This window comes from Mercurialis annua, linkage group LG3 (genome assembly GCF_937616625.2).
Source record: "Mercurialis annua linkage group LG3, ddMerAnnu1.2, whole genome shotgun sequence".
Classification (NCBI taxonomy): domain Eukaryota; kingdom Viridiplantae; phylum Streptophyta; class Magnoliopsida; order Malpighiales; family Euphorbiaceae; genus Mercurialis; species Mercurialis annua.
The window spans coordinates 36,855,008-36,927,096 of record NC_065572.1 but is presented as its reverse complement, the minus strand read 5'-3'; the positions used below and the strand labels follow the sequence as shown (position 1 = coordinate 36,927,096).

At 36.8% G+C, this 72,089-nt stretch overlaps 1 protein-coding gene and 1 long non-coding RNA gene across 2 annotated transcripts; one reads left to right on the top strand and one right to left on the bottom strand.

The window, feature by feature from the left end:
* The first annotated feature begins 14,668 nt into the window (after positions 1-14,668).
* LOC126672521 (uncharacterized) lies at positions 14,669-17,321 on the top strand. Its single transcript, XM_050366475.1, has 5 exons — positions 14,669-14,917; positions 15,081-15,571; positions 15,680-16,260; positions 16,405-16,912; positions 17,000-17,321. The coding sequence occupies exons 1-5, from the start codon at positions 14,669-14,671 to the stop codon at positions 17,319-17,321; spliced, it is 2,151 nt and encodes a 716-aa protein (XP_050222432.1).
* Positions 17,322-24,583: 7,262 nt separating this feature from the next.
* On the bottom strand, positions 24,584-25,549 carry LOC126671729 (uncharacterized). The gene is made up of 2 exons (XR_007639101.2): positions 25,509-25,549; positions 24,584-24,794 (listed from the first exon to the last, which is right to left on the bottom strand). It is a non-coding gene; the product is annotated as an uncharacterized LOC126671729 (long non-coding RNA).
* Positions 25,550-72,089: the final 46,540 nt, after the last annotated feature.

Here is a 72,089-nt window from a genome sequence, read left to right as displayed (position 1 = left end):
AGCGATTTAAGCCGAACGTTTACAAACATTTCGAAACAAAATCAAACGTTTAAAACGTTACGAAAAAAATCCAAACTTTTCCACTTTTTAGCAATTTAAGCCAAACGTTTACAAACTTTACAAAATAAATCAAAGTGTTTCATCTTTTTAGCAATTTAAGCCAAACATTTACAACCGTTACGAAATTTCAGGAGTTTTACCTTTTAGCGATTTAAGCCAAATATTTAAAAACATTAAGAAACAAATCCAAACGTTTCACCTTTTTAGCGATTTAAGCCAAACGTTTACAAACGTTACGAAACAAAAATAAACGTTTAAAACGTTACGAAACAAACGTTACAAAACAAATCGAAACGTTTACAAAAGTTACAAAACAATACCAAATGTTTCACCCTTTTTATCGATTTAAGCCAAACGTTTACAAATGTTATGCAACAAATCAAAACGTTTCACCTATTTAGCGATTTACGCCAAACGTTTACAAAAGTTACAAAATTTCAAACGTTTCACCTTTTTAGCGATTTAAGCCAAACATATACAAACGATACGAAACAAATCCAAACTTTTCATCTTTTTAGAGATTTAAGCGGAACGTTTAGAAACGTTATGAAACAAAACCAAACATTTCACCTTTTTAGCAATTTAAGCCAAACCTTTACAAACATTACGAAATAAATCCGAATGTTTCACCTCTTTAGCAATTTAAGCCAAACGTTTACAAATGTAACGAAACAAATCCAAACGTTTCACCTTTTTAGCAATTTAAGCCAAACGTTTACAAACGTTACGAAACAAAACCAAGTTTTGCCTTTTTAGCAATGTAAGCCAAACGTTTGCAAGCGTTATGAAACAAATCCAAACGTTTCAATTTAAGCCAAACAATTACAAACGCTATGGAACAAATCCAAACGGTTCACCGTTTTAGCGATTTAAGACAAACGTTTATAAACGTTACCGCTTAAATCGCTAAAAAGGTGAAACGTTTGGATTTGTTTCGTAACGTTTTAAACGTTTGGTTTTATTTCATAACCTTTCAAAACCAAACGTTTCACCTTTTTAGCTATTTAAGCCAAACGTTTACACAACAAATCCAAACGTTTAACCTTTTTAGTGATTTAAGCCAAACGTTTACAAACGTTACGAAACAAATCGAAACGTTTCACCTTTTCTGCGACTTAAGCAAAACGTATTCAAACGTTATGGAACCAATTCAAACGTTTCCCCTTTTAGTGATTTAAGCCAAACGTTTACAAACGATAAGAAACAAATCCAAACGTTTCCCCTTTTTAGCAATTTCAGCCAAACGTTTAGAAACGTTACGAAACAAATCCAAAAGTTTCACCGTTTTGGCGATTTAAGCCAAACGTTTACAAAGGTTAGGAAACAAATCCAAACGTGTCACCTTTTTAGCAATTTAGGCAAAAAGTTTACAAACATTACGAAACAAATCCAAACGTTTCACCATTTTAGCGATTTAAGCCAAACGTTTTACAAAGGTTACGAAACAAAACCAAACGTTTCACCTATTTAGCAATTTAAGCCAAACGTTTACAAAGGTTACGAAACAAATCCAAACGTGTCACCTTTTTAGCAATTTAAGCCAAACGTTTAGAAATGTCACGAAACAAATCCAAACATTTCATCTTTTTAGCGATTTAAGCCAATCGTTTACAAACGTTATGAAACAAATACAAACGTTTCAAATTTTTAGCGATTTAAGCCGAACGTTTACAAACGTTCCGAAACAAAACCAAACGTTTAAAACGTTACGAAAAAAATCCAAACGTTTCCACTCTTTAGCAATTTAAACCAAACGTTTACAAACGTTACGAAACAAATCAAATCGTTTCAACTTTTTGCAATTTCAGCCAAACGTGTACAACCGTTACGAAATTTCAAGAGTTTTACCTTTTTAGCGATTTAAGCCAAATATTTACAAACGTTACGAAACAAATCCAAACGTTTCACCTTTTTAGCGGTTTAAGCCAAACATTTACAAACGTTATGAAACAAAAATAAACGTTTAAAACGTTACGAAAAAAATCGAAACGTTTACAAACGTTACAAAACAATACCAAACGTTTCACCCTTTTAGCGACTTAAGCCAAACGTTTACAAACGTTATGCAACAAATCAAAACGTTTCACCTATTTAGCGATTTAAGCCAAACATTTACAAACGTTACGAAACAAATCCAAACGTTTCACCGTTTTAGCGATTTAAGCCAAACGTTTACAAAGGTTACAAAACAAATCCAAATGTGTCACCTTTTTAGAAATTTATGCAAAACGTTTACAAACGTTACGAAACAAATCCAAACGTTTCACCTTTTTAGCGATTTAAGCCAAACGTTTACAAACATTACGGAACAAAACCAAACGTCTCACCTTTTTAGTGATTTAAGCCAAACATTTACAAATGTTGCGAAATAAAACCAAACGTCTCACCTTTTTAGTGATTTAAGCCAGACATTTAATAACGTTACGAGACAAAACCAAACGTTTCACCTTTTCAGCGATTTAAGCCAAATGTTTACAAACATTACGAAACAAATCCAAATGTGTCACCTTTTTAGCAATTTATGAAAAACGTTTACAAACGTTACGGAACAAATCCAAACGTTTCACCTTTTTAGCAATTTAAGCCAAATGTTTACAAACGTTACCAAACAAAACAAAACGTCTTACCTTTTTAGCGATTTAAGCCAAACGTTTACAAACGTTTCAAAACAAATCCAAACGTTTCCCCATTTTAGTGATTTAAGCCAAACGTTTAAAACGTTACGAAATAAATTCAAATGTCTCACCTTTTTAGCGATTTAAGCCAAAGGTTTACAAATGCTACGCAACAAATCTAAACGTTTCACCTTTTTTGCGATTTAAGCCAAATGTTTTCAAACATTACGGAACAAATCCAAACGCTTCACCCTTTTAGCGATTTAAGCCAAACGTTTACAAACGTTAAGAAACAAATCCAAATGTTTTACCTTTTTAGCGATTTAAGCAAAAAACGTTTACGAACGTTTCGAAAGAAATCCAAACGTTTCACCGTTTTAGCGATTTAAGCCAAATATTTAAAAAGGTTACGAAACAAATCCAAACGTGTCACCTTTTTAGCTATTTATGCAAAACGATTACAAACGTTACGAAACAAATCCAAACGTTTGACCTTTTTAGCGATTTAAGCCAAACGTTTACAAAGGTTATGAAACAAAACCAAACGTTTCCCCTATTTAGCGATTTAAGCCAATCGTTTACAAACTTTACGAAACAAATACAAACGTTTCCCATTTTTAGCGATTTATGCCGAACGTTTACAAACGTTACGAAACAAAACCAAACGTTTAACCTTTTTAGCAATTTAAGCCAAACGTTAACAAACGTTACGAAACAAATCAAAGGGTTTCAGCTTTTTAGCAATTTAAGCCAAACGTTTACAAACTTTACGAAATTTCAAACATTTTACCTTTTTAGCGATTTAAGTCAAATGTTTACAAACGTTATGAAAAAATCCAAACGTTTCCCCTTTATAGTTATTTGAGCCAAACGTTTATGATAGTTACGAAATAAATCCAAAAGTTTTGCCTTTTAGCAATTTAAGCCAAACGTTTACAAACGTTACGAAACAAATCCAAATGTTTCATCTTTTTAGCGATTTAAGCATAACGTTTACAAACATTATGAAACAAAACTAAACATTTCACCTTTTCAGCAATTTAAGCCATACGTTTACAAGCGTTACGAAACTAATTCAAACGTTTGACCTTTTTAGCAATTTAAGCCAAACGTTTACAAAGGTAACGAAACAAATCCAAGCTTTTCACCTTTTTAGCAATTTTAGCCAAACGTTTACAAATGTTACGAAACAAAACCAAACGTTTTATCTATTAAGCAATTTAAGCCAAACGTTTGCAAACGTTATGAAACAAATCCAAACGTTTCAATTTAAGCCAAACGTTTACAAACGTTATGGAACAAATCTAAAGGTTTCACCTTTTTAGCAATTTATGCCAAACGTTTATAAACTTTCCGGCTTAAATCCCTAAAAAGGTGAAACGTTTGGATTTGTTTCGCAACGTTTGGATTTGTTTCATAACCTTTCAAAACCAAACGTTTCACCTTATTAGCAATTTAAGCCAAACGTTTACAAACATTACAAAACGAATCCGAACGTTTCACCTTTTTAGCGATTTAAGCCAAACGTTTACAAACGTTACGAAACAAATCCAAACGTTTCTCCATTTTAGCGTTTTAAGCCAAACTTTTAAAACGTTACGAATTAAATGCAAACGTTTCATCTTTTTAGCGATTTAAGCCAAACGTTTATAAACGTTACGAAATAAATCTAAACTTTTCACCTTTTTTGCGATTTAAGCCAAACGTTTTCAAACGTTATGCAACAAATCCAAACGTTTCACCCTTTTTGCGATTTAAGCCAAACGTTTACAAACGTTATGAAACAAATCCAAACGTTTCACCTTTTTACTGATTTAAGCCAAACGTTCACAAACGTTACAAAATAATTCCAAACATTTCACCGTTTTAGCGATTTAAGCAAAACGTTTACAAAGGTTACGAAACAAATCCAAACGTGTCACCTTTTTAGCAATTTATGCAAACGTAATGAAACAAATCCAAACGTTCACCTTTTTTGCGATTTCAGCCAAACGTTTACAAAGGTTATGAAACAAAACAAAACGTTTCACCTTTTTAGCGATTTAAGCCAAAGGTTTACAAAGGTTACAAAACAAATCAAAACGTGTCACCTTTTTTGCAATTTAAGCCAAACGTTTACAAACGTTACGAAACAAATCCAAACGTTTCAGCTTTTTAGCGATTTAAGTCAATCGTTTACAAACATTACGAAACTAATACAAACACACATTTTTAGCGACTTAAGCCGAACGTTTACAAACGTTACGAAATAAATCAAAACGTTTTTACCTTTTTAGCAATTTAAGCTAAACGTTTACAAACGTTACGAATTTCAAACGTTTCACATTTTTAGCGATTTAAGCCAAATGTTTACAAACGTTACGAAACAAATCCAAACGTTTCACCTTTTTAGCGATTTAAGCCAAACGTTTACAAATGTTACGAAATAAATCCAAAGGTGTCGCCTTTTTAGCAAATTAAGCCAAACGTTTATAAACGTTACGAAACAAATCCAAACGTTTCACCTTTTTAGCGATTTAAGCGGAAGGTTTACAAACGTTACAAAATAAAACTAAACATTTCATCTTTTCGTAATTTAAGCCAAACGTTTAAAAATGTTACGAAACAAATCCAAACGTTTCATATTTTTAGCAGTTTAAGCCGAACGTTTACAAACGTTACGAAACAAAACCAAACGTTTAAAACGTTACGAACTAAATCAAAACGTTTCACCTTTTTAACAAATTAAGCCAAAAGGTTACAAATGTTACGAAATTTCAAACGTTTCACCTTTTTAACGATTTAAGACAAACGTTTACAAACGTTACGAAATAAATCCAAACGTTTTCCCTCTTTTACGATTTAGGCCAAACGTTTGCAAATGTTACGAAATAAATTCAAACGTTTTGCGTTAATAGCAATTTAAGCCAAACATTTATAAATGTTACGAAACAAATCCAAACGTTTCACCTTTTTAGCGATTTAAGCGGAAAGTTTACAAACGTTACAAAACAAAACCAAACATTTCACCTTTTTAGTAATTTAAACCAAACGTTTAAAAATGTTACGAAACAAATCCAAAGGTTTCATCTTTTTAGCGATTTAAGCCAAATGTTTACAAACATTACGAAAAAAATCCAAACATTTCACCTTTTTAGCAATTTAAGCCAATCGTTTACAAACATTACGAAACAAATACAAATGTTTCCCATTTTTACTGATTTAAGCCTAACGTTTACAAACGTTACGAAAAAAAACCAAACGTTTAAAACGTTACGAAACAAATCCAAACTTTTCCCCTTTTTAGCAGTTTAAGCCAAACGTTTACAAACGTTCCGAAACAAATCAAAGCGTTTCACCTTTTTAGCAATTTAAGCCAAACTTTTACAAACGTTACGAAATTTTAAACGTTTACCCTTTTTAGCGATTTAAGCCAAACATTTACAAAGGTTCCTGAAAAAAATCCAAATGTTTCACCTTTTTTAGCAATTTAAGCCAAACGTTTGGGAACGTTATGAAAGAAATCTAAACGTTATGGAACAAATCCAAATGTTTCACCTTTTCAGCGATTTAAGCCAAACGTTTATAAACGCTACGGCTTAAATCGCTAAAAAGGTGAAACGTTTGGATTTGATTTGCAACGTTTTAAACGTTTGGTTTTGCTTCATAACCTTTCAAAACCAAACATTTCACCTTTTTAGCGATTTAAGCCAAACATTTACAAATATTACGAAACAAATCCAAATGTTTTACCTTTTTAGCAATTTAAGCCAAATGTTTACAAAGGTTATGAAACAAAACCAAACGTTTCCCCATTTTAGCGATTTAATTCAATCCTAAGCTTCGTTTTTGTGTCAATCTAGTGTGTTTAGACTATGTGAAATGATTTGATATAAATGCATGATACGATTAGGAAAGTTGGAATACGAATGTGGATACGAGAGTGAACTCGGTTAGAGTAACCTGAGCCCCATATCTAGTGGGTTGAACTTGGTTGAGTTATCCCGGGGCCTACAACTTGGGATTAAGATGTTGGTCGCGGCTGACGCGGTTGAGTTATCCCGGGGCCGGACCATTTGGATCAGTTTGATTTGAATATTCGTAATTCGTGTTAAGTTTCAGGATTTTAGTTTCGAACGGATCAATTACTTGCTTATATGTATTTTCATATTATTGCTTTTTTTGAAATGCGATGTTATTTTATAATGCGGTTAGTAAATTGCAAACTCACTCAGCATAGTCTGTGTCACGACCCATTTTCATGAATCGTGACCGGCGCTAGGGTATGGGTATGGTTGTACCGAAATCCGTAGCTAGCCTTGCGGATAACCAACTTATAACGTTTGAAACAATGTACCTGCATAAAACCACATGCTCGGGGGCAACCGAGACTCCAACCTAGTCTAGCAGTACATTTTAAGCAACATATATTCAAAGTATACTTAATCTCAAATTAAATTCCAACAGCATGGCAAATAATATATAATATTAAAATCACTGTAATCATGCCAAAGCTAATAAAATAATAGTTGGACCATGCCAACAAACAATAGTCAAAAATATAAACGTAAAACTAAGACATGAATAATCTGATACTACTACTGCGGTCTAAGAGTTTAAAATAGTTCGACTCTTTTATTCTGAAAATAAAATAAAGAACCTCTGAGAATGAAGAAACGGAGATCGACCAATGCTCAAATCATAAACCTGGAAAATTTGGTAAAAACAACGGGGTCAGTATAACCATTTACATTTATTAAGTTGAAAACCTTTAAAAACGTTTAATAAAACATTTTCATTATGGATTATCAATGAAACCCTAAACCACAATTCTAAATCCATTGTCGTGTTGGTGAGACGTATCTCAATAACCGATCCCCGACTATCACTTAAATAAATTGTGAGCCCAGGAGACGTATCTTCCACCGGTGCCCTCACTAAGGTGAGACGTATCTGAAACCTACCTCAATACCATAATCATTACCGGTGCGCACGCAGTCACGATGATGCCCATCGAGTAGCACGTTCCAAATCAAATACACAATGCCGAAAAACAGTTCAAAAGCTGTTTATACATATACATATACAAAATATAATATTTGCTTAATAAAGAGGTAAATAGAGATATAAACTCACTGCTTACTATTCCACGTGAACCTGGCAAGCAACCTAACTCTGGTTCGCCTCTGAAGTACGAACAGTCGACGGGTCTAGACATAGTATAAAATCAGTATTAAAAACAGACCCTAACTCTAGAGAGTACTAGACACCACATAGGAATAGCACAATGACAAGTCCAGGTAAATCCAAATCAGAGTAATCATAATATTCGAATAATAAATAAGCCATAAACAAATCACGTCTATTGAGTTCCCGCCTTAAAGTCCACATAGAACAATATTATTTAAATAATATTTAAATAATAAATTAATTTAATTTCCAAATAGTGGGTTAGCCGAGTTACCGATAACTACCAAGATACCTCACATGTCGGGTGACCCAAGTCTAACCCGGCCCAAAATATTTTATCAAAAATATAAACCTTAGTTTATAATTTCTAAAATAACAATTTGATAAAATAATAAATCAGTATTTAAAACGTAACTCAATATCTTAAGATCCAAGTAACCAATAGTTACTAATAATTTATTTAATAAATAAATAAATAAATAAAATGTTAAAAATCTAAAATGTCAAATTGACACGCCTAGTCAATAATTTCAAAATATAATAATTACCCGAGTAATTATAAATTATTGATTAAAAATATAATTATCACTTTCCATTTATAATAATCAAAATAATAATTTAAATTATAAATGGACTATCATTATTTTAGATTTAAAATAATATTGACAATTTATAAATCGAAACGAAATCTGAAAGTTAAAATCAAATTCAAATAATAATAGTTAAAATGTGAAATAGTTAATAATTAACTTAAAGAATCAATTGATTAGAAACAAAATAATGAGTAACTTAGATGGCCATTTAGCCACCACTTTCTATCAAAACAATAAGCCCAAAATAGACTTCCCGCCAAGACCACCATCATTATCATCAATTATGAATTTTCAAGTCACTGTAACCAAACCATGAATCTAATATCAAAAGCCAACATTTAAACAAGTTGGGAAAATATAACACAGTGGCTACATCAATATTGCAGCAAGACCATAACCAATTTAAGAGAACATTTCAAAAGACTTATGATTTACAGTCCACGCAAATCAACTAGGTGACGGCGGAACTCACACTGTCAAAGACAAAGGAGAATGAACGGAATTCAATCTCGAACACTATCGATTCAGATTTTGAATCAATAACGCAAACTATAATATCAAAAAGATTATCCTAAAACAGCAGCATCAGGAACAAAAGGGACAACAGAACATGAATCATGGAAGATCGGCGGTCATCGCATGAACAACAAGAAATCTAACAAAGTTTTCGTAGGAATTGAACGTACCGTATTGAAAAATTACTATCGTTGTGAATGAAGTCGAACAATATGACGAAGAAAGAATTTCGAAATGATACTACAACAATAATGAATAGAATTATAAACGAAAGTACGATATCAAATAGAATAACCGGATGAGACGAAAGCGATATTCTTACCGAATCCGAGGCGAGTGAAGGAACGATGAATGTGATATCTCAGAATGGTTTGAAGCGTTTGACGGCTGGGTTTCAGAATAGAAAAATGAAAAGAATAGGATTTTGAAATAATGAATGAAAGAAATAGAAAAAAACGTATATATATTTGATGGTTTGCTACATAAATCATGAATAATTCATTTTACACAGGTGATGTGCTTTATATGTTGTAAAGGAATGGGCTTAATCATGCTTAAAAAGAAAGAATGGCCAACATTTAAATTCTTTTTTTTTCTTTTGTTTTTTTTCCTTTTAAGATTTAATAATACCAACCAAATATGAATCGGAACACGACCGAATCAACGAGCGATTCCAATAATATTAAATAAAAATATTTAATAAAAATAATAATAAATTACCTAAAACTTGACGGAATGCAAAATTATAATTAGAAATTTAAAAATAATAATTTAAAAATACGGGATATTACATTCTCCCCAACTTATTGAAAATTCGTCCTCGAATTTAAAACGAAAACGACTGACGTAATACACAACATAAATTACATACAGAACACACATAACCAACGTAAAACTCACAAACCAGATACCGAAGGTAAACAAGGACAACAATAATAATAATTATGCGTAACGAACTCCGTCTCTTAAGAACATTACTCAACCAAGTAATCAATAAAACCAAAACCATACAGCAGTTAAGCCATATCGAGCTCCATTTGAAAACATAATCCAAAAACATTTTCAAACCATTTAATAAAACAACTTAAAAGAACAAATGGTACAAAGCCGAGTCAACCAAGAATTCCAATCTTAATAACGTGTCAGGCGACCCAAGTCAAACCCGAACCAAAGAAACCCCAATATGTACCAATGTTTAAAATCTGAAAATTCATTTGATAAAATAACATGAAGTTTGAAAAGCAACAGAACTCAACATTACTTAACTAGTCAGCAATTAACAACACGCACCCAGAGTGTTTGATAAAATCCAGAGTAACAAACATGCTAAAAATGGCACCACAAGCGAGAACATAGTAATTCCGTGCTTAATGACTTAAGCGCTTGCATAAGCAAAACTCAACAGGTTGTTCCTCGAAGAATAACTAAATATTACAACCCATACACTAAACAATCTCAAATGGTCACAAAAAGTAATTCACTAACTTTCACTTGACATAAATGATAACACCTTATCTAAGTGAAATCCACGAGGGAAAACAAACTCTCCCACTAAAGTTTTTACTGAAAAACTTAAAATAATCTAGAACGAAACCTCGAATCTCTCGCAATGATAACTCCAAACAAAATTTCCACTCAGGAAGGTCAACACAAGACAAAACATGTCGAAAACATATGGGGTATTACATTCTCCCCAACCTATGAAAAACTCGACCTCGAATTTTAAATATGAAACTGTCTCGCAGTTTAAACGGTCACAACACACTTATGCGCAAAATTCTGATTCTAACAACTTAGTGCCCTAATCACTCGATCAACATAATGTAAATAATCAACCATTATCCAATTGAGAGCCACAAATACTCTTTAACAAGTTGGCTTCAATAACTTAATAAATCTATATGATTTCTAACTCCACATTATCAAAGTGCAAGAACAAGCCCTAAGCTCAACAATAGTTCTTACAATTCCGAACTCTATCGTTTCATACAAGGTATTGAAAACACAAGTTGATAAAATCTTGCGTTCTACAACACCTATTCACTTATCCACTTATAACGAGCTCGACATCCAAACCAATCGATAACAATACTCCACAACAACTAAATAGTATTTTGGCAAAAAACAACCACTATTTGAATCTTTTGGTCCAACAATTTACACCAATTTCGATAATACCATTAACTTCATGAATCAAAAACACAAAACTCTTACCGTCAGTCAAAAGAATACGTAAACTTAACTCAAGATAACAAAATTTCCAAATTAGCAACAAAATCTCAATCCTAGTTATTCCTCCAATCATTCAAAAATAAAATAGGTCGTAATACTCTAAGTATCTAATCATCAACTTACATCCTAACTATGTCTCACTGGCTTAACTTTATTCCGTACAAAAAGATTTTAATATTCGAATAAAATGATATTAAAACTCTTTACAATTAAACCCTTAATCCATAGTGTCGACCAACCAACTTTGTTGTCGAAACTCACCAAACACAATCATCAGATTTTTTCCAAATCAACTAGTTCATGTACCCAAATCAAATCTAAATTCTCAAAATTATTCCATCGATTGACTATAAGCTCGTATACAACAAGAAATCACTACGACCAATTTACCCGACCGAATTGTTAATTATGCTCAAAACCAATCTATGGAAGTATAAAATTTTTAAATACGCAGAAGATTTTATATTTAAAATTTTCCACCTTTATTTTAAAAGACTTAACATTTTACACCTTCTTTTTATATATCAAAATCGAAGCACCTTTACCATTGGAAAACCATCAGTTTGTAAACCCGTGAAAATTTTCAAAATATTTGTATTTTTAAATTTGCAGATTCCCCTTACTTTTAAATAAGTTTGCAATTTGTGAAACCGTTCAAATGGTAAAACTTATGTGATCTGTAAATCAAACTTACTAAATAATTTATCCTTTTCTCGTAAATAATCAAATAGTGGGAAAATCCTCTGTATTCAAAATACACATTGAAGTTTCAAAATATCCAAAATTTAAGTCGCTCTTAAGTCTTACTCTCAAACAAAACACGATTTGAAGAATCGTTCAACCGAAAAATTAATTATTCCTTTTGAATCAAATTTAAAAAAATTGTTTTCTTTCCGCCCGACTTAAAATTTAGTAATGAATATCTCTTTGTTTATGAAAACACCTTTATATCAATACCGAAACATTTGAATAAACAACTTACTTTTAAAATTCCAGTGTAAAAAAAAACATAAATGGAGCATATAACCAAATCCCTTAATCTAACAATCCTCTAATCAAAATCGTAAATTTTCCACGAAAGTTTTCTAATCTACATATAACTATATAACTCACTTAGCACAACTAAATTCCCGCATGCAACCTTAAGATATTCCTTCAATTCCATACTTACAATCTATCAAATCATACGATACCACAAAAAAAAAATTAAAACGATATCTCCACTAAAATTCATAAGTATAAAGTAATTTTCATTAAAACTCCAAATAAACTGAAACTTAATTCAGAAAAAAAAAATCACATGCATTTCTTCTAAACTTACCACCAGTTGCCGCATCACACCGAATCAATTTAATTAAAACATCAGCGTATTAAATATCGATAATTAGGTTATTTCCGTCGCTAATTAGGAGTATTGGCGACGGATTCAGCGACAGACGCAGAATCCGTCACCAATATGGCAAAAAGATTGGCGGGAATGCTCCCGCCACATTAGCGACGGACGTTTCCGTCGCTAACTCGTCGCTAAAGTGGCGGGAGCATGGCGGGAACCTTTGGCGCGTATATTAATGGCAAAATTGGTGACGGATTTAAATATCCGTCGCCAATTTTGCCCCTAATTAAAATGTTCCATTTCAATTGGAGGTCTAGCGACGGATATACATATCCGTCTCTATATTGTAGCGATGGATATACATATCCGTCGCTCAATCTCTAATTGAAACGGAACGTTTTAATTGGGGCAAAGATTAGCGACGGATATTGTCCGTCGCTAATCTTAGACCTAATTAAAATAGTTTTCTCCTTTCTTCTTCCCCATTTCTGCATACCCATTTCTCTTTTCTTCTCCCGCCACTCCCCCGTCTGTCGTTGCTTTCGTCTCGCCAACCACTGCCGTTACTCCTCCGCCGTTCGTCTCGCCAACCACCGTCTCTCCTTCCATTTATCCTCCCGCCAGCCACCGCCTCTCCTTCCTCCTTTGCTGTCAACCACCGCCTCTCCTTTGTTGTCAACCACCGCCTCTCCTTTGTTGTCAACCACCGCCGTTCCCTGCACCACCGCGCTGCCGCCACCGCCTCAGGTAAGTTGTTTTTTATTATTTGTTCTTTTTTATTTGGTTTTAATTAAAATAATAAAAAAACAGTCTTCCCGCTGCCGCCGCTGCCGCTGCTTACTCCGCTGCTGCCGCTGTTGCCATGCTGCCGCTGTCTTATATTGTAAGTTTAAGTTTTTTTTATTAATTAGTTATGTAATTAAATGTAATTATTAATTATGTTATATTAGTTATAGGTTATTTGTTAGGTTAGATAGGAGTTTATAATTTATTAGGTTAAATTAGATTAAAATTGTTAATTATTTTTGGTAATTAGTTGTTTAATTGTTTACTTAGTTGAATAAATTAGCTTGTTAATAATTTGTTTGATTATTGATTAATTAATTTAAATAGGTTAATTTGATAATTTTGGTTAATTAATTAAACCCATAACTTTGCAAATGTAATTTAGGGGAATTAATTATTGTAATTAATTTAATGTATTTTAGTTTAAATATAATTGTTCTAGTTAATAATAATATTTAATTAATTAAGCTTTTTTATATTGGTTTAGATTAACTTGTTATTCAAATGTTTAATTTGATTATTTTTATTTAATTAGGTTAAATAAGTGTTTAATTAGGTCACATAATTTTCGGTAATTGAATTAATTGTTATTTAGAAAAATTAGTTGTCTAATGTAGATTGTGGTCTGTGGATTGTAATTTCCTTGCAGGACTTCCCTGAAAAATGGGTGATGCTCATTTTTAGGGGAAGTGCAGCCCAATTTTTTCTAGAAACTTAATATATTTATTGCGTGATAGGTGTGATATCCGTTAGTTTGTTGCAGCGGCTCGACATTCCTTATTGTTCTTTTATATCTGTTGCAGTTTTGCTCTACAACAAGTAAGTACCATTATTATTTTTATTTTTATTTTTATTTATTATTAATTAGTTAATTTAGAAGCTGTTTCAACCTAAATTGACCTCGATTTTATTCCCACCGAATAAAATTGTAAACCTAGCCATAGATTTCCCGTCCCGTGTGTTCAAGAGATTGAACGACACAGGATTGTATAGTTTGTACAGTTCGCAAAATTGGTTCTCCCGTAACTCGATTACGAAAACCATATATGTCTAGTAGCGGTAGAAAAATATTTGGTTGTTTTCCAGCGTTTGTTCTCCGGGTGGATGTATAGTATATGTTTTGTAACGCTTTTTCGTCGCGGAATATATAATTAGCGTTACAACGCATATACTAAATATCGCACTTAAGGAGAACGACGCCGGAAGGCTGCCGAATATTTTTCTCCGTTGCTAGGCATATATCGTGTCCGAGTTAAGGGGCGCCAGTTTTGCGAATGGGATAGGTCCATACCTTTAAAGCAGTCAATTACATTGACTTTGCTATTTTCGAGCAAAAACCCCTCCTAATTATCCGTGCTACAGAAATGGAATCAGACCGAAGTTGGATGTATAGGCGGCTCCATGGCGGGTTGTTGTACCCAGGTTTTGACGAGCGCGTACAACAGTTTGTGAATTTCGCCTTACGTCATCCTGCGTGTATGAGTGGGGCTGAGATTAAATGTCTTGTCCTAGGACAGGATGTAAAAATACGAGTTATCGGGATGTCGAAACAGTCAAGCTTCTCATTTTGCAGAAAGGGTTTGTCAAAGATTATCAAGTCTGGGTTTTTCATGGTGAGTGAAATGTTTTAAATCCTCGTCCTGTTGCACAGCTACCGAAGTATGACGTTGACATGGAATATGAGGGGGGTGACGAGTTCAGCTCCGTTCATAGAATGGTTATCGATGCTGAGTGTTCACGGAGGAGGAACTGAATAATGAAGCTAAACACTTTTAGGATATGATGCGTGCGGCCAAAGAACCTGTATGCCCCGGTAATAGCAAACACTCTCCCTTGTCTGCAGCTGCTAAAATGTTAGACATCAAATGTCGACATAGTGGGTCAGTAGCTTTAGTAGATGATGTGACCGAATTTATACAAGAGCTGCTCCCAGAGGACAACAAGATGCCAAAGAACTTTGCTGAAATAAAGAAGATAATTAGAGGTCTTGGGTTGCCGGTTGAAGTTATCGATTGCTGTTTCCGCAAATGCAAGATTTACTGGGGGTCAGACGCGGAGTTAACACGATGCAAAATTTGCGATCACGAACGGTGGAAACCGCCCCCTAAAGGAAATTCTGTGAAAAGACGAGTTAACGTCCCTTATAGGAAAATGTTTTATTTTCCTATAACTCTGAGACTGCAGAGGTTGTACGCTTCTATAGCCATCGCCAAGCATATGACGTGGCACGCAGAACACGAGATGGTTGATGGAAAGATTTGTCACCCGTAAGACTCTCCGGCGTGGAAACATTTCAGTGAATTGCATACAGAGTTTGCGGGAGAAATTCGAAACTTCAGACTAGGCCTGTGTACTGATGGGTTTCAACCATTTAGGGCCTTCGGGCAGAATTATTCATCATGGCCAGTAATTTTGACACCCTACAATCTCCCCCCAGGGATGTGTTTGAAAGATGAGTTCATGTTTTTAATTGTTATTGTCCCTGGGCCTCGAAATCCTAAACACCAAATGGATATATTCCTGCAGCCATTAATAGCTGAGCTGAACCAACTGTTGGAATTTGGAGTCCAGACATTCGACGTTCATAGGCGACAGAATTTTCAAATGAAAGCGGCACTGATGTGGGCAATTAATGATTTTCCCGCTTATTCCATGTTGTCTGGCTGGAGCACATCTGGGAGACTGGCTTGCCCACACTGCATGGAAAATAAGGATGCTTTCACGCTTAAAGGGAGTAGAAAACAGTCGTGGTTTGATTGCCACAAAAGGTTCTTGCCTCGTGGTCACGCGTACCGTCATAACACAACTCATTTCCGTAAAGGGAAAACCGTAAATCAAGAATTCGGACAGCCGAAAACCGGAGAAGAATTGCTGGCAGAGGTGGACAATCTGGGTTTTATGAAGGCATATGAAATTGGGGCTGAGAAAAATAATGTTGCAAAGTCGACAGATTATGGTTGGAATAAAAAAAGCATTTTTTGGGATTTGCCGTATTGGAAAACGAATCTCATTCGTCACAATCTCGATGTCATGCACATTGAGAAAAACGTATTCGACAACATTTTCAATACGGTACTAAATGTTCCCGGGAAAACGAAAGACCATGCAAAATCTAGAGATGAGTTGAATGACATATGTGATCAGCCCGAGTTAGCAAAAGATCCGGTTACTGGGAGATTTCCTAAGGCGATGTATGCTTTGGATAGGGACGGAAAAAAGGCTTTACTCGAGTGGATTAAGTTAATAAAGTTTCCAGATGGTTATGCGTCTAACTTTTCCAGATGTGTCGATACAACCAGTCTGAAAATGCATGGAATGAAAAGTCATGACTGCCACATTTTTATGCAAAGAATTTCTCCAATCGCTCTCCGTGAGCTATTACCGAAGGAAGTGTGGGAGCCTTTAACAGAGCTGAGTATCTTTTTCCGTGCGTTAACCTCCACGTCTCTAACAGAGAAAGATATAGAACGTATGAGGCTGGAAATCCCAAAGATACTGTGCAAGCTAGAACGTATTTTTCCGCCAAGCTTTTTTGACTCCATGGAACATCTACCCGTACATCTACCGATCAAAGCTATGATGGCAGGGCCGGTTCAGTATCGCTGGATGTACCCATTTGAAACGTAATGTTACTGAATTTTCTCAATACTGTGTATTAACATGTACTGTTTACTAACTGTGGCATGTGGAATCAGATATTTAAGAAAACTGAAAAAAAAAGTCTCCAATAAAGGGAGGGTAGAAGGAAGCATCAGCAGCGGATACTTGAATGAAGAAACAGCAAAATTTGTAGCTTATTACTTTTCAGAAGGTGACCCAATGATACCTGAGCGGCTGCAAAGAAATGAAGTTTGTGACATTAAAATCGACAACGATGTTGACAGACTATTTATTTTCAAGCCTCACGGGCAATCAATGGGTGCTTGCCGAAAGAGATATCTCAAAGATGCTGAGATTGTTGCTGCTCGGACATATGTTCTGTTGAATTGTTCAGAAATTGAAAATTACAGAGAGTAAGGTTTAATACAGCTGTCAATGTAATTAATAATAACGATTCAGAGTCTAATTATTGATTATTAACTTAAGTATTTTCGAAGGCGAGTTGCGGAGAGGAAACCCCGATATCAGCACCTAGCAAATTGAAGCAAAGTTTCAGAGTGACTTTGCCTACTAGTTTCAACAATATGTAAGTATTTTAAAAATTGACTTTTATGGAGTTCTGACAGACATAATTGAGTTGGAGTATCCGGCGCTTCCAATGAAGACGACTGTCTTATTTAAATGCGAGTGGTTCGACCCAGCGCACAATTCTGGCACAATTAGTAAAAAAAATACAACATGGTGGATATTAATAACAGAAAGAGATATAATAAGTATGAACCTTTCATCTTAGCCGAACAGGCCGATCAAGTTCATTGCCTACCATATCCGAGTAAAAGAAGGGATAAATTAAATTGGTGGGCAGTTTGCAGAATAAAGGCACGATCAGAATTTGACATGCCCGAGGGGATTATCCCGGCCTTTCAAGATGAGGCAGAAGAAAATCCTCTCATTGTTGCAACAGACGGCAATCCAACATATTTCGCTGATCAAAATGGAGAAGCATAAGAAGATGCGTTGTTTATGCCTCCTGAACAAGAAACAGAAGATGAGTTCATCGCATCCTCATCAGACGAAGATGAAAGCGAAGAGCTTTAGTAGTTTAGTAAATTTTTTGTATTAGATTTTTTCAAACTATAATCAATTTTAGAAGACGATATAAGGCTGAAATTATGTTTCTTAATTTTATTTAAGTGTATACTCGTTGAATTTGAATTAATATTTATTAGTTTTATGTTTCACGAAACATTTCTTAATTTATATAATGTGTTGGTTGGTTGTGGAACATGTAAAATTGACGTATGTACACGTATGAGGGGTCGAGGTCGAGGCACTGGCTCAGGCCGTGGCACAGGCCAAGAACGCGGACGGGGAGACGACCCTGTTGTTGGCGATACCTGACGTTGCTGAGGAGCAGCAACAGCTGGAGGCCGGAGGACCTGTTCAGCCTCGGCAGCAGCGTGAGCCTAGCGAGCCCCCGACTATTATGGACGACTAGGGCAGGGCGAGGGTTCACCCGGACCCTAGGAAGTTTGATTACTATTTAGTTTTTAATGATATCGTAATATGTAATTAATTTGTAATTAATTTTTATTTAAACTAATTTATGCTTATCTAATCACAGGACTTTGTTGCTGGACTGAAGGCCGGTTTCTCGTGCCATCAGAGACATTTTTAGGAAGTGCTGGTTTGAGACTGGCTATGCATGGTGCTTTCTGACTGCGGATTAGAGGGATTTCTATTTCCAGGAGTTCCAGGTAATTAAATTAAAGTTAATACATTTAAGTTTTCATTTTCATGAAAAACTAACTCACAACATATGTTTTTACTGTTGCAGAAATAATTCTGGTGGGATAGTTTGGTCTACAGCGACGAGCTCATCAGACATGTCTTCATGACCCACGCAGCCACCCGCTACAAAGACAACGTCCATAAAATGAAGTCCAAAAAGGAGAAGCATAAATCTGTGGGCCAAGAAATATGGGATGCCTGGAATGCCTTCTAGGACACAGAGGCGGAGAAGAAGAAGTCGGAGATAGCCCGGGCAAACCGGATGAGCGAGCCAGCGGGCGCCGGTACTGCACCGGTCCGTCATACTGGGGGATCCCGCTTTGCTCTCAAACATATGGACGTGATGGTATATTTCTAAATTCAGTAAGTAAAATAATGTATTTTCTTTATTTTCGTACTTATTTAATTATATTTTTTATGATAGGCTAAGGAGCTCGGCCGGAAACCGAGTGTGACGGAGCTGTACACTCGCCTTCACTCCACGAAGGGTGAGAATAAACCTGTAGACAAGCGGGCTCAGAACATGACTGTAAGTTCTTATAAATTTATAAATCTATTAATTATGTTTAGGCTTTGGTGTTGAATATATATATTGTACTTGTTAAATATATTTGGATTAACTATTTAAGTACATAAGTTATGTAGACTTGACGTTTGTGTACTTAATTAGATTGAAAGTGTTTGTTGTTTGGGTTATATATTGTAATTTTCTTGCAGGATTTTCCTGAAAAATGGGTGATGCTCATATTATAAAAGAAATGCTTCCGAAATTTCTTTAAAAATTAGAATTACTTTTAATATGTGATGCTTTTTTATTTGTTATTTACCTGAACTGATATGTTTTTTAACTGTTTTGTAGGACGCTATTGCTGAGAGGCTGGCTGCTGCGACTCAGTCGCCGACTAGAGAGGGTAGCTCGATGAGTCCAGCGGAGGTGGATGAGATCCAACTGATTCTGGACATCGAGGGTGTCAATAAGAAGCACCGCGTGTACGGTTTAGGTTCAGCGAGTAGCAGGTATGCAGCCCCGAGTAGCAGCAGGGCGCAGCGAGGCAGCTCTTCTAGGTCGACACAGCTGGCGGACGAGGAATTCGGGAGCGCCGTGTGCAGACAGGAATTCAGGAGCGCCTGCGAGAGGTTGACCAGAGGCTAGCGGAGCAAAATCGTCAACAGCTGGCAGAGCAACAGCGTGAGCACCAATCGGAAATGGCCCAGCTTATCCGAGAGGAGATTGCAAGGATGATGCCTAATCTTCCTCCAGAGTATCAGCCACAGTTTCCCGCTCCCCCACCAGACCGTGATGACACTACAGATTTGTAGTGTCCTGTTAAATTAGGATTCTGAACTAATTATGTATATTTTTTCTTTTAGACAACGTTATATTTGTATTTTGATATTTATCTATATATTTAGTGTCAACTTTCTATTAATTGTTATCCGTAAATGAATTTTAATTAGTGTATTTAACAGATTTGAAAGGATATTAAACTCTGTAGATCACTAAGCTTTCCTTAAATTACAGAAAGGTCACTAAAAAAACTTTTGTTACAAAATGGTCATTGAACTATAATTTTTATTACAAAGGGGTTCATCCATCTAAAACGTTGCGTTTTATAGCAAAAACGCAACATTTTCGCTTACGTGGCAAGCCAAATTTACAAAAAGGAACATAGTTTAATGACCTTTTTGTAATAAGAGGTATTATCTAGTGACATTTTTGTAATTCACGAAAAGTTTATTGTTGTTTTTGTAACAACATAAACATTTTTGTAGTAAAAGGTATAGTTCAATGATCATTTTGTAACAAAAGTTTTTTTAGTGATCTTTCTGTAATTTGAGTAAAGTCTAATGATCTACATAGTTTAATATCCTCTATACGACAGGGAAAAACTGCAAAAAATGGCAAAAATCTGCCGATAAAACATATATTGGCGACAGATTGCATACGTTGGCGACAGATATATCCGTCGCCAATGTGCCAAATTGGAGATAAATTTGGCAAGGTTGGCGACAGATATAATTCGTCGCTAACATTGTGGATTTGACGACGGATATATCCGTCGCCAAACGTGCCCATTCTGTCTCCAAATTGGCACGTTTGGCGACGGAAAACATTACATCCGTCTCTAGTTGGTCTCAGCTTTGGTCTAAGCTTGAGACCATGTAGCGACGGTTTCAGGTAAATATAGCGACGGGTTATCCGTCGCTAAATTTGCCACGGAATACAATATTGGTCGCTAACTTATTTTGCGACCAATATTGTTGCGATGGACACAGTCCGTCGCAATTCCGTCGCTAACTGCAGTTAGCGACGGAATAAAGGGCATTAGCGACGGATAAATCCGTCGCTAATGCCCTGTTTTCTAGTAGTCTGATTTATCATCTCGGGTCAGGATTTCCAATATCCTTTTCCAGGATAATCAGAAATCACCAACCGTTCCAAGGAAATAATTCCCTTAACTTTCTCGATATCGAAACCCAAAGATTTCGACCCACAAACAAAACACCAAATCCATCGAAACTAAAAATGAAGACAAAGGCAACTGGGTCTAAACGAAGATCTTACTCACAAATTAAGACCACACAATAAGGTAAGCCATCTATGACCACGTGAATTAATTAATCTCACGTGTTACTCCGAATGAAAAGATAAAATAAAAACAATCAAAATAGTTCAACCAAACATGACATTCAGCAAAATCAGTCCAACATATTGAAAAGACCAAAATCAAGACATGCTACAAAAAGCTTGAATTTTCGTATCAAAATCAACTTGTAATTATATCATCTTATAAGAGTGCACTTCCAAATTCAATTTGAAATTTAAAGTTAATCATAAAACTTTTCAAGTTCAAGTTTCAGCCTCATGTTTTTTTTTTAAAAATTAATTTTCCGGAAAAACCTCATTTACAAGTTAATTGCTTTAAAAGTACCTAAATATCTTAATTCGTAAAACCATCGAGTTAGCTGAGTTATTACAACTTCCAAGTTCAACTCCTAAATTTGGGTGACCCAAGTCAAACCCTAAACAACCGTTTATAAAACATATTTTAAATATTTGTAAATCTGGAAAATGCACTTTAAAACAAAATCTCAATTTTTTTAAAATAGGAAGCTCAACGTCACCCAAGCAGCAACATAGGACTCATCACCCAAGTGAGAAAACAATTAATCTTTAACAAACTTTTAGAAAACACATACTTCGACCATAACTAGCAAATCGAGTATGAAACCAACGACATCAAAGTGTAAACAAACCACAACCTGCTAAAATTATAAAAGTAATATTTATTCTTCAAAACAGTATCACCTTTCAAAATAATTTTATTACAAAAAAATCACTCTTTTCGAATCATTAGTAAGTTTTGAATATGAAAAAAATTATTTTACTGGCAACATAATGAAAATCACCTTTTAGGTTATCATGCTCAGATTACTCATCCGACTTTTATGTCAAAATCACCTTTTAGGTTATTGATAACTTGTGGAACGGCGGCGACACTCTGATCCGGCGGAAGCTTCAAGACTGTATCTGAAAGGCACAACACAACCGTAAGAAGGATGCCGGAAGGGGATTCCGGCAAACCACTCCGACGGTCTAGTCAATAGGTATTTTAGTGAGAGAAAGAATAAGAAGTGAAAGTGAGTTAAGAGTTGAGAGAAAAAGAGAATTAACCTTTTTACCTACTTTTTCTTAGCCTTTTATATTATGCCTATGTTCCTCTTTGTCTGGGCCGACAATCCTGATTTCATTCTCTTTGTCCGTGCAGATATTGTCTGGAATGTCAGGGTACCTTCTGACAGTTCTGTCGTTGTAATTAGTGAGAGGCGAACCTCGGACAAAACCGAGGTGCTGTGTGTTTCATTCGATTATCATGAGGTGACGATGTGGTATGTCCTTGTTCGGTTTGAGCCGAGAAGGATTGGCAGTGTTCCTTACTAACTAGATTTATGATGTGTCTTGCTCGGTCTGTAGTATGTCTTGTTTGGTTTGAGCCGAGAGGGGTTGGCAGTGTGTTTTGTTCGAGGTTTTATGATGCGTCTTACTCGGTCTGTATTGTATCTTGTTCGGTTGATGTTCTATTTTTGAGATTATTCATCTGTGTTGTTATCACAAGTCCCCCCCTGTTATGTCGGATATTTATGTCCGAGTTTGTCTTCTGGCTCTATTCATTTTGCATGCGTGTTTTTGCTGTATTTAATGTCTGCCTTGTTGTTACACGTGGCATCTTTTTGCTGCTTTGTAACTGACGCTGTCTCCAACTATCACATTTATTGAGGTGACTACTGAGTTATGGCTCTTTAATTAAGGTGACTCTTCAGTTGGACCTGTTCAGTTTCTATATAAACCTTTGTTTTGTTCATTTTTTGTTTTCTTCTTTTCCGTCTTTCTCTCTCTATACTTGCTGTTCTTGCTTTTCTTTCCTTCTTTTTTCAATTTTCTTCGAGTTTTGCATCAATATCATTCGTAAGTTCATCAGCTTTTCTCTATTTTGATCTTTTTATTTGGTTGTCGTGTTCTTTTTTTCTTGTTTTTCTATTAGGATCATATATTTAGGGTTTGTTTCTTTTTGATTTTCTGTTTTTGTTTGTGTTTGAATAAATGTCGAACGAATAAGACTCTCAGAATTTGTCTGAGCAAGACCTAGGTGTTGATGTCAAACAAGACTGTTAGTAGTACCGATAGTGACCATCATGAGGATACCGAGGATGGGGTTGTTGGTGAAAATAGGTTCGATGGTCTGGGATGTTCAGAGGATACTTCTTATGCTCGGCCTAGGCGAGTTAGACCTAGGAAATGTAAGACTTCTTTAGCTAGGAGGGTGATGATGGAAACGATATTTGCCGAGCTTACCCAAAATTATTTGGACTACTTAGGTTCGAAGCTTAAGATTCCTACTGGTTATACCCTAGAATTATCGCCTCCGGGCATAACCATAAATGCTCCTGTTGGTCCGGGATATGTAGTTGTGTGTGTGGAACACCTTCATTCTGGGGTTAGGATCCCTTTTCAAAACGACCTTCTTTCTCTTCTTCGGTGGTATAATATGCCTCTAAGTCAGTTTCATCCTAATGGTATTAGGCATTTTTTCACTGTGCGGGCCTTTTGTTTGAAAAATAAGATCCCTTTTTCTGTAAAAATATTTGCTAGTATGTATGGCTTAGTTTTTAACGGCCAGTATGACTTTGCCTATTTTAAAATTCTGAAGTCGGAGCCTAGGCGAGTTGTCAATCACGTGACTACGTCGCTTAAGCGCTTTAGGGTAGACTGGTTCCGAATTAGGCATCCTTCTGCCTTTTCTGAATTGCCTCTGGGCTGGTCGTGTGTTTCTCCGGAGCACACATATATTAGGAGGGACAAAGTACGAGAAGAGGCACACACCCGACTTCAGGCTTTGTTGGAACGAACCGGTCCTGTAAATACCGAGGAAGTCCTTCCTCGATTGAGGATTGTAAGGTTTAATGTCACGACCCGATCCTCGGCGTCGAGACCGGCGCTAGGGAATGGGAGTGGTTGCTCCGAAACCCGTAGCAAGCCTTAAAAATACATTAAAAATCACTTAAAAATTTTCGCGGAATTCAAATCATTTTCGAACATTTTAAAATCGCAGTTTAAAACGTTCTATTAAAAATTACCATTTAAAACATGCACATAATTTTTTTCTTAAATTATTGCATTTTAGTTGTCAAAACCATTTCACTATGGTTTATCATGCATCTCATTATGCATACCATCTTACTATGGTAATTACTGCATTTCACTATGCAGGCCATTTCATTATGGACTTAACCGCATTTCATTATGCAGACCATTTCATTATGGATTTAACTGCATTTCATTATGCAGATGCGCTCGCCGCATTTTGTACTCGTGCAGTCGCTCGGACTTTCGCACAGCATTCACATATTACATATTATCAGAGTTTAAGCGTTATAATAAAATATAAAGCATAAATAAGTCCAACGACTACTAAGGTATCACCGTTCATTATTCTAGCTACTGCAACTCTAGACACATAAAGGAAAGTCATTCTCACTTTATTCAAGTCAGGGATTTCCGGAACAAGAAATTGGAAATCCACACGTCAAACTACTCGCCTGTAAAAATATTAAATTCAACGGGGTCAGTTATAAAAACTGGTGAATGCGTACAACATGTACTAATAAACATTAATATGAAAGCAATGCATTCCAGATTACCGATTCATATGAAACCCTAAACCATGATTCATGTTCCTATATGCTTTCAAAACAGGAAACATAAATATTCCACATCATTTCATCATATTCGGGTTAACCTTTTCATGGCCGTATTTATTCATTTCTTTTTGTACTCTAGCCCGTCAAATCTGATCATTCATCTTTTACGTATGTGAAGGTCTTTAGACTCTTTCACCATACAACAGATTTCGGCAGTACATATATACCGTCGCCATTTCACTTTTTATTAAAAGGTTCAATCTCTCAGATCTCGGCAGTTTCTCTTTACTGCCTTTGGTCGTCTATATTCTGTTGCCTCTGAAGATTTGTTCACACAGAGTCTAGGCCGTCGCCTGACTTTCCAGGCCGTCGCCAGGATTCACACAGTACATTCACATGCAACCCATTCTAAATGCAATACCGGTGATCACACAGCACTATTGTCGCCCAATAGTAAGCATGTTTCAATGAATCTAAATCGGTTTCAAAACTATGTATAATAGTTTATGCGATTTAAATTCAAAATAAAATAAAGCATTTGCAAATCATGTAAAGCAGTTCACAATATTTTTAACACTAATATTTAGCAGTATAAGTTGTAAACACACTCACAGTACTCGCTTATTCCAATTATAAAAATATCACCCGTCGAAATATTAAAACCTTCGCTCGCCGGTTTCCGCGACAAGACTCGCTGGATCTAATTTAGAGATTAAACATTAATAAATGTAATAACTCTAAATTCTAGGATAAACTCTAGACCGACTCAACCATATAAACCACATAATCACAAACCAAATTTGATTCTGACTATCTCTTTCCGCGTCATCGTATTTCAATACGATACACCACATAGTTTATTTAATTCATAAATAAACATAGAATTATAAATCCATATAATTCAAACACATATTCAATTTACATAGTTTTCTAAAAATTTCCTTAAAATATTTTTGACCCGGGGCTCGGCCCCCCCTTATTTTCTGCCCAGAAATTAAAATGACAGTTTTACCCTTTTTAATAATTTTAACCGAATAAACAATTATCAAAATTTAAACCCGGTTACTAAATCACTAAAAAGTCACCATTAAATATTTATTTATCATCATTCAAACATTTAGATCAACCTTAAACAAAATCATTTACAGAAATTTAAAATCATTAGATTTACCCACATTTAAGCATTTTTTTGAGTTTTAAACTATTAAAAATCGAATTTCAAACCTTTAAATTAACACCCGAATTAATTAACATTTTTAATCCACAAAAATCTCACTTTAAAGCATATCTAATCTTTATCAAATAGATCAGCCCAGAAATTAAAATAAATAATTTAATTTTCACGGAAAAATTATTTAAAACCGAAACCCATTAAAACAATTACTAAAACTAATTAACTAACCATCAAACAACAATTTTAAACCATCCTAAGCATGTTTCTAAACCTCAACCAACATCAGCAAATAAAATTATGGTTTTGAGCTTGAGATTTCACCTTGATTCAACATGCAAACACACATACACGATCTATGCAATATTCCCGACAATTTTCGTTAACAAAATTTTGAGAGAAAATCAAAGAGTAAATTTTTGTGTTTTGATCTTGAATGGTTCGGCACCCACACTCAAATGGGGAAGATGATTAAGAAATTTGGGCATCAAGTTTAGCTTAAGAAAATATCTATATATTTAGATAGCTATTTCAATTATTTACAAGTTTGCCATTAGGGGCATTCTTGTAATTAAATCAAACTCTAGGGGTAAAATAAATTCAACTTTACCAAATATTCAAAACATTAAATCATATCATATGGGCAGAGTTTAAAATATTTTTGGGCCTTTAAAAATATTTAAAATAATTATTTTGACGGTTTTTAATGAAAAATCGCAAAATTCACTTTTAACACGTAAAATTGCCAAAAATCACATTTAAGGCAAACACATACCAAATCACATTTTCACATGTATAAATTCATCACGTGAATTTATTCACTATTTTCGAGGTCCTAATCAATAAAAATTGGACACTAGCGAAAATAAACGCTAATAATTCTACGGGGTATTACATTCACCCCTCCTTATAAGAAATTCGTCCTCGAATTTCAAAACAAATTATTACCTTGAGCAAACAAGTGGGGATATCGTTTCCGCATATCCGCCTCTGTTTCCCACGTACATTCCTCAATTGTACGGCTCCTCCAGAGCACTTTTACCATAGGTATCTCCTTACTACGGAGTTTCCTAATCTGGGTATCGACAATTTCTACAGGTTCCTCCTGATAAGATAGTTCCTCGTCTATCTCAACCTCTTGAGGCTGAATAATTCTATCAGGGTCAGGAATATACTTCCTAAGCATCGACACGTGAAACACTGGATGTACCTGCGACATCTCAGACGGTAATGCTAACTTATAAGCTACCGCTCCTATTCGCTCAATAACCTCGTAAGGTCCTGCATATCTCGGCGTTAGCTTTCCTTTCTTTCCAAATCGGATTACACCTTTCATAGGTGATATTTTAAGAAACACAAAATCTCCGACTTGAAATTCTATATCCTTTCTCCTCACATCAGCATAGCTCTTTTGCCGACTAAATGCAGTTTCTAAACGTTGCTTAATCAACGGCACTTTCTCAGACGTAATCTGTACTATTTCAGCTCCTGTTAACTTTCTTTCTCCAACTTCCTCCCAACAAATTGGAGATCTACACTTACGTCCATAGAACGCCTCATACGGTGCCATTTCGATACTGGAATGATAACTATTGTTATATGAAAACTCTACTGACGGTAGATACTCATCCCAATGGCCTCCGAAATCTAAAATGCACATTCTTAGCATATCCTCCAAAGTCTGGATAGTCCTTTCAGACTGTCCATCCGTTTGGGGATGAAACGCTGTACTGAAATCTAAACGCGTTCCTAAAGCCTCTTGCAGACTTTGCCAAAATCGGGATGTAAAAACTGATCCTCGATCTGACACAATTGACACAGGAACTCCATGTAAACTGACTACCTTGTCAATATAAATATGTGCCAACTTCGCTGCCGTATAGGTAACCTTGATCGGAATGAAATGAGCCGACTTTGTCATTCGATCAATGATAACCCATATCGAATCAAAACCACGTTGCGACTTAGGCAATCCAACGACAAAATCCATGGTTATTCTTTCCCATTTCCATTCTGGTATTGGTAATTGTTGCAAAAATCCAAATGGTCTCTGATGTTCCAACTTCACCTGTTGGCATATCGGACACTTCGCAACAAATTCCGCTATATCTCTTTTCATACCATACCACCAATACATCTCCTTAACATCGTGATACATCTTGGTAGAACCAGGATGAACACTATACTTAGATCCATGTGCCTCCATCATAATCCTCTGTTTCAATTTCTCTACATTTGGTACACATACCCTTGTACCATATTTCAGAATACCACCTTTCAAATTATACTCAGAGTTCATTCCCTTTTGAACTTCTGCAATAACATGCTTTAGTTGAGGATCCGTTGTCTGAAGTTCCTTAATCTGATCATTCAATGTAGGTTTAATCGTCATTTGAGCTAACAAACTCCCCAAATACGAACCTCTAATTGAACTCCTTGATCAAACAACGAATGCACTTCTCTAATCATTGGTCTCTTCTCAACTAAAGTAACATGAGCTAAACTTCCTGCTGATTTTCTGCTCAACGCATCAGCCACTACGTTAGATTTGCCAGGATGATACTGTATCGTACAGTCATAATCCTTTAGTAACTCCATCCACCTCCTCTGTCTGAGATTTAACTCTCTCTGATCAAATATATATTTCAGACTCTTGTGATCAGTGAATATTTCGCATTTTGCTCCATATAGATAATGTCTCCAAATCTTTAATGCGAAAATCACTGCTGCTAATTCTAGATCATGGGTTGGATAATTAACTTCATGCTTTTTCAACTGGCGAGAAGCATAAGCTATAACTCGTCCATGTTGCATCAGTACACATCCTAACCCGATCCTAGAAGCATCACAATAGACTGTAAGTCCATCACTACCTTCTGGTAATGCCAGAACTGGAGCTGTTGTCAAACACTCCTTCAGCTTCTGGAAACTCACTTCACATTGATCATTCCAAATGAACTTCGCGTTCTTCTGAGTTAGCTTAGTTAATGGTGCAGACAACTTAGAAAAGTCTTGCACAAACCGTCTATAATAACCAGCTAAACCCAAGAAACTACGAATTTCTGTTACTGAACTTGGCCTTTTCCAATTCATCACAGCTTCAATCTTTTTAGGATCCACCTTAATCCCACTCTGAGATACTACATGTCCCAAAAATGCTACTTCTTCTAACCAAAATTCACACTTCGAGAATTTAGCATAAAGCTGATGATCTCTTAAAGTTTGTAACACTATCCTTAAGTGTTGCGCATGCTCCTCCTCTGTGCGCGAATAAATCAAGATATCATCTATGAACACTATCACGAATTGATCTAGAAACGGTTTAAAAATCCGATTCATCAAATCCATGAAAGCCGCTGGTGCATTTGTCAATCCAAATGACATCACCAAAAATTCATAATGACCGTATCTTGTTCTGAATGCAGTCTTTGGAATATCATCATTTCTGATCTTCAACTGATGATAACCAGACCTCAGATCAATCTTCAAAAAGTACCTCGCTCCTTGCAATTGATCGAATAAATCGTCAATTCTGGGTAAAGGATACTTATTCTTGATTGTGACCTTATTGAGTTGTCTGTAGTCTATACAGAGTCTCATAGATCCATCCTTCTTCTTTACAAACAACACAGGTGCTCCCCAAGGTGAGACACTTGGTCGTATAAATCCACGATCAATCAATTCTTCTAATTGATCCTTCAACTCCTTTAGTTCTGCTGGTGCCATACGATACGGAGGTATCGATATTGGACTTGTACCAGGAACTAGATCAATACAGAATTCAATCTCTCGATCTGGTGGTAATCCAGGTAATTCTTCTGGAAACACATCAGAATACTCCGACACTACTGGTACATCACTCACACTTCCCACTTCCTTCTGAACATCTCGTACCAGAGCTAAAAATCCTTGACATCCTTTACTTAACATCTTTCTCGCTTTCAAAGCCGAGAATAAACTCTTTGGGGTCTCTAACTTCTCTCCCCGAATAGAGATAAGTTCAGTTCCAGGTGCATGGAACGTCACTATCTTCTCTCTACAATCCACATTCGCATAATGTCGCGACAACCAATCCATTCCTAGGATGACGTCGAATTCTAAGACATTAAGCAATAACAAATCCGCAAGCAATTCTCGCTCTCCAATTAACACAGGACACGACGGATACATTACAGTAACGTCTATGCTTTCGCCTACAGGTGTAGCTACTAACAATGGGTTTTGCAAAATCACAGGTTGAATTCCTAATTTTAATGCAAAACTCGACGATACAAATGAATGCGTAGCACCGGGATCAAATAAAATTGATGCATCATGCGAAGATATAGAAAATATACCTTGCACTACCGCATTCAACGCATTCGCCTCCTGAGGATTGATCGCAAAAACTCTAGCCTGCCCTCCGCTAGCAGTTGCTCCAGATCCTCGTCCACCTGTGGTCCTTCCTCCACCACGATTACCAAAACCATATCCTCTTCCACGTTGTCCATTAAACACACTCTGGTTCTGTGCCTGCCCAGACACTGCAGGATATACAGGTCTAGGTTGTTGAAACACTGGTTGAACAACACTAGCACTTGAACCTTGTGGTCCAGACATAAGACATTCTCTAGAGTAATGACCTTGTTGTCCACACGTGTAACATCCTCTAGTTGCCCAATAGCATGCTCCAAAATGCTTCTTCCCACAAGTTGGACATAGTGGTACCGTTCCTCCTGAACTTCGTCCACTAGAACTTGATCCAGAGGTACTAAACCTCCTATCTCTTCTGTTCTTCTTAAACCCCTTACGATATGGTCCAGTGAACCTATTCGTATTAGAACTCGCCGTTCCTTCTCTCAGTTGCTCACCAGGAACAGTGATCCTTCCAAATTGGATCAAAGTAGTTTCCATTTGGCGTGCACTATCGATGATTTGAACCAGATCCTTCCTAACATCAGATAGCAATCCAATATATTCGGGTCCTAGCCCCTTAATGAACCTTGAATTCACCCTATCTCTATCCAACATCAGATCAGGTGGGAATCGACTCAATCTTGTGAACTCCGTCACATACTCCTGCACCGTCTTTCCTATCTTATTCAAATTCAACAGTTTCTCTCGATAATTCTCCGTTACTGAAAACGGCAGAAAGAAATTCTTAAATCGAGTGACAAATTCATTCCAAGTCATCTCTCCCATACTTGGTTGAATATGCCTTTGAAACCAATCCTTCGCAGATCCTTTTACTGACATCTCCACCATCAGTATAGACTGTCTTTCACTAGCATTAAGACGTCTAGCGTTCATTTCTACTTCCTCTAAGAAATCTAATGCATCGTTCGATCCATCAAACTTCATGGGCTTGAGCCTCATGTAAGCCATAACGAGATCACGATCAACATTAGCACCAACTCTCTGCTGTTGATAATCTAACTGCTCTCTGTGCATATTTTGCACTTCCGCTTGATTCGTTTGCATGGCTGCTATGCCAGCTAAAAATTGTTCGAAATCAAAGCCCGGAATATTAAAATTAGGCCCACGGCCTCTACCACGACCTCGACCACGTCCACGACCACGACCTTCGCCTGCTGCGGGTATCGCATCGTTATGAACGGACTCCTCATCATGAACATTCTCCTCTTGAATGTTTTCCTCATGCTGATCAGCCATTCTGATCAAAGCACATCATCTATTAAGAATCTATCTAAGCGTTCTAATCGTATACTATCAGGCTCTACTTACTCCTAACAAGCATATAGACTCGATCCTAAAGCACAGCTGGTAATATATAAAAACAAATGATGACTTAACAAATGACATGACCGGAAACTTATATGTTGCAGTAGACTCTATACCAATTTCCTAGGTACACGTTCCATACGGTATTTAACAATGATACCACCTTTACTATCAACCACTTTTCGACTATCACTCAGTCAGTGGAAATGATACTAACTTTCATTACTCCTTTCACATATTAGTAATGGTTTAAGACTATAAACCATCACTTTGATATCAAACTCAACAATGGCCTTCTTTTCGACCATTGCTCTGATACCACCTTTGTCACGACCCGATCCTCGGCGTCGAGACCGGCGCTAGGGAATGGGAGTGGTTGCTCCGAAACCCGTAGCAAGCCTTAAAAATACATAAACAATCACTTAAAATTTTTCGCGGAATTCAAATCATTTTCGAACATTTTAAAATCGCAGTTTAAAACGTTCTATTAAAAATTACCATTTAAAACATGCACATAATTTTTCTCTTAAATTATTGCATTTTAGTTTTCAAAACCATTTCACTATGGTTTATCATACATCTCATTATGCATAACATCTTACTATGGTAATTACTGCATTTCACTATGCAGGCCATTTCATTATGGACTTAACCGCATTTCATTATGTAGACCATTTCATTATGGATTTAACTGCATTTCATTATGCAGATGCGCTCGCCGCATTTTGTACTCGTGCAGTCGCTCGGACTTTCGCACAGCATTCGCATATTACATATTATTAGAGTTTAAGCGTTATAATAAAATATAAAGCATAAATAAGTCCAACGACTACTAAGGTATCACCGTTCATTATTCTAGCTACTGCAACTCTAGACACATAAAGGAAAGTCATTCTCACTTTATTCAAGCCAGGGATTTCCGGAACAAGAAATTGGAAATCCATACGTCAAACTACTCGCCTGCAAAAAATATTAAATTCAACGGGGTCAGTTATAAAAACTGGTGAATGCGTACAACATGTACTAATAAACATTAATATGAAAGCAATGCATTCCAGATTACCGATTCATATGAAACCCTAAACCATGATTCATGTTCCTATATGCTTTCAAAACAGGAAACATAAATATTCCACATCATTTCATCATATTCGGGTTAACCTTTTCATGGCCGTATTTATTCATTTCTTTTTGTACTCTAGCCCGTCAAATCTGATCATTCATCTTTTACGTATGTGAAGGTCTTTAGACTCTTTCACCATACAACAGATTTCAGCAGTACATATATACCGTCGCCATTTCACTTTTTATTAAAAGGTTCAACCTCTCAGATCTCGGCAGTTTCTCTTTACTGCCTTTGGTCGTCTATATTCCGTTGCCTCTGAAGATCTGTTCACACAGAGTCTAGGCCGTCGCCTGACTTTCCAGGCCGTCGCCAGGATTCACACAGTACATTCACATGCAACCCATTCTAAATGCAATACCGGTGATCGCACAGCACTATTGCCGCCCAATAGTAAGCATGTTTCAATGAATCTAAATCGGTTTCAAAACTATGTATAATAGTTTACGCGATTTAAATTCAAAATAAAATAAAGCATTTGCAAATCATGTAAAGCAGTTCGCAATATTTTTAATACTAATATTTAGCAGTATAAGTTGTAAACACACTCACAGTACTCGCTTATTCCAATTATAAAAATATCACCCGTCGAAATATTAAAACTTTCGCTCGCCGGTTTCCGCGACAAGACTCGCTGGATCTAATTTAGAGATTAAACATTAATAAATGTAATAACTCTAAATTCTAGGATAAACTCTAGACCGACTCAACCATATAAACCACATAATCACAAACCAAATTTGATTTCGACTATCTCTTTCCGCGTCATCGTATTTCAATACGATACACCACATAGTTTATTTAATTCATAAATAAACATAGAATTATAATTCCATATAATTCTAACACATATTCAATTAACATAGTTTTCTAAAAATTTCCTTTTTTAGAAAATCTCAACAAACATATCACAATTCAAAAATATCCAAAAATATTTTTCCGTAAAATATTTTTTACCCGGGGCTCGGCCCCCCCTTATTTTCTGCCCAGAAATTAAAATGACAGTTTTACCCTTTTTAACAATTTTAACCGAATAAACAATTATCAAAATTTAAACCCGGTTACTAAATCACTAAAAAGTCACCATTAAATATTTATTTATCATCATTCAAACATTTAGATCAAACTTAAACAAACTCATTTACAGAAATTTAAAATCATTAGATTTACCCACATTTAAGCATTTTTTTGAGTTTTAAACTATTAAAAATCGAATTTCAAACCTTTAAATTAACACCCGAATTAATTAACATTTTTAATCCACAAAAATCTCACTTTAAAGCATATTTAATCCTCATCAAATAGATCAGCCCAGAAATTAAAATAAATAATTTAATTTTCACGGAAAAATTATTTAAAACCGAAACCCATTAAAACAATTACTAAAACTAATTAACTAACCATCAAACAACAATTTTAAACCATCCTAAGCATGTTTCTAAACCTCAACCAACATCAGCAAATAAAAGTATGGTTTTGAGCTTGAGATTTCACCTTGATTCAACATGCAAACACACATACACGATCTATGCAATATTCCCGACAATTTTCGTTAACAAAATTTTGAGAGAAAATCAAAGAGTAAATTTTTGTGTTTTGATCTTGAATGGTTCGGCACCCACACTCAAATGGGGAAGATGATTAAGAAACTTGGGCATCAAGTTTAGCTTAAGAAAATATCTAGATATTTAGATAGCTATTTCAATTATTTACAAGTTTGCCATTAGGGGCATTCTTGTAATTAAATCAAACTCTAGGGGCAAAATAAATTCAACTTTATCAAATATTCAAAACATTAAATCATATCATATGGGCTGAGTTTAAAATATTTTTGGGCCTTTAAAAATATTTAAAATAATTATTTTGACGGTTTTTAGTGAAAAATCGCAAAATTCACTTTTAACACGTAAAATTGCCGAAAATCACATTTAAGGCAAACACATACCAAATCACATTTTCACACGTATAAATTCATCACGTGAATTTATTCACTATTTTCGAGGTCCTAATCAATAAAAATTGGACACTAGCGAAAATAAACGCTAATAATTCTACGGGGTATTACATTTAACCCAATTGCCAAGCTTGTTTTTGGTTTTTATTTTTTGTTTGTCTTTGTTTTTGCCTTTATCGGTTATTTTCCCACTATCTTTGTTTTATGCTTGTCCTTTGTTTGTTGATCGGTTTTTAATTTCATATGCAGCGATGGATATGGCTGCCTTTGCTGCTGGGAGGCGGGCTCGGCCTAGTAAGGGACAAACGTCCCAAACCGTGGATGCATCTCAACCGAAGATGCCTGATGTCCTAAAGGTTCCTGGTTTTGTGCCAAGTAAGAATGCTGGCTCGGATAATGTGCCTCCCCCTGCCGAGAAGAAAAGAAAGAGGGGGAAGACTACGGGCAAGAAACCTTTTGAGCCTTGTGCTGATCAGTTATCTGCCGAGATTGATGCTTTTGATGATCCGTCTGGCGAGGAAAACCGACCAGAGCCTGTGGTGTTGGCCCTGAATGCTTGTTTGGGTGTTGCTGGTGCTGATGCCGAAGTAGGGTCTGTTCCTATTGCCGTTGACGGCGCATCTCGGGCTCGGAAGGGAAAGAATAAGGTTGGGGATTCCTCCGATGTTCCGGTTGATGTTGGTGCCGAGATTTCGTTGACTCCCTCAACCATGGATCGGTTTTTAAAGAGGAAGACGTCGGATGATTCTGTGGAAAATTATCCGACCGCGCTCTTCATAGCCCGACTCTACTCCTTACCCAAGGATGTGGATAGCTTGAAAATAACTCACCCTCAGGATTTCATTGACGGGGGTTGCTCTTTGGCTTTCCAGGTATTTATTATTATGTTGTATATGTGTGTGTTATTTTTACATGTATGTATATCCATATTTTTTTGTTTTATATGAGCCTTACTTCGGGGTATTTTTGTTAGTTGATCAATCATTTGCTAGGGGCCTGCTCGGTCCAGGATGATTTGGTGAATCAAGCATCTGCTGATCGGGAGAAAGCCGAAGCTGCTGCTGCTGCTTTGGAATCAAAGCAGCTTGCTCGGGAGAATGTTCAGTCGGTGCTTGATAATCATATCAAAGAGTATAATGCTCAGATTGCCGAGATGAAGAAGGAAGTTGCTGCTTTGACTGAGACCCGGGTTGAGCTTAAACGAAAACACGAGCTGGATCTTATAAAACAGAGGGAGCAGCATGATGCGCTTCTAGCTGAGCAGAAAAAGTTAGCTTCGGAGGAGCTTGAGAAGGCTGTGAAGGTCGTTCGTACCGAAGTTACTGCTGAATTCGGTCAATTGACTGATCTTCTGGAGGACAACTTGAGAGAGAGAGTGGGTCCTCTGTTGCTGCCTAATGCTGATTCGGAGTGTCTCTATCTCGACGTGGCCGCTATGTATGTGGTGCTGATGCAAAAGAAGGCCGAGGTGTCTGATGCTGCTACTGAAATGGCGGCCACGCTAAGCAAGGAGTTTGATCGGATAGATCAGGAAAATGCCCAAGTTGTTAGCGATCAGAGGACCGATCTTCATGTTGTTCCTCTGGTGCCCGGTCAGCTTAATGTGAGTCATTATGAAGAAGCTGGATTGAGCGAGGGTGGTGGTTCTATGTCGGGGAATGGTTTGAATTTGCCCGATGATGTTTCCCGGGCTGTAATAGATTAGCAACTGTACTTTCTTTTTTCCTATCTTTGTGTGCGTATTTTTGTCTGGTGATATATATATCAGTTTTTATTCTGTTTTTCCTGTTTAGTATTTATCTTTATTTTTGTATGTGTATCTTTGTCTTCGATGTTTGTTTAAAAATGTGAATATTGTTTATGGGATATTTCATCTTTGTGCTCGGTTTTTTGTTCTTTTAGTTCGGACAAAACTATTGATTTAAATCGTTTTAAGCTATGGCTTAGTTCGGATAAAGCAATTGCTTTTTCGTTTTAAGCTATGGCTTAGTTCGGGTAAAGCAATTGCTTTTTCGTTTTAAGCTATGGCTTAGGTCGGATAAAGCAATTGCTTTTTCGTTTTAAGCTATGGCTTAGTTCGGGTAAAGCAATTGCTTTTTCGTTTTAAGCTATGGCTTAGTTCGGATAAAGCAATTGCTTTTTCGTTTTAAGCTATGGCTTAGTTCGGGTAAAGCAATTGCTTTTTCCTTTTAAGCTATGGCTTAGTTCGGGTAAAGCAATTGTTTTAAATCGTCTTAAGCTATGGCTTATTTCGGGCAAAGCAATTGCTTTTAGTCATCTTAAGCTATGGCTTAGTTCTGGCAAAACAATTGCTTTTAGTTTTCAGGCTATATTTTTGGCACACTTTGTTTTTTGTTTTATTGATAGGGGAAAAACTTGCATTTTTGCCTACAACCGACCTTGACCAAAATGCAAGCGAAATAACCCCCGACTGACTCGATTAACCTGAATGTTGTCTACTGATAGAATCTTGTAAGAACCCTGGCATTCCAGGTTCTTGGCAGGTCTCAGCCTGACAGATATGTTAAATAATAGGCTCCTCCTTTCCCTACTTTCTTTACTTGGTAAGGTCCTTCCCAGTTTCCTCCGAGTTTGGATACTCCTGCGTTACCTCTTGCTATGTCGGCTCTTCGTAGTACTAAGTCTCCGACTTCAAACGTTAGGGGTTTGACCCTCTTGTTGTGATATGTTTCTATGTGTAGCAAGGCTTGCTCTCTTCTTTCTTCTAGCAAGTCGAGGCAGAGTCTAGTGCTTTCTTCATTTTGTTCCTCATCAAAATATTGGACTCTGATGGTGGGCATACCTATCTCTACTAGTACCATTTCCTCGCACCCGTAGGTTAGGCTATATGGGGTCCTTCCTGTGCTAGCTTTCGGCGTGGTTCTGTATGACCATAGGACACTGTGTAGCTCATCGGCCCATCGACCTTTTGCCTCGTCTAGCCGCTTTTTTAAACCATTGACAATGGTTTGGTTGGTTACTTCGGTCATCCCGTTGCTCTGTGGGTGGGTGACCGATGTGAACCTTATATCATTTCCTTTTTCAGTGCAGAATTCTCTGAAGTTTTTGTTGTCGAATTACTTTCCGTTGTCGGTTATGATGGTTTTTGGGATTCCGAAACGACAGATGATTTCTCTTCGGACAAAGCTTCGCACTCGTGCTTCCATTATAGTGGATACAGCTTCGGCTTCTACCCACTTTGAGAAATGGTCAACTGCTACTATTATGAATTTTCTCTGCCCACTTGCCGTTGGAAAAGGTCCAACGATGTATATTCCCCACATGCTGAATGGCAAAGGACTTATTATTGGATTTTGTTCGGTCGTTGGTTGATATGTGTACATTTTGGTGGTACTGACATTTCTCACATTTTTGTACCAGGTTTGATGCGTCTTGTGCCAGTAGTAACCTTGTAAGACGACTTTACGACAGAGTGCCAGGTGTGAGATGTGGCTTCCACATACACCTTCGTGTATCTCGGCTAAGACATATTTCCCTTCCTCCACCGTGAGGCATCTGGACCAAGGGTGTGAGAATGATTTTCTGTACAGAGTCCCGTCTCGGTATGAGAAGTGTGGTGCTCGGTGTTTTACTTTCTTTGCATCTTTGTTATCTTCGGGCAGGCTCCCGTTTTCAATGTATGATATGATGTGTTCCATCCACTGGTTCAATGGGTTGATGAGGAACGTTGCTTCGGGATTCTGGATACTGCTGAAATTTTGAACCGAGCACGGTATGCCCGACATTGTTTCTTTGGCTGCTCCGGCTTTTGCCAATGTATCTGCTTCTGTGTTTTCCTCTCTGGGTATTTGTTCTAACTCCCATTTTCCACCCTCTTCGATAATTTTTGCGAGCAGCTCTTTCACTCGGTCTACGTATTTTTTCATCTCTGGATCTTTTACCTCGTATAAACCAAGTACCTGGTTAACCACCAGCTGAGAGTAACTCTGAATTTTGATGTACTCGGTCTTGACTACCGGTTCCATCCTTAATCCATTTATCAAAGCTTCGTATCCCGCTGCATTGTTGGTTGTTGGAAAATTTAGATGGATCGAGTTTTGCATTTTGATCTTATGTGGTCCTCTTAGTATCATGCCCGCTCCTGCTCCGCTCATGTTTGATGCTCCGTCAACTTTAGCGTCCAGCTGACTAGGCCCTTGTCTACCTCGGTAGGTTGATCGTGTGTTGTTGTTTCTGCTATAAAGTCGGCTAAGATTTAAGCTTTCATTGCTGTTCTCGGTTCGTATTTGATGTCGTATGATCCTATCATGACTGACCAGTTGATTGGTCATCCTGATGTTTCTGGTCTTGCGAGCGCTTTTCTCAGAGGTTGGTTTGTTCGGACTATTGCTGTGTGAGCCTGAAAATATCTTTTTAGTTTTTCAACTGTTTAGACCAATGCTAATGCAAATTTCTCGATTTTTCTATATCTGAGCTCGGGTCCTTTCAACACCTTGCTCGTGTAGTATACCGGCTTTTGCTCGGATGCCTCTTCCTTTACTAGTACTGATGCCACTGTTTCATTAGTGACACTTAGGTATAGGTATAGCACTTCTCCGGTTTCAGGTCTTCCGAGTAGTGGTGGTGAACTCAGGAATTTCTTGAGCTCTTCAAAAGATTGTTCGCATTCTTCGGTCCACTCGAATTTTTTCACATTTCTTAATGTTTTGAAGAACGGGAGACATCTTTTGGCCGAGTTAGACACGAATCGACCGAGAGCCGTGACTCTACCGTTTAGCTTTTGAACTTCTTTAGCTGATTTTGGCGCCTTCATTTCCAAAATTGCTTTTGTTTTCTCCGGGTTTACTTTAATGCCTTTTTGAGAGATGAGGTAACCGAGGAATTTTCCTGCTGGGACTCCGAATGCGCATTTGTCCCGATTTAGCTTGAGTTTGTATTTTTTAAGATTGGTGAAGACTTCTTTTAGGTCTTTCGCATGATCTTCTACCTTTTTGGACTTGACGATGATGTTGTCGACATAAACTTCCATGTTACGACCGATCTGGTCTTTGAATACGAAGTTCATTAGCCGCTGATAAGTTGCCCCTGCATTTTTTAATCCGAATGGCATTTGTTTGTAACAGTATGTGCCGCTGTCGATTACAAAGCTTGTTTTCTCTTCATCATCTTTGTGCATTGTGATCTAGTGATATCCTTGGGCCGCGTCTATAAATGAGTAGACTTCGTAACCGCTGGTTGAATCGACCAATGTTTGGCAAGGGGTAGCTGTCCTTGGGGCATGCTCAGTTCAGATATGTGAAGTCTATGCACAATCTCCATTTCCCATTTGGCTTTTTTATGAGCACGACATTTGACAGCCATTCCGGGTAATACACTCTTCTGATAAAACCTGCTGCTAATAATTTGTCTACTTCGGCTCTGATGGAGATTTGTCTGTCTACTGCGAAGGCTCTTTTCTTTTGTTTGACTGGCTTGTGCTTTGGATCAACATTTAGTTTATGTGATATTATTGCCGGGTCGACCCCTTCTATCTCGCCTGGGGTGTTAACAAATTCGACCTCGTTCCTGATTAGCATGTCGGTTATCTTCTGTTTTATCGGTTTAGGCAGTGTTGCGCCTATTTGGACCGATCTTGGTGTTATTCCTGTCAGATTAACCCTTTCTAACTTTCCATGCGGTTCGAGCTTGCCTTCATCCGAGTCTGGTATCTCCATTGTTTCAATAGCCAAGGTTTCTGATACTCCTTTCATTGATATCAATTAGCATTGTTTGGTTATATCTTGCCTTCCTTTGACCGTTACCACTCCTTCTTCGGTTGGTATTTTCATACACAAGTATTTGATGCATGTGACAGCCCCGGTGTTGTATAACATTGGTCTGCCGAGTATGACGTTGTAAGCAAGTGGCATGTCGACAACCATAAATAGTGTTTTGAATTTCTTTGTGATGCCGATCAGGCCTCCTTTTGGCGAGCCATTTTCTTTCCCTAATTCCACCGTCAGTTCTGCAACCCCTTCTCCTTGTACCGGTGTTCCTCCTAGGCCGACTAGGGGAGTTTTGACTGGTTGCAGTCTGACTCTGTTGGGGTTTAATATTTTCAGGTGCTTAGCATCTGGACCTAGTTAGAAGTCGTTTTTGAGATCCGGAAGTCAGCAGTCCATGTATAGTTCTTGACTTCCGTAGAGCTGCAATAGTGGTCCAGTGTCGACAGAGTTGAAGCCTTGACAGCAGTATATTTTGATTTATGTTTTACTTGCTGTCTTTGTTTCTATCTTTTTGTAGGCTACGTATGTTAGGTTTTGTTGACGGCACCAGATGCCGGTGATATGTTTTGATACATAATATGTATATAATCCCGTGAGGCCAGTTTGTACAGGGTACAGTAACTAGAGCCCACGTGGATATTAGAAAGTGTAGTGTAAGTATTTGTATATATGTCTTGCTTCCGTTGATGTATATGTGTTTCCTTATTTAAGAAAAGGTTTCAGTTAATTTAGGCTTGCTACGGGTTTCAGAGCTACCACTCCCATTCCCTAGCGCCGGTTGCGGCTCAATATTTTGGGCCGTGACACATTTGGCTTAAATTGCTAAAAATGTGAAACGCTTGGATTTATTTCGTAAAGTTTGTAAATGTTTGGCTTAAATCGCTAAAAAGGTGAAACGTTTGAATTTGTTTCGTAATGTTTTAAACGTTTGGCTTAAATCGCTAAAATGGGAAAACGTTTGGATTTGTTTCTTAACGTTTGTAAACGTTTGGCTTAAATCGCCAAAAAGGTGAAATGTTTGGATTTGTTTCGTAATGTTTGTAAACGTTTGGCTTAAATTGCTAAAAAGGTGAAAAGTCTTGTTTTGAAAGGTTATGAAACAAAACCAAACGTTACGAAACAAATCCAAACGTTTCACATTTTTGGCGATTTAAGCCGTAACGTTTATAAACGTTTTTCTTAAATCGCTAAAAAGGTGAAACATTTGGATTTGTTCCATAGCGTTTGTAAACATTTGGACTTGTTTCATAACGTTTGCAAACGTTTGGCTTAATTTGCTAAAAAGGGAAAACATTTGGTTTTGTTTCGTAACGTTTGTAAACGTTTAGCTTAAATTGCTAAAAAGGTGAAACGTTTAGATTTGTTTCATAACGTTCGTAAACGTTTGGCTTAAATTGCTAAAAAGGTGAAACGTTTGGATTTGTTTCGTATCGTTTGTAAACGTTTGGCTTAAATTGCTAAAAAGGTGAAATGTTTGGTTTTGTTTCGTAACGTTTGTAAACGTTCTGCTTAAATCGCTAAAAAGATTAAACATTTGGATTTGTTTCGTAACGTTTATAAAAGTTTGGCTTAAATTGCTAAAAAGGCGAAACGTTTGTAAACGTTTGACTTAAATCGCTAAAAAGGTGAAACGTTTGGATTTGTTTTGTACCGTTTGTAAACGTTAGGCTTAAATCGTTAAAAAGGTGAAACTTTTGAAATTTCGTAACTTTTGTAAACGTTTGGCTTAAATTGCTAAAAAGGTGAAACACTTATATTTGTTTCGCAACGTTTGGCTTAAATTTCTAATAAGGTGAAACGTTTGGATTTGTTTGTAACGTTTGTAAAAGTTTGATTTAAATTGCTAAAAAGTTGAAACGCTTGGATTTGTTTTGTAACTCTTGTAAACGTTTGGCTTAAATCGCTTAAAAGGTGAAACGTTTGGATTTGTTTTGTAACGTTTTAAATGATTGGTGAAACGTTTGGATTTGTTTGTAAACATTTGGTTTTGTTTCGTAACGTTTGTAAACGTTTGGCTTAAATTGCTAAAATGGCTAAACGTTTGGTTTTATTCCGTAACATTTACAAACATTACATAACAAATCCAAACGTTTCCCCTTTTTAGCGATTTAAGCCAAATGTTTACAAACGTTACGAAACAAATCCAAGCGTTTCACCTTTTTAGCAATTTAAGCCAAATGTTTACAAACGTTACGAAACAAATCCAAACGTTTCATATTTTTAGCGATTTAAGCCAAACATTTACAAACGTTACAAAACAAATCCAAACGTCTCCCAATTTTAGCGATTTAAGCCAAACATTTAAAACGTTACGAAGCAAATCCAAACGTTTCCAGCGGTTTAAGCCAAACGTTAAGAAACAAATTCAAATCTTTCACCTTATTAGCGATTTAAGCCAAACGTTTACAAAGGTTATGAAACAAAACGTTTGGCTTAAATCGCTAAAATGGGGAAAGGTTTTGATTGGATCTGTTTCGTAACGTTTGTAAACGTTTGGCTTAAATCGCTAAAAATATTAAACATTTGGATTTGTTTCGTAAAGTTTGTAAAACGTTTGACTTAAATCACTCAAAAATGTTAAAGCTTTGGTTTTGTTCCGTAACGTTTGTAAATGTTTGTCTTAAATTGCTAAAAAGGCGAAACGTTTGAATTTGTTTCTTAACGTTTGTAAACATTTGGCTTAAATTAAAAAAAAGGTGAAACGTTTGGACTTTTGTAAACGTTTGGCTTTATTTCGTAACATTTTTAAACGTTTGGCTTAAATAGCTAAAATGGGCAAACGTTTGGTTTTGTTTCATAACCTTTGTAAACATTTGGCTTAAATTTCTAAAAAGGTAAAACGTTTGGATTTGTTTCGTAACGTTTGTAAACATTTCCCCATTTTAGTGACTTAAGCCAAATGTTTACAAACGTTACGAAACAAATCCAAGCGTTTCACCATTTTTGCAATTTAAGCGAAACGTTTACAAAACGTTATGAAATAAATCAAAATGTTTCACCTTTTTAGCGATTTAAGCCAAACATTTACAAACATTACGAGACAAATTCAAACGTTTAACCTTTTTAGAGATTTAACCCAAACATTTACAAACGTTACGAAACAAATCCAAGCGTTTCAACTTTTTAGCGATTTAAGCCAAACGTTTACAAACGTTATGAAACAAATCCAAATATTTCACCTTTTTAGCGATTGAAGACAAACGTTTACAAACGCTACGAAGAAATCCAAATGTTTCCTCTTTTTCGCAATTTAGGTCAAACGTTTATAAACGTTACGAAACAAATCAAAACATTTCACCTTTTTAGAAATTTAAGCCAAACGTTTACAAATGTCACGAAAGAAGTCCAAATGTTTCACCTTTTTAGCAATTTAAGCCAAACTTTTACAAATATTGCGAAACAAAATCAAACGTTTCACTTTTTTTGCAATTCAAGCCAAATGTTTGTAAACGTTACAAACAAATCCAAACGTTTCACATTTTTAGCAATTTAAGCCAAACTCTTACAAATGTAACGGAACAAAACCAAATGTTTATAATGTTACGAAACAAATCCAAACATTTCACATTTTTAGCAATTTAAACCAAACGTTTTACTTACGTTACGAGACAAAGCCAAACGTTTACAAGCGTTACAAAACAAATCCAAGCGTTTCACCTTTTTAGCAATTAAAGTCAAATATTTATAAATGTTATAAAACAAATCCAAATGTTTCACCTTTTTAGTGATTTAAGCCAAACGTTTACAAACGTTACAAAACAAATCCAAATATTTCACCTTTTTAACGATTTAAGCCAAACGTTTACAAACGTTACGAAACAAATCCAAAGGTTCACCTTTTTAGCGATTTAAGCCAAACATTTACAAACGTTACAAAAGAAAACCAAACTTTTATCTTTTTTAGCGATTTAAGCCAAACGTTTATAAACGTTACAAAACAAATCCAAATTTTTCACATTTTTAGCAATCAAAACCAAACGTTTACAAACTTTACGAAACAAATCGAACCGTTTCCCCATTTTAGCGATTGAAGCCAAACGGTTACAAACGTTACGAAACAAATCCATGCATTTCATCTTTTTGGCAATTTAAGCCAAACGTTTAACCTTTTTAGTGATCTAACCCAAACATTTACAAATGTTACGAAACAAATCCAAATGTTTCCTGTTTTTAGCAATTTAAGCCAAACGTTTATAAACATTACCAAAGAAATCCAAAAGTTTCCTCTATTTAGCAATTTAAGCTAAACGTTTACAAACGCTACAAAACAAATCCAAACATTTTATCTTTTTAGCAATTTAAACCAAACGTTTACAAACGTTATGAAACAAATCCAAACATTTCACCTTTTTAGCAATTTAAGCCAAACGTTTACAAACATTAGGAAAAAAATCCAAACGTTTTACCTTTTTAGAAATTTAAGACAAACGTTTACAAATGATATGAAACAAATCTACGCGTTTCACCTTTTTAGAAAATTAAGCCAAACGTTTACAAACGTTACGAAACAAATCCAAAAGTTTCACCTTTTTAGTCATTTAAGCCAAACGTTTACAAACATTAAGAAACAAATCCAAACGTTTCACTTTTTTAGCGATTTAAGTCAAACATTTACAAAGGTTATGAAACAAATCCACATGTTTCACCTTTTTAGCAATTTAAGCCAAACGTTTACAAAAGTTAGGAAACAAATTCAAGCGTTTCACCTTTTTCGCAATTTAAGCCAAACGTTTACAAACATTACGAAACAAATCCAATCGTTTAACCATTTTAGCAATTTAAGCCAAGCGTTTACAAACGTTACGAAACAAATCGAAACGTTTCACATTTTTAGCGATTTAAGCCAAAAGTTTTGTAATATCCCGTAAAATTTTAAATTTTATTTTGTTAATTTCCGACGTGGTTCCGGATGTGTTTTGAGGGGTATTTGAAGTTTCGTAAATTATTGTGGTTCGATTCATTTTTGGTTCGGTTTAAAAAAAAAAAAAAAGGATTTTCTTCTTGGGTTGTGGTTCAACCGAAGTGGTTGAACCACTTCTGGTTAACTCAGGTCTCAACCGAGACCTGAGGAAATTTTTGTGATTCTCGTTCGAGAATCCAAGGATTCTCGAACGAGAATCCATTTGCAGGCCTGGTCCCGTTCGGGACCAGGCCCTTTCTCGAACGGGAGCAGGCCAAATATGGCCATTCCCGTTCGTGAATGGTAACAGCTTTTGGACCCCTTCGCCCAGCCCACTTCGCACTCATTTTCGACCTACTTCCTCTCGATATTTAAAGTCGACTTCTAAACAGAAAATCTTCACCACTCATCACTGAAACCCTAGCCGTTTTCCGCTTGTCATTTCGCTGAGTATCGAAGCTGTTATCGTCCTCCAAAGGTCGCTGTTCAGTAAGTTTTCTGGTTTCGTTAAATTTCAGTTTTCATTTTGAAACGCCTTTCGGTTTTCTGATTCGTTCTTGCTCGTTTCTTAATCGAAATCAGAACCGTTTAATCCCAGACGATCTAGGCTCACGTATCTACGTTTCCCTACCTCAATTTCGCTGAACGGTACGCCGTCGATCTCGTTCTAATCAATCCCGTTTCATCGTTTTTATACGCAAATGTGTTCTCTGTTTTGCTGCCATGTTTCTGCCGAACCATCCCTTCCTCTTTTGGCTTTGTTTTGCTTGTCTTTTGTTTATGAATCTCTTGGCATGATTAGTAGTTATTAGATCAAGCTTTTAGATTGAGTTGTTTCATCATTTGGTTCTCGGATCCGTAGTAAGTTGGTTGTTCTCGGTTTCATTTTCTTTTGTTATAGAGTTACTGTTAACATGTTGGAATTGTTTCGTTCTTGCCTTAATCTCATGTTTACAGACTCTAGATTGAAGTCTGATGTGGTTTTGATTGAGGGTTTGAGTTTTGGCATGATTCAGTTTCATAATTTGCTTTCAATTTGAAGTTACAGTGTTTGGTTTGTTTTAATGTTTTGAGCTTCTGTACGTGGGTTTCATGGGTTATAAGTTAGGAAGATGATTGGTCAAATAGTCACTTTAATCACCAAAGACTTAAACTTTAATCAACTTAATACCTTAAGTTAGCTATACCTAATGGAATGGATTTCTTTTTGATTTATAACTAAAAAGTTGTTAACGATTATTAATTATGAATTAATTTAATATAATTACTCGGGTAATTATATTTGCCTACTAATGTTGTTTTGTCAAAAGTTGGCTAAATTGCAATCTAGCCCCTAAACTTATTTTATAACTAAATTAAGTGGATTGATGATTAATAACTTTATAGTTGGTTTTAATTATAAATAAAAGTAATTAATGTGATTTTTGGAAATCAAATTGACTAAAGTACAATTTAGTCCCTAATTGGCAAAAGTACAATTTGGTCCCTAATTGGTTAAAGTGCAAATTGGTCCCTGAACTTTTATTTGACTTATTTAACTAAGTTTTTGGGTCGTAACTTGGGTTACTTGAAATTGAAGTTATTGAGTTCCGCTTTTAAATTGGTTTATTATTTTGTTAATTTATTTTATAAATATACACTTGGGTTTATATTTGATAAACGTTTGGAATCGGGATAGACTTGGGTCGCCCGACAAGTGAGGCTAGCTTGGTAGTTTTTGATAACTCGGCTAACCCACTATTTGGAAATTATTTATTATTTAAAATTATTAAATAATATTTATAATTGGATTTTAAGCGGAAACTCAATAGACTTATATTAATTGGGCTTTATTACCTTTTGGATATATTTGTATTATTTTGGATTGTTTAATTACTACGTGTTATTTGTGCTAGTCTTGTGTGGTGTCTGGTACTCTCTAGAGTTAGGGTCTGATTTTTATAATTATTTTATTTGTCTAGACTCGTCTACTGTTCGTGCTTCAGAGGCGAACCAGAGTTAGTTGCTTGCCGGTATTTCACGCGGATTAGCAAGCTGTGAGTTTATATTTACTATTTACCGCTTTATTAAGTAAATTGTTATTTTAATATTAAATATATATACTGTACGTATATTTCGAACTGTTTTTATATTATGGCTCTTAGTTGGAACATGCTACCTAATGGGCATCATTAGGACTGCGTGCGCACCGGTATTGATCTGGGTAAGGTATTTATGGAAATGTGGTAACTCGGTGTGAGCATAGCTCTCGGGACCAGGTAGAGTAACTCGGTGTAGCTCAGCTCTCGGGACTCTGGAATAAGTGTGGTCAGTGGTAACTCGGTGTAGCTCAGCTCTCGGGACCAGACCTATTGGATTATGATTACCATTTAGAATTGTGGATTAGGGTTCCAACTATTATCTGTAATATCGTTATTAAATGTTTTAAACGTTTTAAAGGTTTTCCACTTAATAAATGTAAATAGTGGTATGAACTCATCTCAGTATATCTGACCCCGTTGTTTTCCCAATTTTCCCCAGGGTTATGATCTGAGAGAGTCTGGTGATCTCCGCATTTACTTTTCCTCGGAGGTTCCCTTTTATTTTAGTAAAGCAGTGAAACTATTTTATTCTTAGACCGCAGTAGTAACTAGACGTCTTGTTATTATTATATATTTGGTCGGATTGGTTCGACTGGTTATATTGCTTTGGCATGTTATATTATTTATATTGGTTTATGATAAATCTATTTTAGACTCAGAATTGAATAAGCATGTTATATTAACGGTTGATTATTATAACTGCTAGTTTAGGTTGAAGTCTCGGTTGCCCCCGAGCATTGGTTTTCTGCAGGTTTTTGTGTTTATGAATTAAATGATAGGCTAGCTACGGGTTTCGGTACTACATTACCCATACCCTAGCGCCGGTCGCGATTCATGAAAATGGGTCGTGACAAACTTGGTATCAGAGCTTTGGTTTCAAACCAAGGCCAATTGCTTGCTATGTGTTTACTCTGTTAAGTATGGTTGTGTCTTAGGAACTACTGCGGATATAGGATTCTGTCATGTCTTTAAAACGTCATCTTTTGATTTTAAAACATTCTGCCTACACCAATAGGATTGCGTCGAGTCAGTCATTGTATGTTGTTTTGATGTTGTTAAATGTTAATTTTATTTCACTTGGGTGAACATTTTTTTTTGCTGTTGATTTCTTGGGAAATCCTATATGTTGCTTGTTTTGTTCATACTTGGGTATGAAATATCTGTTATTTAAATTGTTGTTGTTCAATCTTAGGATATGAACAACGTTATTCGTACTTGTGCTCGTGCTGCGGCAGGGCAAGAAGCTGTGGCTGATGATGCGATTTCTATGGAAGTCGATCAGAACGTACCACCAGTTCAGGCTAATGCTGGACGTGGTCGAGGTGGAGGTGCTGGCAGAGGTAGAGGTGCTGGTAGAGGCAGAGGACGCGGTGCTGGTAGAGGTGGAGCTAGAGGACGCGGTGCAGCAGGTGTTCAGGCACCGAATGTGCAGCAGGCACCAGAGGTGCAACAAGCACCAAATATGCAAGCGTTCGACTTCACTACTTTCTTGGCTGGCGTTGTCGAAATGCAGAACAATCAGGCTCTACTGCAGAATCAGTGTAATATACTGGGTCAGTTAGCGCAGCAACAGCAACCTCAGGTTGGTGCTGTAGCTGGTGTTGGTGGACTTGCTGGTGTCGGTCATATTCCGACGGACAGAGAGTTGGTGATGATCTACTTGAAGTTGAATCCGACTTCTTTTGATGGTACTTGTGATGCTCTTGACTTTTTGGAGGAATTTGAGTACAACAGTCAGAGGATTCAAGCGTCAGATCGTCAATCAGTGATGCTTGTGGAAATGTCGCTGAAGGGTCCAGCTAAGGATTGGTATCGCGATAACATCAGGCCAGTTATGGATACTTTGCCTTGGGCTGATTTTGTGATCAGGTTCAGAGGTTACTATCTACCCTTCTCTGTTACTGAGAGTTTCAGAGAAAAGCTGCTCACTTTGAAGAAGGGGGATAGATCGGTGACAGACTACACTACTGAGTTTGTACGTTTGGGGCGGTTTGCTACAGATCTACAGGGTGATCAAGAGCGAGTGAAAGACCGTTATGTTAGGGGTTTAGGCTCGGAGTTTCTTCCTTTGCTGATAGGGAGAAACATGGAGTTTGCTCGGTTAGTGGATAGTGCGCGGCGGATGGAGAATTCGATGGTTCAGTTTGGGACGATCTCTGACCCTTTCCAGAATCAGAAGGGAAAGAGTGACGTTCCTAGTGGGGGGCAGCAGGCCCCAGTGCAGCATGGTAATGGGAACTACTACAGTGGCTCTTCTCAGGCCAACAGGGGGAGTCGACGGACTCACAACAAAGGGAGGCATAGTGCCAGGAGTGCTCCGTACAGTTCTAGTAGCAGTGGGAGCAACCGTGGTTCAGGACGCGGGTACAGTGGTGGATCGAACATTCCGTTCTGCCAGAATTGCAGACGTAGGCATTATGGTCAGTGCCAGTTAGCTCCTGGAGGTTGTTTCACTTGTGGCCAGCCGGGTCATTTTTCTAGGGAGTGTCCGACATCTGGGCAGCAGATGTCTAACTCTAGTGTGGCGCAGTCATCTTATCAGCAGCAGAGACCTGCGTTTACACAGTCTGTAGGGTACGCTCAACCTGCAGCATCTTTTGGTGGCCAGCGGGGCCGTGGTTCTGGTGGCAGAGGTTTTGGTGGCCGTGGTAACGGCGGTAGAGGTTCCAACGGTTATGGTACTGGACAGAGTTCGCAGCAGCAGCCGCAGGGTCAGGCCAGAGTGTTCGCACCTACTCCTCAGGATGCGCGTGCATCGAACGCTGTGGTGCAAGGTACCATCCCGATTTCTTTTACTGATGCTTTGGTATTATTTGATGCGGGTGCGACCCATTCGTTTGTTTCTACTTGTTTTGCTGGGAAATTGGGTAGAGCATCATCTGTTTTGAGTGAACCTCTAGCTGTGTCTGCACCTATGTCTGAAGGTGTAGTAGTGGACGTCGTCTATCCTTCTTGTCCTGTGGTTATTCAGGGTAGAGAATTATGTGCGGATTTGATTGTGCTTGACGTTCTTTCTTTTGATGTTATCTTGGGGATGGACTGGTTGTCACGCCATTATGCTTCTATTGACTGTCGAGGGAAGTCAGTCGAGTTCAGGATTCCAGGTGGTCTACCTTTTTCCTTTCAGGGAGAAAAGGCAGAGACACCTAAGAATCTGATTTCCGCCATCAAGGCGAAGCGGATGTTAGGCAAGGGTTGCCAGGGTTTTCTTGCTGTGGTTCGTGATTTGGAGGCTGGTGGTAGTGATATGCATAGTGTTCCGATAGTGAATGAGTTCACTGATGTGTTTCCAGAGGAATTGCCTGGATTACCACCTGATCGTGATATTGAGTTTTGCATTGATGTGGTTTCTGGTACAGCTCCGATTTCGATACCGCCGTATCGGATGGCTCCTGCAGAGCTGAAGGAGTTGAAGGACCAGTTACAAGAGTTGTTGGATAGCGGGTTCATCAGACCGAGTACTTCTCCGTGGGGTGCTCCAGTTCTGTTTGTAAAGAAGAAAGACGGTTCCTTTCGGCTGTGTATCGACTACAGACAGTTGAATAAGGCTACTGTCAAGAACAGATATCCTCTTCCTCGCATCGATGATCTGTTTGACCAGTTGCAGGGTGCGAAGTGTTTTTCCAAGATTGATTTGAGGTCTGGGTATCATCAGCTACGGATCCGTGATGCAGATGTGCCTAAGACTGCTTTTCGGACTCGTTATGGACATTTTGAGTTTCTGGTTATGTCCTTTGGTCTGACGAACGCACCAGCAGCGTTTATGGATATGATGAACAGAGTGTTCAAGCCGTTTTTGGATCAATTTGTTATCGTCTTCATTGATGACATTTTGATCTATTCTCGGAGTGAGGAGGAACATGCTTACCATTTGAGGACTATACTATAGACGTTGCGTGAGCATCAGTTGTACGCTAAGTTCTCAAAATGTGAGTTCTGGTTGGATCAGGTTACCTTTCTAGGACACGTGGTGTCGAAAGATGGGATCAAGGTTGATCCGAAGAAGATTGAGGCGGTCATGGATTGGCAAAGGCCAAGGTCAGTTACCGAGATCAGAAGTTTTCTGGGTTTAGCTGGCTACTATCGTCGGTTCGTGCAAGATTTCTCCAGAATATCTGCACCTTTGACTAAACTGACACAGAAGGGTGTCAAGTTTGAGTGGACTGACAAGTGCGAGGCAAGCTTTGAGAAGCTCAAGGATATTTTGACTACAGCTCCGGTTTTGGCATTGCCTTCTGGCATTGATGGTTTCACAGTGTATTGTGATGCGTCTCGTATTGGTTTGGGTTGCGTTCTGATGCAACATGGACAGGTGATTGCCTATGCTTCCAGACAGTTGAAGAAGCATGAGGTGAATTACCCTACTCATGATTTAGAGTTGGCAGCTGTGGTTTTTGCGCTGAAAATCTGGAGACATTATTTGTATGGTGCTACTTGTGAGATTTTCACTGATCATAAGAGTCTGAAATATATCTTTGATCAGAGAGAGTTGAACTTGAGACAGAGGAGGTGGTTAGAGTTGCTGAAAGACTACGACTGTACGATTCAGTACCATCCTGGTAAGGCTAATGTGGTAGCCGATGCGTTGAGTCGCAAGTCTTCGGGCAGCTTGGCTCATATTTCTGAGATTGGGCGTAGACCCATGGTTAGAGAGTGGCACAGTTTGATAGCTTCAGGCTATGGTTTTCAGATTTCTCAGACTGGTTGTTTGTTAGCACAGTTGCAAGTGCAACCCGTTTTGATTGATCGGATCAAAGCTGTACAAGCTGAGGATTCACAGTTGAAACGGATTATTGAGGAGGTTCAGCAGGATGGAAATCCTGAATTTACTTTTGTGGATGGTGTTCTGAGACATAGTTCGAGATTGTGTGTTCCGGATTCAGATGGTTTGAGGGACCAGATTCTGGAAGAAGCGCACAAGTCTGCTTATAGTGTTCATCCGGGTTCTACTAAGATGTACTGATGGTTCCGGTGATGCTGGATCCGGTCTTAATGTGGCCGGTCTGAGTGTGATCTTCAATCTACACAGAAAAGATAGGTTAGAAGGATTCGAGCCGGTGTTGGCTCGAACACCCTCCGATGCCTAAGTCAGATAGACTGAATTGATAAGAGTTTAGAGTGAATATCAGTAGTATAAAAGTCCTTTACCTGACCTAGTTCCATTAATATATAATAGATAGTCATTGCATTGTAGTATGAGTCTTGTTACTGATTTGAGTTCATCTTCTTGTTAAGATTAGGTAAAATCCGTCCTTATCCCTGATTTCACGGGATAAGGGCGTTATCTGGTCTTCTGGTAACATTGCGTACTGAGTCAGTGACTTCGGACATGTCTCTGAGTCAGTGACTTCGGGCTTGTCTCTGAGTCAGTGACCAACGCCACCTGTGTGGGTCTTTTGTACAATTCTGGTGGTGTATCCATCATTAGTCCCTCCTAACAAGAACATTTATATCAAGCATTTATGTTTGTTTCATTGTTTATGTGGACTTTTGTTCTTCATGTTTGATTTTGTTTACTTTTTTCTCCTTTATTGCAAAAATGGGTGATAATTTTCTTGATGACTTGACTCTCTCTCTTTTGATGATAATGACGATGTTGTAATTGTCGGGTTTAAACATGTGTTACCCAATGTGTATGTAAGCGGCTGTTTGACTTACTTCTGTTCCACTGCGATAAAGATCATTCGTGAAGACTATCCCGATTATGATATGAACAAGTTTATGTCGATTGTTTTTCGAGCTCTAGGTCAGCGAGCTGCGACAAAAGTTGCAGCTTAAGAAAGATAGGTTGCATGTTTCTCCAGTTCTCCCTTCGTACGCTGCTAGAGATGGCATGAAGGACGCCATGGGATCCGAGGAGAAAAAAGAGCTTGCTGATACTACTGCCAAAGATGGCAAGGAGCTTTTGCCTCCTTCGGGACTATTGACTGCGTCTAAGACAATTTCAACCGTTATTTGGAGGTTGAAACTTCGGAGGTCCTCAAGCATGACTCTCTTGTCTCTGACTCAGTCGAGGAACTTTCTAAAGAGAAAGATTCGGGTGGTCCAAAAGAGGGAGTGACCCTTCTAGAGGAAAAGATGTAGGCCGTATGTTGGACCTGTAGCTAGCTTTCTTTTACTTTCTTTTGGTGCTACCTTGTGAGGTAGTACTTCTTTTGTTTGTACTTTTCTTTAGGGGGGTCTTTATGGTAGACTCCCCCTTTCAGAGAACAATTGCGTGCTTTTTATGAATGTGTTTCGCTTTTTCTTTATCTGTAAAGAATCATATTGTTGACTATATCATTCGTCTGTGTCATAGGTCTGCGACTAGCTTCTACTGAAGGCATCGATCCGACAAATGACAAACTTTCAAGATTCTCCTGATGAAGAGGAACTCAATGCGTTTGATGTTGTAAGTCCAAAGGAGGGAGCGACCCTTCCAGAGGAGAACATCGTCTAGGCTCGTAGCCTTTTTACTTCGTGTTTGTTTTGTTCTTTCCCCTTGGGACAATCATTTGTTTTGTATTCCACAATTTCTTGTGGTGAATGTTCTGGGGATGTTTTACAATCCACATTAATCCTACGTGGAGATCTGCATTCGCCATACAGTACACTGGGTCTCGTACACTACACTGAGTCTGATAGAGTACACTGAGTTTGGTACACCATACTGAGTCTGATACATTACACTGAGTCTGGTACGTTACGTCTATCCCTGTTTGAGTAAGACTCTATTTGGTCTTAGATATTTCTGGTATGGTTGAACCATATCCAACATTACTTCCTCCCTTTCAAACAAGTATACTTCAAGCATTTATGTTTGCTTAGTCTTCTGCCGAGGTGAAGAGTCCAAGGGAAAAATTGACGATCCTTCGAGGAAGGAAGAACTTCGTGAGGAGAATACTAATGGTCCAGAGGAGGGAGCGACCCTACCAAAGGAAAATGTTGTTTTTAGCTAGCTTTCGAATACTTTTTGTGTTGCCTCGTGGGACAACACTTCTCTTGTTCTTTCATTTTGGGGCTCTTACGTTAATTAGAACCGGCCCCTCTATTTCGGAACAATTTTCATGTTTTATGGATCCATTTCAGTTATGTATGAGTGTTTTATACTTCGATACTCTGTGGATATTTTTCAATCCATATTCGTCATACTTGGAGATCCGCATCCGCCATATTTCGATACTTTGTGAATATTTTTCAATCCACGTTTGTCATACTTGGAGATCCGCATCCGCCATATTTCGATACTTTGTGAATATTTTTCAATCCACATTTGTCATACTTGGAGATCCTCATCCTCCATACTTCGATACTTTGTGGATATTTTCCAACCCATATTTTCTATACTTGGAGATCCGCATCCGCCATACTTCAAATTTGATGCCGATTTTCATTGCTTCTATCGTTGTGTCATGATTTAAATTTTAAATTTGGACCAAAGTTCTTCAATGTTTCTTGTTTGTCTTACTTGTATTTCCTCAAGTCACTTAAGTCTTTCTGCATGAGGGTGTTGGTCTTGAATCTTTCTTTAAATGCTGATGCTAGGTATGGGAATAATGTAATCGATCCAGACTTCAGGTAGGAATACCATTTTTGGGCTGATTCCTTCAACGTCGCAGGGAACACACGACATAGCATAGGGTCTCTGACATCTTGCAACATCATTATTGTTTTGAATTTCGAGATATGGCTCTTCGGGTATCCTGTATCATCAAAAGAATCAAATGCTGGTAATTTAAAAAGTGATGGAAACCTTACCAATTGTATTTCAGTTTTCAAGAGGGAGTCTTCGTCCTCTCTATCCTCCTCGTCGGCTTTGCCCAGAGCTTCATATATTTTTCTAACGCATCTCTAATTTTCTGGTCGATGGTGTCCTTCTCTTCACCTTCATTTCTTTTGTCGCAGATGCAACTCTCTGCTTCTCTCTCTAGAGGTTTGGGTTTGTGAACTGAGTCTTTCACATGTGGACTTTTTGAGGTGACTTCATCTATGTGGTTCCGGTTCCTTCTAGGACTTTCGTCCTTCTTCTGAGGCTTTTTTTTTCCTTCTCTACCAATGCTTTTTTTTGAGTTCTTTATCTCATACTTCTTCTTTTCTTCTTATTACTGGCTCCAAGTGCTCTTTTCTGGGTGTGTTTGACATTCCCTTCTTAGGAGGAACAATCTTTTATGCGCCTTTGTTTGAGTCAGGGACCTCGTGTGTCCTCCGATTACTGCCCCAACACCTTTGCGTCTGGGTTGTGCGTCCTCCGATTGCTTTCTATTTTACCATTGATATTTGTTTGTCATTCGCTTGCCCCAACACCTTTGCGTCTGGGTTGTGCGTCCTCCGATTGCTTTCTATTTTACCATTGATATTTGTTTGTCATTCGCTTATTTCTACAGTCCCTCTGCGGCCATGGTTTCTCTGCTGACTGGTACAATAGTTGTTCCACTTTCTTCTCTGAAACTCTATATCGCGACCTTTCAATCGTTGCAAGATTCCTTAAAAATGATTCAGCCAGTAAATTTAATATTGCTTTAATAAAATAATGTTTTCTTTCAATTCGATATTTCAATTTTCATTATCCAATAGATCTATAATATTGCTTTGACTAATCGTTATTTTACAAGCGTAATATGACGACCACTCTGAATCATAGTGATATAAAATAAGAAACTTATCTGTTTTTCTCAAAGTCGTATTGCTGTTTGGTAGGATGGTACGGCCACAATAATCCTTCCTTTATAGCCGCTTCTGCTATTTTTTGTCGATTTGGCCTTGTGACTTTTCGAATCTCCTGTCTCATTAAAAGAGTCAAAGTTTGGTAATTTATACTGTGAAGGAAATTTTACCAATTATATTTCTGTTTTAAGGGGAGAATCTTCGTCCTCTCGGTCTTCGTCCTCTCCCTTTTCTTCATCTACGTCTGGAATCACTTGTTCCTCTTCGTCTGGGACTATTGGTCCATTTTCATTTCTATCATCTGTACCACGCTTGCTATATCTTTGCGTTTCTTATATTTCACCTGCGCCTAGGATCTGCGTCTGCGCTTGGGACCATTCGTCAATCTACATCTGCGCCTGGGGTTACTCGTTAATCTGTGATATTGTTTTTCATCTTCCTATATTTCTACTCTATATCTGCGTCTGGGATCCGCGTCTGCGCTTGGGACCATTCGTTAATCTACATCTGCGCCTGGGGTTACTCGCTAATCTGTGATGTTGTTGTTCATCTTCCTACATTTCTACTCTACATCTGTGTCTGTGATCCGCGTCTGCGCTTGGGACCATTCGTTAATCTACATCTGCGCCTGGGGTTACTCGCTAATCTGTGATGTTGTTGTTCATCTTCCTACATTTCTACTCTACATCTGTGTCTGTGATCTGCGTCTGGGAGCATCAGGTATTGTTTCCCCAGCACTCTGCGTCTGGGAACATTATCCTCCGGTTGTTTCCTCAGCACTCTGCGTCTGGGATCGTTCCTCCTTTGGTTCTTTTGCTGGTGCCTTTCTCTTTTTGCTCACTAGTACAGTGATTTATATACTGACTGGTACATTTGTTTCTCTTCCGAGTGTCACAGTAGTTTCTCTTTTGACTGTCACAGTGGTTTCTTTTCCGACTGTCACAGTAGTTTGACTTTCACAATGGTTTCTCTTCTGAAATTCCATTAAGCAACAATTCAATCATTGCAAGCTTCAGTAAAAATGATTCAACAAGTAAATTTTAATGCTAGTACAATAAAATATATATTTCATTACTTTAATATTTTAATTTAGTAGATCCATAATATCGATACGATAAAACGTTATTCTACAAGAATCATAAGGTTGCCACTTTGAATACTAGTGATATAAAAAGAAAAACTTATCTGTTTGTTTTTGTATGTTGCACTGGTGTCTGCGTCTGGTACACGGTAACTGTTCCTTCTATGACATAGAGATGAAGAAGTTTGGATGAACTAAACTTTCTGATTTCGACAGCTTCATACATTACTTTTGATAGCCACTTATGCTCCGATTTGTTCATTTTCACTCGTGACCTCCAATCATTTTTTATGGTTGTCTATCACCGAGAACCAAAATTAAATTTATTCAAGAACGAATTATCGTTCCCACAGACGGCGCCAAATGATGGTTCCGGTGATGCTGGATCCGGTCTTAATGTGGCCGGTCTGAGTGTGATCTTCAATCTACACAGAAAAGATAGGTTAGAAGGATTCGAGCCGGTGTTGGCTCGAACACCCTCCGATGCCTAAGTCAGATAGACTGAATTGATAAGAGTTTAGAGTGAATATCAGTAGTATAAAAGTCCTTTACCTGACCTAGTTCCATTAATATATAATAGATAGTCATTGCATTGTAGTATGAGTCTTGTTACTGATTTGAGTTCATCTTCTTGTTAAGATTAGGTAAAATCCGTCCTTATCCCTGATTTCACGGGATAAGGGCGTTATCTGGTCTTCTGGTAACATTGCGTACTGAGTCAGTGACTTCGGACATGTCTCTGAGTCAGTGACTTCGGGCTTGTCTCTGATATCAAACTATGGTTTTCAGATTTCTCAGACTGGTTGTTTGTTAGCACAGTTGCAAGTGCAACCCGTTTTGATTGATCGGATCAAAGCTGTACAAGCTGAGGATTCACAGTTGAAACGGATTATTGAGGAGGTTCAGCAGGATGGAAATCCTGAATTTACTTTTGTGGATGGTGTTCTGAGACATAGTTCGAGATTGTGTGTTCCGGATTCAGATGGTTTGAGGGACCAGATTCTGGAAGAAGCGCACAAGTCTGCTTATAGTGTTCATCCGGGTTCTACTAAGATGTACCATGATCTTAAGGGTACCTACTGGTGGAGCGGGATGAAGAAGGATGTCGCTGAGTATGTTTCTAAGTGTCTGACGTGCCAGCAGGTGAAGCTGGAGCATCAGAGACCATTTGGCTATCTGCAGCCACTACCTATTCCAGAGTGGAAGTGGGAGCGGATTGCTATGGATTTTGTGGTTGGTTTACCACGTACTCGACAGGGATACGATTCCATCTAGGTGATAGTTGACCGTATGACTAAGTCAGCTCATTTCCTTCCGATAAAGGTTTCGTATACTGCTTCGAGGTTGGCTCAGTTGTACATCGACAGGATTGTCAGTTTGCATGGTGTACCGGTTTCCATTGTTTCAGACAGAGGTTCTGTGTTTACTTCGAGATTCTGGAAAGCATTACAGGAATCCTTGGGTTCTCGGTTGGATTTCAGTACAGCTTTTCATCCTCAGACTGACGGTCAGTCTGAGAGGACTATTCAGACGTTGGAGGATATGCTCAGGATGTGTGTTCTCGATTTTCAGGGTAGCTGGGATACTCATTTGCCGTTGATTGAGTTTTCCTATAACAACAGTTATCATGCGAGTATCGAGATAGCGCCGTATGAGGCTTTGTACGGGCGCAAGTGTAGATCTCCTATCTGTTGGGAGGAGGTCTGAGAGCGTAAACTCTCGGGAGCTGAGATCATTCAGATTACCTCAGAGAAGGTACCGTTGATTAAGCGGAGATTAGAGACTGCTTTTAGTCGGCATAAGAGTTATGCTGATCCGAAGAGGAAAGACATTGAGTTCCAGGTTGGTGATTTCGTATTTCTTCGGGTTTCGCCTATGAAAGGCGTGGTTCGTTTTGGTGTCAAGGGAAAGTTGGCACCGAGGTATATTGGTCCTTATGAGATTTCGGAGAGGATTGGAGCTGTGGCTTATCGTCTGGTTCTACCGCCAGACATGTCGTTAGTACATCCGGTGTTTCACGTTTCTATGTTGAGAAAGTGCATTTCTGATCCTTCGCACGTGATTGTGCCTCAGAGTGTTGAGATTGACCAGGAGCTGTCCTATGAGGAACAGCCAGTTGAGATTGTTGATACGCAGGTGCGTAAGTTGCGGAACAAGGAGATTCCGATGGTCAAAGTTCTCTGGCGCAATCATTCTGTAGAAGAGTGTACTTGGGAGACCGAGTTGGATATGCGGAATCGCTATCCTTTTCTTTTTCCGTGAGGTACGATATCTTGATTTCGGTGACTTCTATGATTTATATTTGTGTTACGTGTTGTTCTGGTGTTAATTGCTTATCGTGTTAAATTCGAGGACGAATTTTTAATTAGTTGGGGAGAATGTAATATCCCGTAAAATTTTAAATTTTATTTTGTTAATTTCCGACGTGGTTCCGGATGTGTTTTGAGGGGTATTTGAAGTTTCGTAAATTATTGTGGTTCGATTCATTTTTGGTTCGGTTTAAAAAAAAAAAAAAAAAAGGATTTTCTTCTTGGGTTGTGGTTCAACCGAAGTGGTTGAACCACTTCTGGTTAACTCAGGTCTCAACCGAGACCTGAGGAAATTTTTGTGATTCTCGTTCGAGAATCCAAGGATTCTCGAACGAGAATCCATTTGCAGGCCTGGTCCCGTTCGGGACCAGGCCCTTTCTCGAACGGGAGCAGGCCAAATATGGCCATTCCCGTTCGTGAATGGTAACAGCTTTTGGACCCCTTCGCCCAGCCCACTTCGCACTCATTTTCGACCTACTTCCTCTCGATATTTAAAGTCGACTTCTAAATAGAAAATCTTCACCACTCATCACTGAAACCCTAGCCGTTTTCCGCTTGTCATTTCGGTGAGTATCGAAGCTGTTATCGTCCTCCAAAGGTCGCTGTTCAGTAAGTTTTCTGGTTTCGTTAAATTTCAGTTTTCATTTTGAAACGCCTTTCGGTTTTCTGATTCGTTCTTGCTCGTTTCTTAATCGAAATCAGAACCGTTTGATCCCAGACGATCTAGGCTCACGTATCTACGTTTCCCTACCTCAATTTTGCTGAACGGTACGCCGTCGATCTCGTTCTAATCAATCCCGTTTCATCGTTTTTATACGCAAATGTGTTCTCTGTTTTGCTGCCATGTTTCTGCCGAACCATCCCTTCCTCTTTTGGCTTTGTTTTGCTTGTCTTTTGTTTATGAATCTCTTGGCATGATTAGTAGTTATTAGATCAAGCTTTTAGATTGAGTTGTTTCATCATTTGGTTCTCGGATCCGTAGTAAGTTGGTTGTTCTCGGTTTCATTTTCTTTTGTTATAGAGTTACTGTTAACATGTTGGCATTGTTTCGTTCTTGCCTTAATCTCATGTTTACAGACTCTAGATTGAAGTCTGATGTGGTTTTGATTGAGGGTTTGAGTTTTGGCATGATTCAGTTTCATAATTTGCTTTCAATTTGAAGTTACAGTGTTTGGTTTGTTTTAATGTTTTGAGCTTCTGTACGTGGGTTTCATGGGTTATAAGTTAGGAAGATGATTGGTCAAATAGTCACTTTAATCACCAAAGACTTAAACTTTAATCAACTTAATACCTTAAGTTAGCTATACCTAATGGAATGGATTTCTTTTTGATTTATAACTAAAAAGTTGTTAACGATTATTAATTATGAATTAATTTAATATAATTACTCGGGTAATTATATTTGCCTACTAATGTTGTTTTGTCAAAAGTTGGCTAAATTGCAATCTAGCCCCTAAACTTATTTTATAACTAAATTAAGTGGATTGATGATTAATAACTTTATAGTTGGTTTTAATTATAAATAAAAGTAATTAATGTGATTTTTGGAAATCAAATTGACTAAAGTACAATTTAGTCCCTAATTGGCAAAAGTACAATTTGGTCCCTAATTGGTTAAAGTGCAAATTGGTCCCTGAACTTTTATTTGACTTATTTAACTAAGTTTTTGGGTCGTAACTTGGGTTACTTGAAATTGAAGTTATTGAGTTCCGCTTTTAAATTGGTTTATTATTTTGTTAATTTATTTTATAAATATACACTTGGGTTTATATTTGATAAACGTTTGGAATCGGGATAGACTTGGGTCGCCCGACAAGTGAGGCTAGCTTGGTAGTTTTTGATAACTCGGCTAACCCACTATTTGGAAATTATTTATTATTTAAAATTATTAAATAATATTTATAATTGGATTTTAAGCGGAAACTCAATAGACTTATATTAATTGGGCTTTATTACCTTTTGGATATATTTGTATTATTTTGGATTGTTTAATTACTACGTGTTATTTGTGCTAGTCTTGTGTGGTGTCTAGTACTCTCTAGAGTTAGGGTCTGATTTTTATAATTATTTTATTTGTCTAGACTCGTCTACTGTTCGTGCTTCAGAGGCGAACCAGAGTTAGTTGCTTGCCGGTATTTCACGCGGATTAGCAAGCTGTGAGTTTATATTTACTATTTACCGCTTTATTAAGTAAATTGTTATTTTAATATTAAATATATATACTGTACGTATATTTCGAACTGTTTTTATATTATGGCTCTTAGTTGGAACATGCTACCTAATGGGCATCATTAGGACTGCGTGCGCACCGGTATTGATCTGGGTAAGGTATTTATAGAAATGTGGTAACTCGGTGTGAGCATAGCTCTCGGGACCAGGTAGAGTAACTCGGTGTAGCTCAGCTCTCGGGACTCTGAAATAAGTGTGGTCAGTGGTAACTCGGTGTAACTCAGCTCTCGGGACCAGACCTATTGGATTATGATTACCATTTAGAATTGTGGATTAGGGTTCCAACTATTATCTGTAATATCGTTATTAAATGTTTTAAACGTTTTAAAGGTTTTCCACTTAATAAATGTAAATAGTGGTATGAACTCATCTCAGTATATCTGACCCCGTTGTTTTCCCAATTTTCCCCAGGGTTATGATCTGAGAGAGTCTGGTGATCTCCGCATTTACTTTTCCTCGGAGGTTCCCTTTTATTTTAGTAAAGCAGTGAAACTATTTTATTCTTAGACCGCAGTAGTAACTAGACGTCTTGTTATTATTATATATTTGGTCGGATTGGTTCGACTGGTTATATTGCTTTGGCATGTTATATTATTTATATTGGTTTATGATAAATCTATTTTAGACTCAGAATTGAATAAGCATGTTATATTAACGGTTGATTATTATAACTGCTAGTTTAGGTTGAAGTCTCGGTTGCCCCCGAGCATTGGTTTTCTGCAGGTTTTTGTGTTTATGAATTAAATGATAGGCTAGCTACGGGTTTCGGTACTACATTACCCATACCCTAGCGCCGGTCGCGATTCATGAAAATGGGTCGTGACAAGTTTACAAACGTTTCACATTTTTAGCGATTAAAGCCAAACGTTTACAAACGTTACAAAATAAATCCAAACGTTGAACCTTTTTAGCGATTTCATTCAAACTTTTACAAACGTTACGGAGAAAAATTCAAATGTTTCACCTTTTTAGCGATTTAAGCCAAACGTTTTGCCTTTTTAGTAATTCAAGCAAAACATTTACAAATGTTATAAAACAAATCCAAACATTTCGTCTTTTTAGCGATTCAAGCCAAATGTTTACAAACGTTACGAAACAAAACCAAACGTTTAAAACGTTATGAAACAAATCCAAATGTTTCACATTTTTACAAAATGTTACGAAACAAAATCAAGCGTTTCCCCTTTTTAGCAAATTAAGTGAAACGTTTACAAACGTTATGAAACAAATCAAAGTGATTCACCTTTTAAGCAATATAAGCTAAACATTTAAAAACGTTTTGAAACAAATCCAAGCGTTTCACCTTTCTAGTAATTTAAGCCAAATGTTTACAAACGGTACGAAACAAATCCAAACTTTTAACATTTTTAGCGATTTAAGCTGAACGTTTACAAACTTTACGAAATAAAACAAAACATTTCTCCTTTTTAGCAATTTAAGCCAAACGTTTACGAACGTTAGGAAACAAATCCAAATGTTTCCCCATTTTAGCGATTTAAGCCAAAAGTTTAAAACGTTACGAAACAAATCCAAAAATTTCACCTTTTTAGCAATTTATGCCAAACGTTTACAAACGTAACAAAACAAAACCAAACGTTTCACATTTTTAGCGATTTAAGCCAAACATTTACAAACGTTACGGAACAAAACCAAACGTCTCACATATTTAGCGATTTAAGCCAAACGTTTACAAACTTTACGGAACAAATCCAAACGTTTCACCTCTTTAGCGATTTAAGCCAAACGTTTACAAACGTTACGAAACAAATCCAAACGTTTTACGTCTTTAGCGATTTAAGCCAAACGTTTACAAACGTTCGAAACGAATCCAAAAGTTTCACATTTTTTGCAACTTAAGCCAAACGGGTACAAACGTTACGAAACAAATGCAAACATTTTCCCATTTTAGCGATTTAAGCCAAACTTTTCCAAATGTTACGAAACAAATCCAAACGTTTCACATTTTTAGTGATATAAGCCAAACATTTACAAAAGCTACAAAACAAAACGAAACGTTTCACCTTTATAGCTATATAAGCCAAACGTTTATAAACTTTACGAAACAAATCCAAGCGTTTCACCTTTTTAGCGATTTAAGCCAAACGTTTACAAACGTTTACAAACGTTACGAAATAAATCCAAACGTTTCATATTTTTAGCGATTTAAACCAAACGTTTACAAACGTTACAAAAAAAATCCAAGAGTTTCCCCATTTTAGCAATTTAAGCCAAACGTTTAAAACGTTACGAAGCAAATCCAAACGTTTGTAGGGGTTTAAACCAAACGTTTACAAACGTCACGAAACAAATCCAAAAGTTTCACCTTTTTAGCGATTTAAGCCAAACGTTTACAAAGGTTATGAAACAAAACGTTTGGCTTAAATCTCTAAAATGGGGAAAGGTTTGGACTGGATTTGTTTCGTAACGTTTGGCTTAAATCGCTAAAAATGTGAAACATTTGGATTTGTTTCGTAAAGTTTGTAAAACGTTTGACTTAAATAACTAAAAATGATAAACATTTGGTTTAGTTCCGTAACGTTTGTAAACATTTCGCTTAAATTGAAAAAAAGGAGAAACGTTTGGATTTTTGTTAACGTTTGGCTTTGTTTCGTAACATTTTTAAACCTTCGGCTTAAATCGCTAAAATGGGGAAACGTTTGGTTTTGTTTTATAACCTTTGTAAACATTTGGCTTAAATTTCTAAAAAGGTAAAACGTTCGGATTTGTTTCGTAACGTTTAAATTTTTTTCCCCATTTTAGCGACTTAAGCCAAACTTTTACAAACGTTACGAAATAAATCCAAGCGTTTCACCATTTTAGCAATTTAAGCCAAACGTTTATAAAATTTACAAAATAAATCAAAATGTTTCACCTTTTTAGTGATTTAAGCCAAACATTTACAAACATTACGAGACAAATTCAAACGTTTCACCTTTTAAGAGATTTAAGCCAAACATTTACAAACATTACGAAAGAAATCCAAGTGTTTCACCTTTTTAGTGATTTAAGCCAAACGTTTACAAACGGTACAAAACAAATCCAAACGTTTCACCTTTTCAGCGATTGAAGCCAAACGTTTACAAACGCTACGAAAAAATCCAAACGTTTCCCCTTTTTAGCAATTTAGGCCAAACGTTTATAAACGTTACGAAACAAATCAAAACATTTCACCTTTTTAGCAATTTAAGCCAAACATTTACAAACGTCACGAAAGAAATCCAAATGTTTCACCTTTTTAGCAATTCAAGCCAAACGTTTATAAATGTTACGAAACAAATCCAAACGTTTCTCCATTTTAGCGATTTAAGCCAAAAGTTTACAAACGTAACGAAGCAAATCCAAATGTTTCACCTTTTTAGCGATTGAAGCCAAACATTTACAAATGTTACAGAACAAAACCAAACGTTTCACCATTTTAGCAATTTAAGGCAATCGTTTACAAACGTTACGAAACAAAACCAAATATTTATAAACAAATCCAAACGTTTCACCAAACATTTAAAACGTTACGAAATAAATCTAAGAATTCTCCTTTTTAACAATTTAAGCCAAACATTTACAAACGTTACGGAACAAAACCAAGCGTTTACAAACGCTACGAAATAAATCCAAGCGTTTCACCTTTTTAGCAATTTAAGTCAAACGTTTACAAAGGTTACGAAAAAAATCCAAACGTGTCACCTTTTTAGCGATTTAAGCTAAACGTTTTAAATGTTACGAAACAAATCCAAACGTTTAAAACGTTACGAAACAAATACAAATCCAAACGTTGAAAACTTTACGAAAAAAATCCAAAGGTGAAAAGGTTATACGATTTGGGGAAACATTTACAAACGTTACGAAACAAAACCAAACGTTTTCCATTTTTTGCGATTTAAGCCAAACATTTTAAACGTTATGAAACAAAACCAAACAGTTAAAACATTACGAAACAAATCCAAATACAAACGTTTATAACATTACAAAACAAATCCAAATGTGAAAAGGTGAAACAAATTGGGAACCGTTTACTAACGTTAAGAAACAAAACAAAACGTTTCCCATTTTTAACGATTTAGGCCACATGTTTTAGACATTACGAAAAAAGAAAACGTTTAAAACGTTACGAAATAAATTCAAACATTTCCCCATTTTAGCGATTTAAGCCGAACGTTAACAAACGTTAAAACAAATCCAAACGTTTCTCCTTTTTAGCGGTAGAAGCCAATCGTTTACAAACGTTATGAAACAAAACCAAACGTTTAAAACGTTACAAAACAAAACCAAACGTTTTACATTTTTAGCGATTTAAGCCAAACATTTAAAACGTTACGAAACAAATCAAAACGTTTCACCTTTTTAGCGATTTAAGCCAAACGTTTACAAACGTAACGTAGCAAATCCAAACGTTTCCCCTATTAAGTGATTTAAGCCAAACGTTTACAAACGTTACGAAACAAATCCAAGCGTTTAATTTTTTTAGCAATTTAAGCCAAATGTTTACAAACGTTACAAAACAAAACCAAACATTTCACATTTTTAGCGATTTAAGCCAAACATTTTAAAAAAAGTAACGAAACAAATCCAAGCGTTTCACTTTTTGAGCAATTTAAGCCAAACGTTTACAAACGTTACAAAACAAAACCAAATGTTTTACCTCTTTTGCGATTTACGCCAAACATTTACAAACGTTACGAAACAAATCCAAGCGTTTCACCTTTTTAGCAATTTAAGCCAAATGTTTACAAACGTTACGAAACATATCCAAAAGTTTCACATTTTTAGCAATTTAAGCCAAACGGGTACAAGCATTACGAACAAATGAAAACATTTCCCCAATTAAGTAATTTAAGCCAAACTTTTACAAATGTTACGAAACAAATCCAAACGTTTCACAATTTTAGTGATTTAAGCCAAACATTTCCAAACATTACAAAACAAAACCAAACGTTTCCCCTTTTTAGCGATTTAAGCCAAACCTTTATAAACGTTAAGAAACAAATCCAAGCGTTTCACCTTTTTAGCGATATAAGCCAAATGTTTACAAACGTTACGAAACAAATCCAAACGTTTCACATTTTTAGCGATTTAAGCCAAACGTTTACAAACGTTACAAAACAAATCCAAACGTCTACCAAACATTTAAAACGTTACGAAGCAAATCCAAACGTTTCCCAATTTTAGCGATTTACGCCAAACGTTTAAAATGTTACGAACAAAATCCAAATGTTTCACCTCTTTAGTGATTTAAGCCAAACGTTTACAAACGTTACGAAACAAATCCAAACGTTTTACCTCTTTAGCGATTTAAGCCAAACGTTTACAAACGTTACGAAACGAATCCAAAAGTTTCACATTTTTTGCAACTTAAGCCAAACGGGTACAAACGTTACGAAACAAATGCAAACATTTCCCCATTTTAGCAATTTAAGCCAAACTTTTCCAAATGTTACGAAACAAAACGAAATGTTTCACCTTTTTAGTGATATAAGCCAAACGTTTACAAACTTAACGAAACAAATCCAAACGTTTCACCTTTATAGCGATATAAGCCAAACGTTTACAAACTTTACGAAACAAATCCAAGCGTTTCACCTTTTTAGCGAATTAAGCCAAACGTTTACAAACGTTACGAAATAAATCCAAATGTTTCACATTTTTAGCGATTTAAACCAAACGTTAACAAACGTTACAAAACAAATCCAAGCGTTTCCCCATTTTAGCAATTTAAGCCAAACGTTTCAAACGTTACTAAGCAAATCCAAACGTTTGTAGGGGTTTAAACCAAACGTTTACAAACATTACGAAACAAATCCAAAAGTTTCACCTTTTTAGCGATTTAAGCCAAACGTTTACAGAGGTTATGAAACAAAACGTTTGGCTTAAATCTCTAAAATGGGGAAAGGTTTGGACTGGATTTGTTTCGTAACGTTTGGCTTAAATCGCTAAAAATGTGAAACATTTGGATTTGTTTCGTAAAGTTTGTAAAACGTTTGACTTAAATAACTAAAAATGTTAAACATTTGGTTTAGTTCCGCAACGTTTGTAAACATTTCGCTTAAATTGAAAAAAAGGAGAAACGTTTGGATTTTTGTTAGCGTTTGGCTTTGTTTCGTAATATTTGTAAATGTTCGGCTTAAATCGTTAAAATGGGGAAACGTTTGGTTTTGTTTCATAACCTTTGTAAACATTTGGCATAAATTTCTAAAAAGGTAAAACGTTTGGATTTGTTTCGTAACGTTTAATTTTTTTTCCCCATTTTAGCGACTTAAGCCAAACGTTTACAAACGTTACGAAATAAATCCAAGCGTTTCACCATTTTAGCAATTTAAGCCAAACGTTTACAAACTTTACGAAATAAATCAAAATGTTTCACATTTTTAGTGATTTAAGCCAAACATTTACAAACATTACGAGACAAATTCAAACGTTTCACCTTTTAAGAGATTTAAGCCAAACATTTACAAACGTTACGAAAGAATTCCAAGCGTTTCACCTTTTTAGTGATTTAAGCCAAACGTTTACAAACGGTACAAAACAAATCCAAACGTTTCACCTTTTCAGCGGTTGAAGCCAAACGTTTACAAACGCTACGAAAAAATCCAAACGTTTCCCCTTTTTAGCAATTTAGGCCAAACATTTATAAACGTTACGAAACAAATAAAAACATTTCACCTTTTTAGCAATTTAAGCCAAACGTTTACAAACGTCACGAAAGAAATCCAAATGTTTCACCTTTTTAGCAATTCAAGCCAAACGTTTATAAATGTTACGAAACAAATCCAAACGTTTCTCCATTTTAGCGATTGAAGCCAAAAGTTTACAAACGTAATGAAACAAATCCAAATGTTTCACCTTTTTAGCGATTGAAGCCAAACATTTACAAACGTTACAGAACAAAACCAAACGTTTCACCATTTTAGCAATTTAAGGCAATCGTTTACAAACGTTACGAAACAAAACCAAACATTTATAAACAAATCCAAACGTTTCACCAAACATTTAAAACGTTACGAAATAAATCCAAGAATTCTCCTTTTTAACAATTTAGGCCAAACATTTACAAACGTTACGGAACAAAATCAAGCGTTTACAAACGCTACGAAATAAATCCAAGCGTTTCACCTTTTTAGCAATTTAAGTCAAACGTTTACAAACGTTACGAAAAAAATCCAAACGCGTCACCTTTTTAGCGATTTAAGTTAAACATTTAAAATGTTACGAAACAAATCCAAACGTTTAAAACGTTACAAAACAAGTACAAATCCAAACGTTTAAAACGTTACGAAAAAATCCAAACGTGAAAAGGTGAAACGATTTGGGGAAACATTTACAAACGTTACGAGACAAAACCAGACGTTTTCCATTTTTTGCGATTTAAGCCAAACGTTTTAAACGTTATGAAACAAAACCAATTAGTTAAAACATTACGAAACAAATCCAAATCCAAACGTTTATAACATTACAAAACAAATCCAAATGTGAAAAGGTGAAACAAATTGGGGAACCGTTTACAAACGTTAAGAAACAAAATAAAACGTTTCCCATTTTTAACGATTTAAGCCACACGTTTTAGACATTACGAAACAAAAGCAAACGTTTAAAACTGTCACGACCCATTTTCATGAATCGCGACTGGCGCTAGGGAATGGGTATGGTTGTACCAAAACCCGTAGCTAGCCTTGCGGATAACCAACAAATACATAAGCTGGCAAGAAAACCAATGCTTGGGGGCAACCGAGACTTCAGCCTAGTTCTATCAGTTCATAATATACAACATTTATTATAAAGTGTTCAACCAACTCTGATTCTTAAACATGGCAGAAGTATATATTAACGCAGGTTAATAAAAGAATGCCAAAATAGCAATAATTTATTGAATAAATTTATAACAAGTATTCGACATAAGACTTCTATTGACTACTGCGGTCTAAGAATAAAATTAGTTTAATAAACTTTATAAAATAAAGCAAAACCTCCGAGGAAATAAAGAATCGGAGAGCAGCTGACTCGCTCATATCATAACCGTGGAAAAATTGGGAAAACAACGGGGTCAGATATACTGAGATGAGTTCATACCACTATTTACATTTATCAAGTGGAAAACCTTTAAAACCATTTAAAACATTTAATAACAACATTACGTTTAATAGTTGGAACCCTAATCCACAATACTAAATATAACCATAATCCAATAGGTCTGGTCCCGAGAGCTGAACTACACCGAGTTACCACTGACCACTCTTAATTCATAACCAGAGTCCCGAGAGCTATGCTACACCGAGTTACTCTATTGGTCCCGAGAGCTATGCTCACACCGAGTTACCACCATATATCACATACCTTATCTAGATCAATACCGGTGCGCACGCAGTCCTAATGATGCCCATTAGGTAGCACGTTCCAACTAGAAGCCATAATGATAAAACAGTTCGAAATATACGTACAATATATATTTATATATTAAAACAACAATTTACTTAATAAAGAAGTAAATAGTAAGTACAAACTCACAGCTTGCTAATCCACGTGAAAACTCCTGGCAAGCAACCTAGACTCGGTTCGCCTCAAAAGCACGAACGATCGACGAGTCTAAACAATTATAAACCGTTATTAAAAACATACCCTAAATCTAGAGAGTACTAGACGCCACATAGGACTAGCACAAATAACAAGTCAAGGTAAAACCAAGTAAGAGTAAACACAATACTCGAATCGCAATAAAGTCATAACAAACCAAGCCTATTGAGTTCTCGTTTTAGAATTTGTTCCGCAAATATTATGTAAATAAAATTAATTAATAAAATAATCTGATTTCCAAAATAATGGGTTAGCCGAGTTACCGATAACTACCAAGTTAACCTCACATGTCGGGCGACCCAAGTCTAGCTCGACCAAAAATATATTATCAAAAATATAAACCAGAATTTATAATTCCCAAAAATAACTTTGATAAATAAATATAATTATATTGAATTATAAACCATAGTTTATAATTGTAGAAAACAACTTGATAAGTAATTATATTAAAAGCCAATTATAAACCATAGTTTATAATTATAGAATAACCTTGATAAAATAATAGTAAAAAAATCAAAACGGAACTCAATAGCTTAAAGTTCAAGTAACCCAAGTTACAAACCAAAAACTTAACTAAATTAAGTTTAAAAAACATTTAAGGGCTAAATTGTAATTTAGCCCAAAACGACATGCCAAATTGAAATTCAAATTCAAGTATCACCGGTATTGATCTAGATAAGGTATGTGATATACGGTGGTAACTCGGTGTGAGCATAGCTCTCGGGACCAGTAGAGTAACTCTGTGTAGCTCAGCTCTCGGGACTCTGGTTATGAATTAAGAGTGGTCGGTGGTAACTCGGTGTAGCTCAGCTCTCGGGACCAGACCTATTGGATTATGGTTATATTTAATATTGTGGATTAGGGTTCCAACTATTAAACGTAATGTTGTTATTAAATGTATTAAATGGTTTTAAAGGTTTTCCACTTGATAAATGTAAATAGTGGTATGAACTCATCTGAGTATATCTGACCCTGTTGTTTTCCCAATTTTTCCAGGGTTATGATATGAGCGAGTCAGCTGCTCTCCGATTCTTTATTTCCTCGGAGGTTTTACTTTATTTTATAAAGTTTATTAAACTAATTTTATTCTTAGACCGCAATAGTAAATATTAGTCTTATGTCGAATACTTGTTATAAATTTATTCAATGAATTATTGCTATTTTGGCTTTCTTTTATTAACTTGGGTTAATATATACTTCTGCCATGTTTAAGACTCAGAGTTGGCTGAGCACTTTATAATAAATGTTGTATATTATGAACTGCTAGAACTAGGCTGAAGTCTCGGTTGCCCCCGAGCATTGGTTTTCTTGCAAGCTTATGTATTTGTTGGTTATCCGCAAGGCTAGCTACCGGTTTTTGGTACAACCATACCCATACCCTAGCGCCAGTCGCGATTCATGAAAATGGGTCGTGACAAAGTTGGTATCAGAGCTTTAGTTTCAAACCAAGGCCTTATTCATGTTATGTGTTTATTATTTTGGCATGATAAATTGGTGTCGTGTCATAGGAACTACTGCGGAATTAGGATTCATGTCTTGTCTTTTAAAACGTCATCGTTTTCTTTTCAAACTTTCAGCCTACATCCTATAGGTGATGTCTGTCAGTTTTTATTTGGTGTTGATGCTATGATTGGCAATTTATTTCACTTGGGTGTTAATTTTTGTGTTATATCAAGTTGAGGTTATTACACTTGGG

Coding starts and splice junctions, on each gene's coding strand:
- LOC126672521 (XM_050366475.1), top strand. CDS start 14,669: ATGGAATCAGACCGAAGTTGGATGTATAGGCGGCTCCATGGCGGGTTG. Junction 14,918..15,080: donor TCAAGTCTGGGTTTTTCATG/GTGAGTGAAATG, acceptor AAACACTTTTAG/GATATGATGCGTGCGGCCAA. Junction 16,261..16,404: donor TGCAAAGTCGACAGATTATG/GTTGGAATAAAA, acceptor GGAAAACGAAAG/ACCATGCAAAATCTAGAGAT.